The 60,948-nt window shown below is 47.2% G+C and overlaps 1 protein-coding gene across 4 annotated transcripts; it reads right to left on the bottom strand.

Annotated features, from left to right (window-relative positions):
• Window positions 1-9,656: 9,656 nt before the first annotated feature.
• BCL2L1 (BCL2 like 1) lies at window positions 9,657-56,805 on the bottom strand. Of its 4 annotated transcripts, none has more exons than XM_079784153.1 (3): window positions 56,667-56,805; window positions 54,606-55,299; window positions 9,657-11,475 (listed from the first exon to the last, which is right to left on the bottom strand). In XM_079784153.1, exons 2-3 carry the CDS (start codon window positions 55,167-55,169, stop codon window positions 11,338-11,340), a joined length of 702 nt encoding a protein of 233 aa, XP_079640279.1. In that variant the 5' UTR covers window positions 55,170-55,299; window positions 56,667-56,805; the 3' UTR covers window positions 9,657-11,337. The 4 variants fall into 4 exon arrangements, with proteins under 4 accessions (XP_079640279.1, XP_079640280.1, XP_079640278.1 ...); XM_079784154.1 differs by lacking the exon at window positions 56,667-56,805 and adding an exon at window positions 55,561-56,536 and having other exon boundaries at window positions 54,606-55,281; XM_079784151.1 differs by lacking the exon at window positions 56,667-56,805 and adding an exon at window positions 55,561-56,535 and having other exon boundaries at window positions 9,658-11,475.
• Between the last annotated feature and the right edge of the window lie 4,143 nt (window positions 56,806-60,948).

Raw genomic sequence — 60,948 nt, forward strand, 5'->3', positions numbered from 1 at the left:
CCTCGCCCGGACCCAGGGCCAGGCTCACCCGGATCCAGGGGCCCAGGGCCTCCCCCGGACCCGGGACCCAGGCTCACCCGGATCCAGGGGCCCAGGGCCTCCCCCGGACCCGGGACCCAGGCTCACCCGGATCCAGGGGCCCAGGGCCTCCCCCGGACCCGGGGCCCAGGCTCACCCGGATCCAGGGGCCCAGGGCCTCCCCCGGACCCGGGACCCAGGCTCACCCGGATCCAGGGGCCCAGGGCCTCGCCCGGACCCGGGGCCAGGCTCACCCGGATCCAGGGGCCCAGGGCCTCGCCCGGACCGGGGACCCAGGCTCACCCGGATCCAGGGGCCCAGGGCCTCCCCCGGACCCGGGACCCAGGCTCACCCGGATCCAGGGGCCCAGGGCCTCCCCCGGACCCGGGACCCAGGCTCACCCGGATCCAGGGGCCCAGGGCCTCCCCCGGACCCGGGACCCAGGCTCACCCGGATCCAGGGGCCCAGGGCCTCGCCCGGACCCGGGGCCAGGCTCACCCGGATCCAGGGGCCCAGGGCCTCGCCCGGACCCGGGACCCAGGCTCACCCGGATCCAGGGGCCCAGGGCCTCGCCCGGACCCGGGACCCAGGCTCACCCGGATCCAGGGGCCCAGGGCCTCGCCCGGACCCGGGACCCAGGCTCACCCGGATCCAGGGGCCCAGGCAAAATATCTTGAATACTAGAATTTTCTGTAAAAACAAGAGGAAGAAATTCCAAAGACAAATGAGGAACTCAAAGGTATTTATATGTATGAGAGATAAAGGGTTGATTTCTCTAATATGTTTATAAAAAACAACAAACCCCATCTGACAAATCAGTAAGAAAAAACAACAACACAGGAATGCAGCCCGGTGGACATGGCTCAATGGTTGAGCGTTGACCTTTGAACCAGGAGGTCATGGTTTGATTCCTGGTCAGGACTCATGCCCTGGTTTCGGGCTCAATCCCCATTGTGGGGGGTGCAGGAGGCAGCCAATCAATGATTCTCTCTTCCCCTCTCCCTTCCTCTCTGAAATATGTGTGTGTGTGTGTATATATACATGTGTGTGTATGTGTGTGTATATATACATGTGTGTGTGTGTGTATATATATATATATATATATATATATATATACTAGAGGCCCAGTGCATGATTGAATCATGCACGTCAGGGTCCCGATGGACTCACCATCATGTATCCCAGCAGGCCAGGCGGCACCTTCACCTCCTCGCCCCTCAGACTGCGGCCCTTCGAGTCCATCGGGACCCTGACGGATGGCCGGGGTGAAAAAGCGCCCCACAGGGGCGGGCCGGTTAACCCGGACTTCACAGGGCAGGAGGTGCAGCGTGTACGCAGAGCGACGGGGCATAGGTGGATGCGGTGCTTCTCCATGTCTTCCTCGTCGCTGCTCTCCATCCTCTGCCGGGTTTCCGTGGCTAGCTGACTGAGGCCAGAGCTCGCTCCCCCACTTTTGATGATCCGCGGCCGCTGAGGGGGTCTCCCCTGCTGTTCAGAGGCGCAGGGGGTGGGACCCCCTCAGCGGCCTGGATCTGGCCGTTGAGAGGCACAGGGGGCGGGAGTCCCGCCCCCTGTGCCTCTCAACAGCAGCGTAGCCCCGCTCAGTGGCAGCGGATCCGTGCCTCTCAATGGCCGGATAGGCCACCCTGAGTCCCGCCCCCCAGCCTCTGCCGCCCAATCGTGGGCGTAGCGGAGTGATGGTAATTTACATGGTACGCTATTATTAGATAGGATATATACACACACACACACACACACACACACACACATATATATATATACACATACCAGGAATGCAGTAGAAAATGAGCAAAAGTCATGATCAGGGAAATTACAGAAAAAACACTAACAAACAAACAAACAAAAACCAAATGACCTAAATTTTTTAAATAAACAGTTCAAATATACAGAAAAGAATTGTTTAACAAACCTCTATGTTTCTCCCCAGTGTCCACAATTATCTGCTCATGGCCCACTCATTTTTCTACCCCCACCCCTGAATTATTTAAATAAATCCCAGGTGTCAATAATTTCATCTATAAATATTGTCTCTAAATAATAAGGACTATTTAAATACATATAAACAAAATATTATTAATATACATAAAAAGTCTTAATCTTTCCTTAATATCAAATATCCAGTCAGTTTACAAGTTTCCCTAATTGCCTCATAAAAGTTTCATTTATTTGAATTTGCTTGGAATGAGGATCTAAAGATTGCAGTTGGCTTGTCTGAAGCTTTGTCTAGTTTTGATATTAGGGTAATTCCCTTTCTTCCTCTTCTATTTTCTGGAAGAGATTGGGTAGAAATAGTGTTAATTCTTCTTTAACTATTTGGTAGAATTCCCCAGTGAAATAATCTGGGGCTGGAGAGTGTTTTGGGTGAGAGTTTTTTTTGTTTTTTGTTTTTAATTGATTTTTTACAGAGAGGAAGGGAGAGGGATAGAGAGTTAGAAATATCGATGAGAGAGAAACATCGACCAACTGCCTCCTGCACATTCCCCACTGGGGATGTGCCCACAACCAAGGTACATGCCCTTGACCGGAACCGAACCTGGGACCCCCGAGTCCGCAGGCCGACGCTCTATCCACTGAGCCAAACTGGCCAGGGCTGGGTGAGAGTTTTTAAATTACAAATTCAATTTCCTTAATTGTTGTAAGGCTATTTAAATTATCTATTTATTTCACATTGGGTGAATATGGTAGCTTGTGTCTTTCAAGTAATTGATCCATCTACGTTGTATTTACTGCTAAAAATTTCCCTCTGAGCACTGCTTTTACTGAATCCCATAAGTTTTTGTATGCTGTGTTTTCATTTGTCTCTAAGAATTTTCTAATTTCCTTTGTGATTTCTTCATTGACTAATTGGTTATTTAACAGTGTGTTGTTCAATTTCTACATATTTGTGAATTTCCCAGTTTTCCTTTGTCATTGATTTCTAGCTTTATTCCATGGTGATAAAGAAGATACATTTCATGATTTCAATCTTTTAAATTTATCGAGACTTGTTTTGTAGTCTACCATACAGTCTATGCTGGAGAAAATTTCATATGCATTCAACAATGTGTGTTCTGCTGGTGGTGGTGGACAGTCTATATCTGTCTGTCAGGTCTAATTGGTTTCTAGTATTGCTTAAGTCTGCTATTTCTTCTCATTTCTTTTGTGCATACTTTAAAGATATTTTCTTAATAGTCACCATGGGGATTACAGTTAACACCTGAAATTTATAACAATCTAGTTTGAATTTATGCCAATTTAGCTTCAGTACAGCTTCATACCTCCCTCTTTGTATTATCTTTGTCACAAATTATATCTTCATACATTGTGTGCCCATTAACATAGATTTAAAAAAATTTTTTTAAATATCTTTTATTGATTTTAGAGATGAAAAAGAGGGACAGAGAGATAGAAACATCAATGATGAGAGAGAAACATTGATCAGCTGCCTCCTGCACACCCCACACTAGGGATTGAGGCCACAACCTGGTGATATGCCCTGACTGGGAATTGAACTGTGACCTCCTGGTTCATAGGTCAATGCTCGACCATTGAACCATGCCAGCCTGGCAGATTTGTAACATTTTTTAAGCATTTGTATTTTAAATCATGTAGGGAATAAAGAGTTACAAGCTGAAAATACAGTAATACTCCTTTTATAGTTACCTATGCAGTTACCTTAATCAGAGTTCTTTATTACTTCATAGGTCTCCAAATTTCACTGATTTCTGTTCTTATCTTTACAACTGTCTTCCTTCTGCTTGCTTTGAGCTTACTTTGCTTTGCTTCCCCACCCCCCCCCCGCCCCGCCCCTCCATAGGTCTTGAGGTGGAAGCTTATGCTATTGTTTTAAGGCTTTTATTATTTTGTGATGTACACATTTCTTGCATAAATTTCCCTCTCAGCACTGCTTTAACCATGTCCCACAATATTTGATATGTTGTATTCTAATTTTATTCAATTCAATGCATTTTTTAAAATTTCCCTTAGGACTTCCTTTTGACCCATGAATTATTTAGAAATGTGTTGTTTAGTTTCCTAGTGTTTGGAGATTTTTCCGTTACCTTTCTGTTATTAATTTCTAGTTTGATTCCATTGTGGTCAGAGAACATACTTTGTATGATTTAAATCCTTTTTAAATTTATTGAGTTTTCTTTTACAGCCCAGAATATGATCCATCTTGGTATACACTTAGTGGGCATTTGGAAAGAATGTGTTGAGTGTTTGATAAATGTTAATTGGATCCTGTTTGTTGATGGTGTTTTGAGTTCTATATTGTTGGTGATTTTTCTGTCTAACTTTCCTATTAAGTGTTGAGAGAGGAGTGTTAATTGTAGATTTGCCTGTTTCTCTTTTTAGTTTCATCAGTTTTTGCTGCTTTCCTTTGATTGGTGATTGCATGATATATCTTTTCTTATCCTTTTTCTTTCAATCTGCCTATATATTTAAATTAAGTTTCTTATAGATGGCATATAGTTAGTTTTAAAAAATCACTCTACCAATATTTGTCTTTTAATACACATATTTATACCACTATATTTAATATAATTATTGATAAGTTAAGACATATCTCTCAATTTTTAAAAATATATATATTTTTATTGATTTCAGAGAGGAAGGAAGAGGGAGAGAGAAATATAAACATCAATGATGAGAGAGAATCATTGATCAGCTGCCTCCTGCACACCCCACACTGGAGACTGAGCCTGCAACCCGGGCATGTGTCCTGACTGGGAATTGAACCTTGACCTCCTGGTTCAACCACTGAGCCACACTGGCTGGGCTCCCAATTTTTTTGGTTTGTTTTCTGTGTGTTCTCTCTGTTATTCATTTCACTGTCTTTCTTTTTTTCCGCCTTCCTGAGGATTATTTGATATTTATTTTTTAGAATTCAAATGATCTATAGTGTGATTTTTTTTAAATAAAGATTTAAAAATGGATTTTTAGAGAGAGAAGAAGAGAGGGAGAGAGAGAAACATCAATGTGAGAATGAAACATCGATCGGCTGCTTCCTGCATGCACCCCACCAGGGATCGAGCCGGCAACCCAGTCAAATGCCCTGACTAGGAATAGAACCAACAACCCTTTGGTACATGGGACTATGTCCAACCAACTGAGCCACACGGACCTGGGCAATAGTGATTTTTTTCTAGTGTCGCTGTATAGCTTTTGTAGTGGTTGCTGTAGCTGTTATATTACATATATATATATATATACACACATATATATATGTATATATAACTTATCACAGTCTACTGGTGTCATCAGTAGCTGTTATATTACATATATATATACATATATATATATATGTGTATATATATATATATATATATATATATATATATATATATATAACTTATCACAGTCTACTGGTGTCATCAGTTTCCTAATTTGAGTGAAACGTAGAAATCTTGTCTTCCTTTATGTTTCTTTATCCACTTTTGTATTGCCAGGTAGGGGTGGAATTCCAGGCTCCCAATGTGGTTTCTACTAACATTGTGGGGAGGGGGTGTGGCAGGGTAGGACTCATTAATGGCCAGCAGAGATGAAAGCTTTGGCCTTCTCTCACAACACCCTACATTGATGGGACAGTTGAATACTTTGACCCATGAGGCTGGAAATCTAGGCTCCCCACTTGGCCTTTGCTGATGTGGATGGGGCCATAGTTTTTTCCGTGGTATTTGGCTGAAGTAGAGCTGTTATTGTCTAAAAAATTTCTGTCTTGCTAGGTTGTTCCTTTCCTAATCCTTTGCCCTCAGAGAATGGGCTTTTGTTGGGGCTGTTTTTTCTTTTCTGTGCCCATTTGGTTTTTGGACAGCCAGCTCCAGTTTCTTCAGCTCCAAGTCTGGGATCTCTGAGGCAGGAAAAACCCACTTGTCCAAGGGCACCCAGCTACCCCAGGCAGTCTAGTTGCAGAGTCTTGTTCTAACCCCTACACTTGCCTGTTGCTCCTCTATCCCCAGCTGCTCTACCAAGAGGAGCTGAGCACCACCAAGGTTGGGCTCTTCTCTCCTGGACATCTACTGCAGTGGTCAGCCGCAGAGCACATGGCCACTCCCCTGGGAAGGCCACACACCCTCCACAAAGTCCATGGAGCCACTGGAGGAGTTTGTTTTCCAGGGGCCTAGGGGGCTTAGCACAAAGCCTAGGCGAGATTGATGTGCCTAAAAGGGTTGGCCAAGCAGCTGTAGTGGGATGTTCCACCACATACATTGCCGGGGTTCTTGTCCCAGCATTACAAAGGGTTCCAGCAATCTGGAGAAAGGAGCTGCAGGTAGATTCAATAAGGAGTCCAAAGACGAAAGATAGTTTTGAAAGGCATTGGGGGTCAGAGGAGCTTCAGCTAAAGGAGCTAAAGACTCCCCCTTGACTCAGGACCCAGTGCTTTTTATTAACACAAATTGTTCTAAGGCAAGGTGGAGATAATACACTTCAAAGGGTAGGGTTTACAGAAGCATTGTCAGATTGGGGAATAGCCTACAGCTGTTCAGGTGTTTTGCCAACAGGAGGCAATAACATGTAGATTAAGATGCCCTGAGCTGTCTGGCAGCAAGCAATCCTATTCAGGTTTGGGGGAAGTGCCTTTCCAGCCTTTCCAACAGGTAATTACATATGTGGCTCAGCCCTTGTTGAGCCCCCCCAAGTCTCATCAACCTTTTGATGAAACTCTTGTAATTATGACATGCTGGAATTGGTTCCCAGTAATACATGCTTTGCCAATAAGGGCCTTGACATTATTTTTATTTATTGTTATTATTTTTACAATATAATAGGTCAGGGCACAGTTTTTTCCTAGGCTACTACATTATATTTATATTCTTTATTTTATTTTCAGAAGACTTTTTTCTTACTTTATGTCCATTTTCTCAATACCTTAGTGGTTTGTTTTTTGTTTTTTAATTAAATCTTTATTATTGAAAGTATTACAAATGTCCCTCTTTTTCCCCCATTGACCCCTTCTAGCCCGCCCCTGTCCCCGCCCCAGTTCTTCACTACCCTATTGTCTGTGTCCATGGGTTATGCATATATGCATACAAGTTCTTTGGTTGATTTCTTCCCTCCCACCCCTGCCTTCAGTACTTTAGTGTTTTAATAATGGCTTCCCCAAAATTTAAGATTGACTTTATAGTAAGACCACTTAAATTTCATAAGAATTCATAAGGCTTTTTCTCATGGAATTATTCAAGCTACGTATTCATGTGTGAACCTACTGAAATGGAATGGTTTAAATAATTAAGGAGGGAATTGATACTCCATATGCCCAAAATTCTAACATTAGTGCATGGATAGTTATTAAAAATCAAAGAAGACAAATTTATAGAGATCATATGAGTTAATTTCTATCTTCTTTATATTAAGATAAAGTTCTTTTTATTTGTGCCTCGTGACAAAGGCTGTGGTGGTAGAGAGAGAAAATGCAGAGCAGGACATTATGTAATGAATTTGATCATGATATAAGACCTGATTTTTCTGCATGACTCGTTAATTTTTAAAAATTGCACAGAAATGCATACAATCATTATTTTAAACTTTTATAGAATTCAGAAGCATGCAGAGAAATTAAAGTTAACTTTCAACCCTTGCCTTGCTAAAAGATATTTTAAAAAACCATTTATAGCCCTGACCGGTCTGGCTCAGTGGATAGTGTTGGCCTGCGGACTGAAGGGTCCCAGGTTCGATTCAGGTCAAGGGCATGTACCTTGGTTGCGGGCACATCCCCAGTGGGGGGTGTGCAGGAGGCAGCTGATGGATGTTTCTAAGTCTCTATCCCTCTCCCTTCCTCTCTGTAAAAAATCAATAAAATGTAAATTAAAAAAAAACATTTATAGCCCTAGCTGGTTTGGCTCAGTTGATAGAGCATCGGCCTGTGGACTGAAGAGTCCCTGGTTCAATTCCGGTCAAGGGCATGTACCTCGGTCAGGACTCGTGCAGGAGGCGGCCAATCGATTTGTTTCTCTCACATCAATATTTCTCTGTCTTTCCCTCTCCCACTCTCTCTAAAAATCAATGGAAAAATATCCTCGGGTGAGGATTAAAAAAAAAAAGCAAGGCACAGTCTGTTACCTTTTGTGTTAAAAAAAAAATCAAACTGTATTGATATCTATTGTATGTATTTGCCTGTGTGAGAAAAGATTTTCTGGAAGGATATCAAGAATCTGGGGAGGGGACTTGAGTGGCTAGGTTAAGGGCCCGGGACACTTCCTGTACGTAGAGGTGGGTGGGAAGCTGGAGGCTTGAACTAAGAATGGTGATCCTGAGCTCCAGGAGAACTTCTGAATTCAGAATCCAAGGGTTGGAAGTGCAGACGTCCTTCTGGTGAGCAGGAAGGACTAACACCAGAGAAAGCTGGCCAGGCAGGAGACAGGCCTGCAGGGAGGCCTCGTCTTGGGGTAGGAGTGGCTTTCAGGTCGCATTCCCCCGCCACCAGGGGGCAATCAAGCCCGCTCCTGAAAGCGGGTGGGTCGGAGCGCCTGAGGCAGGTCCCGCCTCCAGGCCCGCCCGGCAGCTGGAGCGCCGGCCCGCTTTCCCAGACCTCTCCCAGACCCGATCTCGGGTCTCAGCCACGTGGAATTTCATAAGGTGCACCTCCTCCCTCCTCCTGGGGAGTCCGCCTATTAGCGGGGTCATCACTGCAGCCCCCTTCAACATCCAGTCCCCTGTTGGGGTTATCCCATTCAATCTTGACCACCATCGCCTAAGAGGAGTCCTGCCATCAATCATACCATTTCATAGAGGGGAAAGTTGGGGTACAGCGGTTGGTAACTTGCCCAAAGACCAGGAATGGTGACCCAAGATACACACCTGGCCTATCCTCAGAACTGGAGCGTTAACCAAACCACGTCTTCTTTCCGACTCTGCTCCTCCTCCAGAACTTTCTTCCCACAGCAGCCAGAGAGCGCTTTGGGGGCCCTAAGGGGCATGTCATTCCCTAACAACTGTCTCTGGCTGCACTCAGGATCAAGTTCAGTCCCCTCTCCCCACTTCTCAACTCGACACACCAACTATCCTTCAGCTCGAAGAAACTGTTCAGTCTGGGCATTTGCTGCTTCATCAGGGCCACCCGCCCCTGCTCCCCTCCCCCTCTTAGTTAACCTGTATAGTCTTCAGGCCGGGCCTCTAGGTCACCCCTAGGGAGCCTGACTTCCTGATCCCAGATATGCTCAGGCCCCGTCTGAAATGCTATTTAACCGGTCATTATGAGCCTCTTGGGTAGTACTGGCCTCAAACATGTAACTGTCATGGCACCATTATTTCAAAAACTCAAAAAATCACCCTTGATTCCTCACGCTCTAGAGCTAGCTCTAAAACAGCTGATCTTGTGATATCTACCTTTAATATGTTACCTCAGGTCTGACCCCTTCTTATCTCCTTCCCCACTAGGTCCGCCTGGCCGTGCTTCCTCATGGTCATTTCCACCTCTGCAACAGCTTCTTTATATTTGTGTCTGTCTCCCTGACTAGAAGGAAAGCCCCATAAAGGCAAGGACTTTGTTCACTACAGAGTCCCCAGTGTCTAAGACTGTGCCCGTGGCGATCTGACTGTTGCTCCCACTATAATGTCAGCTCCTGGGGGCAGGAACTGCCCGTCCTGTTCACATACAACCCCAGTGCCCAGCACACAGCAAGCATCAATTTACAGGTGGAGAAACTCAGGCCCAGGGGGAGAAAGCGGCTTGTCCAAGGTCCTCCCCTGAGGGCAGCACACCAGCACCAGTACCCAGCTCTCCTCCGGCCTGTCAGGCAAGCAGCCCCTTCTTTCCCATCCCAGAACACACAAGAGCCCAGGCCCTTTTGTTCAATGATCAACACGGTTTATTACTCCACTTTCACCTTCACACACTATTTCAAAGAGCTGGAACAAGTGTGGGGTGGGGGTTGGGGGAGGGATAGGTGCCCCTCAGGAGCCAGGACCCCCGGATGGCTTCCTCGGACCAGGGCAGGGAGGGAGCATCAGGCTGTTCAATCTCTGGGCACCAGCTCTCCACGTGCACACGCACAGCAAGCCAGCAGCTCCTCACACATAAATACAGACACGCTTAACAAAAATAGTATATCATCTGCACAAGGAATAAAAACTAGTCTCGAATATGTACAGCAGAGAGCCTGGGGGGTGGGGGCAGGGCTGCTAGGCCAGGACCCCCAGGGATGAGACAGACTATGGGTAGAGCAGGGGAGAGAGGGAGGCCTGAAGGGCTCCTGGCCAGGCCATTCTGACCTGGCAGCCCGGCTGCCTAGGCTGAATGGGGGTGGAGCACAAATCTGTTTGGCCAGGCAGGACTGGCCCCTCCAGGCAGCCCTACTTCCACCCTGCACACCAGGCTCTCCTTCCTGCCCTTCCTGCCTGAGGTAGGGAAGACCCTAGGGCTCCCATAGCTACTGCCTGTAGCTCCCCTTCAGCTCTGGGCTGAGGCCCCTGAACCCCATGGGCAGCAATCCAAAGCAAAGATGCCACAAGGCTGATCTCCTTGCGGAAGTGAGGCAGCTGAGGCCATAAACAGCTCTGGGGCACCTGTCTTGGGCGCAGTTGGTCCCGCAGTCATGGTCATGGGAGCCAGGGGAGGGCAAGGGAAGGGGAGCTGGGGTAGTGCTAAACTGCGAGGGACACCCAGGCTTTGGTATGGGGTGCTTCCTGCAGCTACAGCCCCCTCCTCCTGGGTTAGGCTGGCCTCTAGCCAGACACCTCTAGAGGACATTGGGGCTGGGGTGGGAGGGGGAGACTTTGGTCAGGCCAGAGTTGGGGAGGGGGTCCTGGTCCTTGTTTCTTTATCCCAAGCAGCCTGAATCCCTAATTAGTCAGAACTGGCCCCTAAGTGGCCACTGGAGGGTAGGAATGAACGAAAGGGGAGCCCAGGTCCTAGAGGGTGGGGTGGGGATAAGAAATGATCAATTCTGAGGCCACAAACATGAAAACGAAGGCAATCTAGTCTTTCTAGGAAAAAGGGTCAGAAAACTTTCTAGCTCCCTGGCAGGAAAGCATTCTAGGGGAGGCTAAGGGATAAGGAGGTTCCACCGATCAGGTAGGGCCCTTCCAGCCGCCAGCCATGAACTCCCACGTGCCTGCCAGCTTCCGTGGGGCAGATGCTGGGGAAACTTTGTGGGTTTTGAGGCCAGGAGAACTGAGGTGTGGGGGAAGGCAGCTCTCACAGAAGCATAGTAAATTCTAGAAAACTAATTGTGGGGGACCAGATCTAGGCCCAACCCTGTGATGTGTAGGGTGGCCATGGGCTGTATGTAGTGGTTCTCCTGGTGGCAATGGTGGCTGAAAGGAGGGATGTGGTGGGGGAAGGACGGGTGTGGGGATGAGTGGGTGGTCAGTGTCTGGTCATTTCCGACTGAAGAGTGAGCCCAGCAGAACCACGCCAGCCACAGTCATGCCCGTCAGGAACCAGCGATTGAAGCGTTCCTGGCCCTTCCGGCTCTCAGCTGCTGCATTGTTCCCGTAGAGTTCCACAAAAGTGTCCTGCAGGGAGAGAGAAGAGAAGGAAAGGTGCTATTTGACTCCTTAAACAGTAATGTGGGTGGGTAGAAGGAGGCCATTTTCATGCGATGGCCTTAATATGAAAAACTGCTGTCATCTTGCCCACTCTGGGCCTGATAAAGGGTTATGAACTGCCCTCCTTCTTGACCCCCAGTTGGAAATGACCAACCCATTTTATTGCTGAGAAAGTGGGTGTGAAGTAGGAAAAGAGCTTTGTTCCAGGTCAGACAGCTAGGAAATGGTACTCTAGAACCTGAGGTGGGAAAGAGATGGGCAGGAAATGACTGGAGGCCAATTGCTGGAGCAGAGTGCAGAAGGAAGGGATAGGAGAGATGAGGGTGCAGGGTGAGCGAGAGCTGGACCACGTGTGATCTGCAAGCCCCAGAGAAGCTGGAGTAGAGTCTGAGTGAGGGCAGGGTGGAGCCATATGCTTCCCACTGCTGTGATGGAGAGAGGGAGGGAGAGAAAAGGGAAGGTGAATTCCCAGAGGGATTCCTGGCAGAGGATGTCTGGGCTTTACCAGAGGCTCCCTCTTCCTCTGCCCAGGAAGGCTGAGCAGGGCAACGCAGAGACAACCACACAGGCCCGGGGTGGTCTATGAGCTCCAGCCCTGTTCCCCGCCCCAGGGGGGCATGACTCTGCCTCCAGGAGGAGGTGAGCAACAACTCTGGGCCCTGAAGCCAGTCAGGAGGGAAGCACATGATATGGGAGGGAGGGGCTTCGGGTTAAATTACCCAGCCTCGGTGGAGCCGGCCTGTGGGGCAGGGAAAGGGGATCTTAAGAGTACCCTTTAATGAGAAGCTTCCCACCCCCTTTGTCCTTTAATCCTCCCAACAATGCATCCAGCACAGAGTTGGTGGCTGATAAATACACGAGTAGAACAAAAAGGCAGGCTGTCCCTCCCCATTTACAGACCAGGAAATTGGCCTCTGCGGGCGGAGAGACTTGATCAGGTCACCCAGCTTTGTCAGCGGTGGAACCAAAACCCAAACCCTGGCACCTAGAAATCCACGCACTGTGTGGGTCCAGGGAGGGAATGAAATGAATTACCGGCTGGTTCCAGAGCCAGTGTTCCTGCCTCCACCAAGAGCTCACCCCTTGGGCCACATTCCCACCTGGTCCAACGAACTGAGTGGTGTCTGCTCCTCAGACAGGGCTGCCATCTCCAATTGGCCCAGGGCCCACCCAGCCGGTCTCTCTCTCTGATGCTGACTGGCCCCACCGCTGGTCTTGGTAACTCCCCTCAGTCCATGTTCCACGCAAAGATTTTTAACAACATAGATCATAGTACGCCTGTGCTTAAAGTCCTCTAACAGCTTCTCTCTGCACTCAGAAAGCCATTGTCATGTCTGTTCCTATCCCTGGTATCCTAGCAAGTGCCACGTGCACTGAGCTGCCAACTGGACTCAAAGAATCCTCAACATTTATTCAGTCATTAGGAAGGTAGCAATGACACATAAGCCACAGCCCTTACCAGAAAGCTTACCCTTCTGCTGGGAAAAGCCCCATTCAGACCACATCACTACAAGCTCTTAACCTTTCCAAGACTTCAAATCGTACCTGGAATTAAGTCCTTATCACAACCAGCAGGGTTTAGCAGGGCCCCTCCCCACCGCACACTCCACACTCCACACGTAGCACAACCTCCTTGCGGTTCCGGAGTAGCAGCTGAGCTCAGGAGCTCGCGGCTCTTGCTGCCTGGAGCACTTGACCCGAGAGCATCACCTGCCTCACTTCCTCACGGCACTCCTGACTCTGCTCAAATGTCACCTCCTCAGAGGCCTTCCCTGGCCACCGTGTCGAACATGGTATCCACCCCATCTCTCCTATCTAGCGCCTTACCTTGCTTTATTTTTCTTCTCAGCACTTTTCATAACCAGATTCTACACTTCGTTTTTGTTTATCTCCTGCACTAGATGTGGCTTGATGAGGCAGAGATTTGTCTTGTTTCTATACACCCAGAATACTATCTAGCACATAGTTGGTAGTCTATAAATACATGAGTAGAACAAAAATACTGCATGTCTACTAAGTGCCAGGCACTATTATCTCATTGCACCTTCATCGTAATTCCCAGACTAGCGATTTGAAACTTACTTCACAGATGAGACAACTGAGGTTTACAATAGGGAAGGCCTTGCTAAAAGGTGGCAAAGCCAGGATCAGAACCCAGGACTGCCAGCTCTAAAGGGAGCGTTGCTACCTTCCCGTGCGGGGCATTGGGGAGGCCTGTCCTGTCACTAGTGCTGAATGGGTTCTGTTTAAAAGGATGTGGGTGGGATGGGGGGGAGGTGTCTTGGGCCTGGGGAGAAGGTATAGCAGCGGCAGCAGCCAGCCTCTTAACTCTTGGCCTTGTTGCTGCCAGGCATGGCTGGTGTGGATATGCTTCCCTGTCTCTGCATCTTCATCCTGGCTAGCCTCCATTTTTGCTGGCAAGAAAATTTCTTATAGGAGTTCTATTTTTCTGATCTGAAGCAAAGTAGGCTCAGGTGAATTCACAAAAAAGATAGACCTGTGATGGGGGGAATCCTGGGCTGTGGGGAGGCATGGGAGAAGTGAGGCCATGGCCAGAAGGCCATGGTTATCCCAAGGGGCCAAATGTCCCATAAGAAGCCAGGGATTGGGGTTGTAGCCAAAGTGGGAGAGGCCTGGCTCCCTCAGTGGGAACTTTCCTGAAGTAGAGGGCTGGCAGCCACAGGACGTTTTCGGCTCTGGGGCTGGGCTGGAGTAAACAGGCTCTGTCCCTGCAAAGGCACAAAGCACTCACTGTCCAGGAACAGTCATTCCAGGGTGGAGGGAACATTCTCATTTGGTGCCGTCAAGAACAAGGCTCTGACCTGCCCAGCCCCCACGAGCGCATTCCTGGCCAGAACAACACTTCATCTCCACTTCAAGGAGCGCCTTCTCTTGGGGAGGGGGGAGCAGGATTTCCAAGGCTGTGGATTCTGCGAATTGCTTTTGTAGACAGAGCACCAGCAGAATGGGGCGTGCTGTTCCAGGGCGGGTGCCGGGAGGCAGTGGTGTGGGTATATTTAGCCCATGGTTCACACGACACACTTGGAAACAAACACAGCCATTTTCTCAGCGGGCGGCTGCTCTGGATAAATAAACAGGATTGCAAAGCAGCCCAGTCTGGAAAAGCAGAGATAAGCCCCCACTGCTCCTCAATGGCTCCCACTGGTTTTAGCCAGAGCTGGCATGGTGGGCAGAGAAGTGAGAGGTAAGGGTGAGTTGCAGGGACGTCTCTGATGTCACAGAGGCTTTAGGAGACCCAGGCCTGAGAGACTGTCTGCATCCTCAGCGTGGGTTACAGCAAATGGAGGAAGTGTCTCTTTGCAGCTGTGACTGCTACCACAGGAATCCACGTGGGAGTTTTCAGGGCCATGGGGGAGAGGCAGTGACTAATGACCCCCATGGGAGAATCATGGGCGACTAGCCAGGCAGACCCCACAAGTCAGTAAGACCAACACACCTGCCCATTCTAGTGTCACACAGCCAGTTTGTGGTAGAACTTGGATAGAAATTGGGGTCTCCCAACTTGGCATTGGGGCCCTTCAGAATGGTGAGACAAGAACCAGGGTCCACAGAAGTCAAGGCTGGGCTCACTTTCAAGGCCCTGACTCCCACAGTCCTGGCCACACACGAGGACTGGGCCTACCCCACACGCTCCAGAGTGCTTCCTGCCCCTGTGCCTCTGCCCACACGGTGTCCCTCTAACTGGCCACCCTTCTTGCACCTCTCTTCCTCAGTTGGCCAACCCCACGTTGGAGTCCTGTCTTCCTAGAATCCTTCCCTACTAGTCCCTTCTCCAACTCTGGGACAAATGTCTTTTTTGTGCTTCCAGGGTTTATGGACTTTCATTCACACCATAAATATTTACCAAACACCTGCCATGCACCAAGCTCGGCTCTGGAGACACAGAGTGAGCAATACAAACAAGGGGCCTGCTTTCCTGGAGCTTGGGTTGTAGTCTATGCATGCTCAACTGGGGTGATATCAACTCCAATGGAGCAAAATGAAAAATTCCTGGGTATTACAGTGGTTTGTGGCTCTCTGCAGGACAACAGCACATACCTATAGAGATACACAGGACAGCTGTGGTATTCAAATGTAATGGGAGGGCAATTAGGACAAAAATGTCTAAAAAGGCTCCTTGGGGGTGGTAATAACAAACAAACAAACAAAAAGTTGAGAAACACCGTCATAGTAGGAAGCGGAGAAGATAAGAAACAAGACAATTTTAGAGGTGATTGGGTTTTGAACACAGTAAGTTATGGGGAGGTGACAATGCCTGGGGGACTGATATAGGTGGTGGAATGCTCAGAGATCTTTCTGGAGAAGTGAGGTTTGAGCTGAGATCTGAATGATGAGGTGGAGGTGGCCAATGGTCAATAATCTCAGGTAAAAAGAGCATGTTCCAGCAGAAGCAAGTGCAAAGGCCCTGAGGCAGGAAGGAAAAGCAGGGCATCCCTAGGCCCTCTATCTGTGTGTCAGTCTCTCCCATCAGTCACGGTGCCTCAGTGTAGCAGGAATCAAGTCTGATCCATGTCTGAAGCCAGGGGCCTATCCAAACCATCATGACTAACGTCAGCTAGATCTCTGCCCAGAAGCAGCCAACTGAATAATGCAATCCACCTGCAACCCTGGAGAAGCCAGGAAAAAGGCTGGCACAAGGATGTACCTACCCTATCAGGGCAACAATACAGTCCCTGCTTGAACCTGATCAGCTCTCCAATCCCATTCTCCTCTCTCACCTCCCACGTTTCCACGCTTCTTCCTAGCGGTATGACTGAGCAGGTTACTTCACCTTCCTGGCTCCTAGTGTCCTCACTTGTCAAATAACAATAAAATAATAACTGCTGTTATGGTGGCTACCCTTTACTACACATTTAAATGCTTTACCTGTGCCAGTCACTGAGCTAAAGCAATTTACCCTGACTGGGCCATATCCCTGATTACATGTACAATCATGGCCACTTGATTATTTTTTTGTCCTGTTTCCCCCACCAGACAGTGTGTGGTTTTGTCACTGGAGTCTCTAGAACCTGGTACTGTGCCTAGAACACAGCAGGTGCCATTCTAAATGAATCTGGTGACCTGGCTGGGTTGCCTACACCAATAGTCTGGCTCCAGTGTCTTTGCTTCTAACCTTGTACATCTCTCTGTCCACTTTCAAAAGGACAATACTTCTTGAGGCCCCATTGTGGGCCAGGTGCATATACTTCTGTGACTGAAGGAGGTCCTCATTCTAAACCCAGGTAAACTGAGGCTCAGACACACTGAGACCTGCGCAAAGTGAGTAAATGGGAAAGCCAGTTTCAAGCCCAGCACGTGCAGCAGCAAACCCCACGTTCTGGGCCAGGGCTATAGTCCTGAGGCCCTCTAGGAAGGGGAAGGTGGCCTGAGGCCACTAGCTGAATGAATGAGCTCTGGCCCCTGCCAGATGAGGGGGAACTGGGTACCACAGGAAAAGGATGTGACGAAGACCAGGAGGGAAAGTGAAACCCTTCCGTCCTGGCTTCAGTGGGGAACAAGTGCCTGTGCCAGACGAGCCCTTCCTTCCTCTGGGGTGGCCCAGGCCCCCTGCTTCCTTCCTGTGTGGTTATTTCAGGAAAGAAGTAGGTGGAGAAGAGGAAGGGGCTCCTCGGAGCTCAGAGAAAGTGCCAGGGACACCAGGACTGTATCTTGCCCTGGCCTCGCAAAGCCCTGCATGGGCAGGCTGAGTCACTCGCAGTCACTCTCTGCTCCCAGCCTCAGTGTCCCTGGGAGAGAGGTTGATAAATGCCTGCTGAGTAGACCAAAGAGGCCTTGTTAGGAGGTCCCTAGGAGATGGCAGGAAGGGGGGGTGGGGCAAATGGAGAGGCTTTATCACTCTCTTGGCAGGGTGTTGCAGGCGGAGAGTGGAAAGAAGTGAGGTTTGTGGTTGAAATCCACTTCCCCTGACTTTCCCAGGGGACATGGGCCTGGATGTGGGCAACTCAGAGGGGCGGCTTAGTGGGGCAGGGGCAAAGAGATGGGTGGCCAAACTCTGCTGGGCCTGACACTTCGCTCTAGCCAGCCCAGCTGTGGGTGACATAGCAAGTCTCTCTACTTCTGAGCCTCAGTTTCTCCTGCTTTGACCCCACCCACAGGCAGCAGTGGTAAGATCAGGGGATGAAGGCACTTGGTAAAACAAGGTGACCTTGGTATTACTGGCTGAAGAGGGTGTCATACGGGGCCCAAGCCATCTGGGCTTTAGGGGATATTTGAAGGCATCCGCACGGCAAACTTTGTTTTAATCTTTCTCCAACTCTGCCCTGTCAGCTGCCAGCCTCTTCTCTCCCTCCTCCTCCTCCCCATTAGTTCTAAGAAGCTAAGCCTGACAGATGTGCTCATTTCTCAGAAAAGGAAGTGGTTGTGCCGGGAGGAGATAACACCTCAGCTGGGGAATTGAGAAAGCTATCTGGCCCAGCAGTGCGAGCGTGGGCTCTCCACCTCCTTCCTCAGCTCAGAAACAGGGTGCTAGCCTTGGAGGCAGAGATAATTCAGAAAAGCGTTTACTGGGGCACAGATGCTCATTTAGGGGCTCACAACATCCTTTCCTGGGAGTGATGGCTGATATTTACTGAGCACTTACCATGGTACTGAGAGCTTCATTGTGTATACAAATGTACTTAATCCTCACAATAATCCCCTGAAGGAAGTGCTACTAATACTCTCCGTCTTGCCCGAGCCGGTTTGGTTCAGTGGATAGAGCGTCGGCCTGCAGACTGAAGGGTCCCAGGTTCGATTCCAGTCAAGGGCACGTGCCTGGGTTGTGAGCTTGATCCCCAGTAGGGGGCGTACAGGAGGCAGCCGATCCATGGTTTTGTCTCATCATTGATGTTTCTATCTACCTCTCCCTTCCTCTCTCTGAAATCAATAAAAATTTATTTTAAAAAATACTCTCCATGTTACAGATGAGGAATCAGGCTCAGAGTTCAAGTGATCCTCCCATGGTCATATAGTTCACGAATGGCAGAGTTGGGATTTGAATCCAGGGAGTCTGGATCCAGAGCCTAAGCACTTAGTGGCTCCTGACTGGCTGCTGCATGCTCATATGCATCAATTCCCTGGAATTCCAAGGCCTGTCCATTGAAACTCTCTTTCCTCTCACCCTGGTGACTCCCTATTCCTCCATGAGCAGCTGGATGACCACAGCCTTTCACTCTTCTCCCAGTATCTAGGGTGAGAAGGACCAAGGCACACCCTTGACACACAGAGACTCCAAAGTGACCTAACAACATACCCATCCACTTTCCATGGGATGCGCAAGCTCACCCCTAACATCGTCACTGCCCAGATGGGGCTCAGAAAGGTGGAGCACCCAGGTCACATGGCCCGTATCTGTGGGAGTTCACAATCCTCTCTAGGGCATTCTCTGCTTACACACTTGTCATAAGGGGCTCCTTCCCTCCCTATAGAACATTTAATTTTTGGACAGATCTATTGGAAAACTTTTCCCTTTGTCAGCTCTACTGGAAATCCTTGCCTCTTTCCCTCTATTCCTCCCCACTCCCCGCCCCCATTGTCTGGGCCTTAGTTCGGCTCCTTTCTCCTCTGTTGCTCTTGTCCAACTCTGTCTCAGGGGCTGCCCAAGAAGGCAACACAAGCTGACAGAGGAAACTTTGGTGGCCTTGCTCTGGGCCCTAGACCAGGTTCTGCTCCTCTCTGAGTATCAGTTTCCTCATTTGTAAAATGGCAGCACTATTGGGTGAAACCAAGGCGGGTGACAAATTAAGTTCTATTTCTCTACCAAGCTGGATTGCCAGAGCAAAGAGTGGGCAGGTACCCAAAATAGACAAAGGTGTTTAGTTGTGGTTCTCATCTGTAAAATGGGGATTAAAAATCCCCATTGTACTTATTTCACAAAAACACTGTGAGGATTCAAAACATGTAAAGCTCTTAGAACCGCACAGCACATGGTAGATTTTGAGTAAATGGTAGCTATGTCATTGAGGCTCAATTTGAGTCTTAGAGCCTTCTCCATGGTCTGCAAGACCCTGCCAGGTTTCCTCAGCTTTGTCTAGGCCAGGCTGCTTCATTGCTCATGTGCCATGTTCTGTTCAGCCTCAGGACCTTTGTCCATGCTGGTCCCTCTGCCTAGCTCTCTCGTACTCATCTCTTAGGTCTTAACCTACAGGTCACTTCTTCAAGGAGGCCTCCTGCTCTCTGTCTCCCAGTCTTCTTGAGCTCTCTCACCCGTTTGTTGAGTTGCTCATTTTTTACCATGAGCTCTGTTCCCCCTGCCTAGCCCAGTCGGTGCTGGGCCCAGAGAAGGTACTAATGAGTGCGGCTGACTGGCAGACAGTGAGGAGGGAAGGAAAGAAAGGCCAATTTTCTCTTTCTCTCCATCCCCATCATTGTCTGGCAAAAGTAGAAGGAGGTCCTGAGACACCAGGTGATTGATTGGGTAGGGTGCCCAGGACTCCCCAGACACCAAGTTCTCCCAGGCTCAGGAAGAGGGACAGAGCACTATTGGAAGGTTGTGGAAAGGCATCTTTTGCATTGTGTTGAGGCAAAAGGCAGGAGGGACTGTGGTAGCAACCTACAAAGAACAGAGACTTGGTTTCTGGGGCCAACCCCTTCCCTAAAACTGCTTCATTCTGGGATTTATGCTTCCAAGTACTATATTCCATAGTCTAAAGCAGCCACTCCCTCCTTCCTGCCCAATGTTGCATGCTATAAAGAAAACAGCACCGGGCTGAGAGTCAGCAGATGCAGGTTTCAGGTCCCAGTTCTATCACTGACTTGCTTGGGATGCTCGGAAAGCCCAAGACTTTTGCTATCTGTAAAGTGAAGGGGATCATCTCAAAGGGCTCCTACTAGTGCTCCAATGTGAGGTGGATAAAAGTAACACACACACACACACACACACACACACACACACACAGATGAATGAGCGACACCTGGGTTCTCTCTTAGGGGTATCTAAAAGATGAAGTAATTAGTGTGGAAGGTGAGAGGTGACATTTTAGAGTAGAAGGACTTGTTGCCACAAAAGAGTCTGATCCTCCTCCACCTCTGCTGAGCCTTGCCCTGAAACCTGCAGGATTCTAAGGGAAAAGAGCAATGGGTACATGTGACCCTGGACAAGTTTCTCCGATGGGCCAGACCTTGCCGGTCTCTGTCCCTGTGGCCTCAACCTCCTCACCCCAGCACCGCCTCCAACTAGTCCAGACAAGTCCATGGTATTTTCAGCCACCTTTATCTGATTGGAAATGTTTGGAATTCCAAACAGAAGGGAGTGGGAGCAAATCCGTGCACCACCCTTCCCTCCCCCTGTATAAGTGAGAGCTCACACACATCCAGGGAACCAAAAGCTTGGCTGAAGGTTCCTATGGGGCTTCATTTCCTACATTTCTGTCCCTTCTATCCTTTTCCTCAATTCATCTCCACCCCGGTCCACCAGCCCCCTTAAGGTTTAGAACAGCAAGAAGCCTGAGATGGTGCCAGGAGAGCTGAAGTACTCTTCTGCAGCGGGTGATGTGGAGCCTGGGGCCACCTGGAGGTTTGTTATTCACAGTCAACACCCAGAGCACCAAGAAACTTCAGATGACCACCACCATCATGACCACCAGGAGACCCAGAAATCATGTGTCATAATCTGTGGTTCACAGAGAGGTGAACTGAGATCCAGAAAAGCTGATGAGACTCCCCCAAAAGGCCTCCTGACCCCTGGAGTCTGACAGTGTTGGTTCGGACCTCAGCACTGTGACTGCCTACTTGTGGGACTTAAGGCAAAACTCTACCTCTTTAAGCCCGGTGTCCTGTCTATAAGCAAGAACACTGTACTCCACAGGCTTGGCAGCAAGAATTAAATGGTTCATGGAAAGTACTCAATAAATGTTAGCTGGTGTGTTTTTTAATAGCTAAAAATGAGTCGGCACCATTGGTGTATCTCATTATTTGTATCTACAAATAAAAAGTAACAGCTAATATTTACTAAGCCCCTGCTTGATTCTCAAAATCTCGTAAGAAAAGTTGTCCCCATTTTACCAATGAGAAAACTAAGATTAGAGAGGTGATAAAACTTTGCCCGAGATCACTGGTTACTGAGTAAGGGTGTGTGATTCCAAAGCACATTAAATTTAGCCAGTGCAATAGGATAGACGCAGGAGGATGTTACTAAACTCCTCTTAGCTTCCCCATTTCACCCACCCACCGCCCACTAATTACTGAGGTTCGGCTACTCTTGAGCCCTGGAAGTCAGAAATTACTTTAAGGACAGGGAAGAGATATGCCCCCTGGATCCCTGAGGGTTGGGAACGGGAGAGATGTGCTGATGGCTGCTCTATGCTTCTCCCAACCCTCAATCCAGCCCTTGCAAGGCCACCAGTCCTTGCAGAGAGGGTCCCTCTCACTACCTGGTCATTATCTTGGAAATAAAAGTGATGCCAAGTAGTTTTGGTAGAGCTGTTAGCTTTGTTTTCTAAGGCAGACCATAACCCCTTTGTGGGTTGACTTGTGGGGTTGCAGGAAGGACCACACAAGCTGCCCTGCTTAAGCTCTGAACTCTCATTCATTCCATAAATCTTTATTATTAAGTGCCCACTAAATGCCAGGCACTATGCTAAGTGCTACGGATAAAGCAGTGACTAAGTCAGATGAAAATTCTTACCTGCATGAGTTTACAATTTAATGGAAAAGACAGGCAATAAATATGTCAGATGGCAATAAAGGAAAAATAAACGAGAAAAGAGGTTAGAGAGAAATATGTAATAGGGCAGGATTAGAACCCATGGTCAGGGAAAGCTTCTTGAGGAGGTAACATTTAATCAGAGCCCTGAATGAAGTAAGGAAAAAGGCACTGTAAGGATCGGAGGAAAGGCAGAGGGAATAGCAAGTGCAAAGGTCCTGAGGTAGGTATATACTTGAGGTGTTCTAGGAACGGAAAAGACACCAGTGTACGGTAGCTGAGGCCGAGTGAATCAGGGGTAATGGGGTCTGGCAATAGTTGAAGGCCAGATTGTGCAGGGCCTGAAGGCCATTTAAGGCCTTGGGCTTGTCCTTTGAGTGACAAGGGAACACTGCAGGGTTTTGAGCAGTGGAGGGTCATAATCTGACTTTTTTTTAAAAAAATACATCTTTATTGATTTCAAAAAGGCAGGGAGGAGAGAGAGAGACAGAATCATCAATGTTGAGAGAGAAGAATCATTGATTGGCTGTCTCCTACATGCCCCCTACCGGTGATCGGCAACTTGGTCATGTGCCCTGACTGGGAATTGAATCATGATCTCCTGGTTCATAGGCCGATGCTCGCTCAACCACTGAGACACAACAGCTGGTCCTGACTTTGATTTTAACAGGATCTTTCTGGCTGCTGGGTGGAGACCTCCAGGGGCAAGGGTGGAAGTAAAAGGTCTGGTGAAGAGCTGATCAGTCATACAGGAGAAATATGATGGTGGCTTAGCCAGGATAGTGACAGGGAAGCTGATGAGAAGCAGGCAGACTCAGAATTTACTTTTAAAAGTAAAACTGTGCTGCCCTAACCGGTTTGGCTCAGTGGATAGAGCATTAGCCTGCGGACTGAAAGGTCCCAGGTTCGATTCTGGTCAAGGGCATGTACCTTGGTTGCGGGCACATCCCCGGTAGGGAGTGTGCAGGAGGCAGCTGATGGATGTTTCTCTCTCATCGATGTTTCTAACTCTCTATCCCTCTCCCTTCCTCTCTGTAAAAAATCAATAAAATATATATTAAAAAAAAAAAAGTAGAACTGTGCTGATGGGATGTGGACTGTGGGAGCTGCTTGTCTCTCTGGCCTCTGTTTCTCATTTACAAAAAGCTGAGGAAGAGCCTTTGAGCATTTTCCCCAGCTTGATAACTATGAGAACCCTATGGAATGAAGTAAGACAAAACCATTTCCACTCTCATTGAGGCAAAGCCAATTGCTCCCAGGCCCCAAAGGGTACATGACAATAGAAAAAGAAGGGAGGGGCTGGATAGAGACAAAGGGAGGGCAGGTCTGCCTGGGCTATGACTGCCCACTTTTAGCAAACATCACTGGAGCTCCAGGTACGTGCAGGACCATGAAGAAGCCAGGCCTGGGATGAGGGTGGAGGCAGAGATAGCTTGCTCTGTATTAGGAATGAGGGGACATCAGAACGTATTGTCTCCAGGGCCTACTAGGCAGAAGGTGCTCAGTGCCGCAGTGAGTGAGTGAATGAGGCAATGCCAGGAGGCCAGGATGTGAGCAAGAACTTCCTAAGTCCTTCCAAATTAACAAGAGGTAAGCCTGGAGCAAGGGATTCCTTTCCTGTCATTCCTTTTCCATCTACTACATTCTAGGCCGAGTCTCAAGTTCCCATTCTTCATGAATAGAAGACTACAAGGTCTGAAATAACCAAAGCCGAATTTAAAGCTGGATAGGAGAACAGACTCATCTAGTCCATCCTATCCACAATTTCAGCCATCACTGTGATGGCCTTATTCATGTATCACTATTATTATTAACATTTTTTCTACCAATTAACCCACTTTAAAAAAAATTTTTTTTTTTAAATTGACTCGAGAGAGAGAGGGGGGGAGGGGAGATAGAGAGAAACATTGATCCAAGAGAGAAATATCGATTGGTTCCCTGCTATACACACCCCGACTGGGGACCAACCCACAATCTGGGCAGCTATCTTGCGGTGCGTGGGACGATGCTCAACCAAATGAGCCACACTGACCAGGGCTCAATTGACCCACCTTTAAAAAATGTAAATAAATGTACTGAAAATTCTTAACTCCCCCGCCCCCAAACTTTCTTTCTGTATCTTTACCCTTTTTAGTAAATGGTAGCAGTTTCATCATTCTAGGTGCTAAAGCCTGGAACACCTTGAAGTCATCCTTAAAACCTCTCTAGCTTTGAAATGTCAGCAAATTCCATTGGATCTCTATTAAAAACTGATCCAGAATCTACCACTTCTAATCATCTTTATCACCATCATTTGGTCCAAGTCAACATCATTTTCTGCCTAAATTGTAATAGCTTCCTTATTGGTCTCCCAGCTTTTTACCTCCTGCTATGGTTCTTCACCAAATAGCAGCCAAAAAGGGTCCTTCTAAAAGCAATTAGATCCTGTCTGGTCAAAACACTCCACTGCCTTCCCTTCTCACTCAAGAGTATCTCCCCTTGGCTCACACAAATCTTCACCTTCTACCGCTTTCTCCTCTGCTCACTCTGTTCTAGCCACACATCTCTGCTCTTCCTCAAACATGCCAAGCACACCTTTCTCACCTTGGAGGTCTCTGTACCTGTTCCGAAGGGTCTGGAATGTTCTTACCACAGACTGTTACATAGTTTACTCCCTCAGGTTATGCAGATCTCTCCACCCATGACTCCTCCTCAGAGAAGACTCTCTCTTTCACTCTTTATTTAAAAAAAAATACTTGCCCTGGCCCGGTAGCTCAGTGGATTAGAGTATCGTCCCGATACACCAAGGTTTCGGGTTTGATCCCAGGACAGGGCACATACAAGAATCAACCAATGGCCCTGGCTGGATGGCTCAGTTAGTCGGAGCATTGTCCTGTACACAAAAAAGGTTGTGGGTTCCATTCCCGATCAGGGCACATACCTAGGTTATGGGGCATGTACAAGAAGCAACCAATCAATGTTTATCTCTCACAATGATGTTTCTCTTTCTCTCCCTTCCTCTCTCTCTTAAAAAAAAAAAATCAATAAAAAACATATCTATCCTCAAGTGAGGATTAAATTTTTTTTAAAAGAATCAACCAATGAATGCATAAATAAGTGGAACAATAAATCAATGTGTGTTTTTTCTCTCTCTCTTTCTTCCTCCCTTTCTCTAAAATCAATAAGTAACAAAAAATTTTTAAAAGGAAAAGAAAAAACGAATACCAAGAGCTGCCTAGTCACCCTCCACCCCCACCATCATTCTCAGTCTTTTTAGAATGTAATCTCCATGAAGACAGATATCTCTAGTGGCTAGAATAGTGCTTGGCATAGAGTAGACACTGAGTATTTGTTAAATAAATACATAAAATGAAAAGGAAACTTATATTACTACCATAAGTAGAAAACCAGTATCATTTGCCACAGATGAAAATCAACATAAATAAAAACATTGACTATTAAAATAAAAATATGTCCATTTGCATATCAACTATACATTATCTTGAAGACCAGTGGTTCATAAACCAATCTTGGTCCCATATATTTATTGGTCCTTTACAAAGGAGGTAAGTGAGCCCTGGGGCAGGAGAAAGCTCAGAACAGAATAGCCAGCCAATTGGAGGTCAGTCTAGAGCAGCCACACAGGCACCCCTTTTGTGCCTTAGAACCATAGCCCTGCCCACTGGGGGGTGCAGACAAAGGGACGAATGCAGCTAGGCTGAACCAACAGAGCTTGTCTGAAGAGCCAGGAAAGCTCTCGCCTGGGCCAGGCACAGAACTGGCAGCTCTGCTGAAAAGAACAAAGGCCAAAGAGGAGTGTGCTAGGCTGGAAGAGCCTCATGGGGCTGCATCGTAGGGGACAGGCACACAGAAACCTGTAGGTGAGGCCCATGGAGACCAGACAGCTGAGAACAGAAATGAAAACAGATTAGGTCCCAAAGGGTCCAAAAGGGTGGTAGCATCAATCCCGTAAACACCAGACAGGCGTTGGGGTTCAGGTGCAGGTCTGGGGGCACAGCTGAGCCAAGGGGGACGATGGGACCTTTCCAATCAGCTCCAACGGTGATGATGACTCTAAGCTGAGCTGAATCAGACATTAAGAGGGAAAGAGACAGAGCCACCCTCTTAGTCCCCACATTGTAGATGACCTCTTCTAGCACACTCCTTAGTCCCAGCTAGCTCTGCCTACATGGACTCTTGAAAATTCTATCTGTTTGGAGGGGAACATCCTTTTCCCATCCCCATGAGGCTCAGCAAACATGGCTGCAGGTGCAGGAGGTAAAGCTAGAACTGTTGTAACTGCCAGGCCAATAATGTCTAACCTAAATCTCCATGGTTGGTTGCATGCAAAGAAAAATACCAGGGATTTCCGTTGTTGTTCACCAGATACAGCTGCCAAGGGAAAGCTGGGCCTTCTGAAGGCCTATTGTGAGAGGGGAGGACAAGTGCTGAGCTAGCTGGAATAGGCGAGGGGCTGGCCTATACTTTCCTGTCTTTGAGGACCTCCCTAGATTTTAGAGACTATCAAACTTTTATCTTTTTTCTACCAAAACCTTCCACTGAAGCCCCACCCACTTCTAGTATATCATCCTTACTAAGAAATGAGAGAGAGAGAGAGAGAGAGAGAGAGAGAGAGAGAGAGAGAGAGAGAGAGGAAAGAGAGAATGAATGAGATTGTATTTGGGGGGAAAATTCCCCCAAACTAGTTGTTCTATTCTATTACTGGCATTTGGAATGAGGATTTAGATTTGCATAGAAAAAAGGTAATTTGGAAGTTTTGCCTGGTAGTGTAAAAAGATCAGTGGGCTTACTCGTACTCTGTGGTAGCTCCATCTGGTAGTGGACATGTAAATTAAGCATCCTGGGCCTCACTTTTCTCATATGTCAAGTATGGAGGATGGACTAAATGATGGATCTCTAAGGCCCTCTCTCTAGCTAGAAAGTGCACTGATCGATCCCTAGGCTTTTACCCCATGCCCTCTCAGGGAGCAATGCGGTGTAAGAAAAACTAGTAAGCTCTCTTAGGAGACCAGAGACCCAAGTTCTAATCCCAGTGTTGCCGGTTATTAACTCACTGTGTGATCTTGGGCAAGTCACTTCATCCCTGGGGGCACCTCACTTTCTTCAAACCTAGAATTTTGACATTATGCCTCCCTTATGCTGTCCACTCCTTAGCATATACTTGCCTCCCAAAAGTCCTGTTCTTTACCTGGAATCACCCACCTTGCACACCTTAAGATCTTACAGAGATGGAGGAGGTGGGGTTCAAACCCAGGTGTGTCCATTGCAAAGCCAGTGCTCTCCCACTATAGAAATGTGAAGAGAGCATGGATGAGACTGAAAATCAAAAGACCTCAGTTCCGTCCATGGTAAGGGGATGACCTTCTCTACCTCCTAGCATAGTCAGAGGCTAAATGAAATAATGTATGGACACAAAGAAGCACGGGACAAACCTTAGTTAATAATCATGTGCTATGACTTAGTGGCCTAAGCCTGTTTTTCCCCTCATCTGAAAGGAGAACAGAAAGCACAAGCTGTAATACCTTAGGGATATTATGGCTCCACTTCTTAGACTTTTGTCTTACAACTGTGGTCGGCAAACTGAGGCTCGCGAGCCACATGCAGCTCTTTGGCCCCTTGAGTGTGGCTCTTCCACAAAATACCATGGCCTGGGTGAGTCTATTTTGAAGAAGTGGCGTTAGAAGAAGTTTAAGTTTAAAAAATTTGGCTCTCAAAAGAAATTTCAATCGTTGTACTGTTGATATTTGGCTCTGTTGACTAATGAGTTTGCCGACCACTGTCCTACAACATCTCAGCCTCTCCCTTCTTGACCATATCTGATCTATCCTTCTAGACTCTTTACCTAGAGCTTCCAGGCCACCCAACACAGAGCCCAGAGTGCTCTCCCTTGAGAAGTTGTGGAGGGGGGTTCAGAGTCCTAACTCTGACACTTATCTGCTGTGCAACCCTGGGCTGATCATGTAAACTCTGAATCTCAGGGTCCACATTTATAAAAAGGGCATAAGACTGACCGACCCTATAGTTCTCAAAAAATGTTTGCTACTATTATAATTGTCACGCTTCCTCTCTTCTCTGAACGCTTCCAACCCCTGTATTCTTTTCATTTACTTTAATACTTGCAGTCTCATGATCTAAGTTGTTGTGCTAAGCCTGTACTTTATACTTCTCTCCCACTGGAGTGTAAACACATGACAAGTGTTCAAAGAGAACCTGTTATATGATTGGGAGATGGGGCCTTTCTGAGGCAGTATCAGTGAGGGTCACCACCAATGATCACCCACCAAGCCTCAGGCGTCATGTAGCAGCCCACTCTGGCTCCTCTGTGCAAATTACTGTGGTGGAGGATATGGGGCAAATGGAAGCTACAGGTCCTCTCCTTTAAAGTAGTCAATGTGAGGTAGAGAAGCCAGATTCACACTCTGGAGAAGCTAGACTCACAAAAGAAAAAAATAGAAGCCTGGCCAGTGTGGCTCAGTGGTTGAGCATTGACCCATGAACAGCAGGTCATAGTTCAATTCTGGATCAGGGCAATGCTGGGGTTGCAGGCTCAATCCCCAATAGGGGGTGTGCAAGAGGCAGCTTATGGATGATTCTCCCTCATTACTGATGTTTCTATCTCTCTCTCCCTCTCCCTTCCTCTCAGTGAAATCAATAAAAACATATTTTTTAAAAAAATAGGAGAGAGAGAGAAAGCCCAGGAAAACCCATGGAACCAGAGTGAGTGAATAAGGGCTTCTGAGTCTAACAGATTTGGATTCTATCCTTATTAGAATTTGACCTTGGAACTATTATTTAACTTGTTATACTCTCAGTTTTCTAATCAGGACAATAATGTTTCCCAAGCAGGATTATTGTGAGGGTTAAAAAATATAGCACAGTGCACCTTACAGCATCTTCCACATGGTAGGACTCAAACAATGGCAGCAACTATATTGTCATTAGTATATTAATCATAGATGGGTTATGTCTATGGGCCCTCTGATGCCAATAGATGCATACCAAGAACCAGTCACTTATGGCTCTCTATAGCAACTGGAGTTCTGGATGGAGAAAGTTCTCTTGATGGAATCCTAATTAGATTTGGAAACTCCATGGAAGGAAAAGAGGTAACTTCGTATAGATCATAGGCCTCAGATCAGACACATGTAGGTTTCCCCCGCTGAAGACTACACTCCATAGCTTTCTGGATGTGTGTTCTTTTGGCCAGTTATTCTCAGAGAGCCTGATTTCTCATCTGTGTTAGACTCTAAGTCCATATGTTATTTCTCTTGAGAAGCAGTCTCAAGACTGCTCTTTAAGAGCATAGGTGCTAGAGGCTTCAAACCTGGGTTTAAATCCCATCTATGCCACCTAGCCAATTTGGCTCAGTGGATAGGATGTCGGCCTGCAGATCTAAGGGACCCCGGTTCGATTCCAGTCAAGGGCACATGTCTGGGTTGTGGGCTTGATCCCTAGTGGGGCGCATGCAGGAGGCAGCCAATAAATGTTCTCTCTCATCATTGATGTGTTTCTCTCTTCCTCTTTCTTCCTCTCTGAAGTCAATAATTTATATATGGAATCTTAAAGAGGAAAAAAATACACATAACTATTCTACCATTATCCTAAAATTTAAAAAATCCAACAGAAATCTTGGAAGGGTTTTAAATGTGATCATAACACTTTCCCAAAGAGGGCACCTTTGTTCAATATGAAATATTAATGTGGTGTATATAATAAGCTCTAGGTACAACTCAACTTATAAATAATTCAGATGTGTAGACATTTAAAACCTACTGAAATAACTTTTATCCCACCAAGAAAAATACAAAGGTAACATGAGAGTCAATTCCAGATCTATTAAAAACTTAAATGTTAAAGACAAAACTCTAAAACTTTTAGAAGAAAATATAAACAAATGTATTTAGGATCACAGGTTAAGAAAGGATTTCTTCAACAAAATATAAAAGGTGTGAATCATAGAAGATAAGACTCAACTACATTAAAATTAAGAAATTCTAGTCATCAAAAGACACTACTATATAAAAAAGGAAAAGACAAACTACAAACTGAGAGCCTATATTTGTAACATGTGTAGACAAAAGATTAGTATTCAGAATACATAAAGAATTCCTACAAATCCTTAAGAAAATAAAAATCAAAAGAAAACAAAGCAATGACTTGAACAGGTATTTTACAAAAGAGGAAACATGAATGGTCAATAGGTGTAAGAAAAGATTCTCAATCCCACTTGTACTCTTGAGAAATGCAAAACCAAAACAACAAGATACCATCTCACATCCACCAGCTCTATAAAAAATTTAAAGTGTGACCATATCAAGTATTAAAGATATAAAGCAATGAAAACTCATGTGCTGCTGGTGGCAGCATATATTCTTAAAAACACATAGAAAAACAATAAAATAAAATAAAAAAAGAAAAACAATCAAGCATTACCTTCCATCAAGCAATGTGTGACTCCTGGGTATATACCTTACAGCAATGACTCTCAAAGTGTGGTCACAGGACCTGCAACAGCATCACCTGGGAACTCTCTATAAATGCAAACTCTCAGGGCCTCATTCCAGACATACAGAATCTAACACCATGGGGGGTGGAGCCCAGCAAAGTGTGGTTTAACATGCCCTCTGGGTAATTCTAATGGGTAGCTAAAGTCTTTGAAACCACTGCCCTGGAGAAACTCTTAACATGTGCATGTGCAGGAGACACCAGCAAAATGTTCAAAACCACATTGTTTGAAGTAGCGAAAACAGGGGAAGGACCCAAATAACCACTGACAGTAGAATGGATACACAACTTGAGACACATCATACAAAGGGATATGAAAATGAACGAACTACAGGTGTACACAAAGCATCAATGGATCTCACAATGTTGAATGAAAAAAAGCAAACTGAAATGTATACATGAAGTATAATACTTAATCAAGTTTAAAAGCATGCAGAATGAATATATGTATGTAGCAAAACTATTTTTTAAAATTTATTTTTAAAATTTATTTCAGAGAGGAAGGGAGAGGGAGAGATAGAAACATCAATGATGAGAGAGAATCACTGATCGGCTGCCTCCTGAAAGCCCCTACTGGGGATTGAGCCCACAACCCGGGCATGTGTCCTTAACTGGAATCGAATGGAGGACCCTTCAGTCCGCAGGCCTAGCTCTATCCACTGAGCCAAACCAGCTAAAGCGCAAAACTATTTTTTGAAAAAGGCAAAGAAATGATAAACACGAATCTCAGGAGAATAGGTAGGGGTGGCTGTGTTTGGAGAGGGACACACAGGGGGCTCTAAGGTATTCATAAATGTTTGATTTTTTTTAAAACTGGGTATTGAGTTTACAGGTGATCCTTTTCCTATTTTTGAAACTTTACATATGCATTAGATATTCCCTATTGTATATATGATACATTTCTTTTCTTTTTTTTTAAGTGTGCTGGAACAGTGCAATACTCAGGAGCTAGAAATGCAACCACAAACTCTGGCTACCTGTATGGTGTCCAAAGGGTTAAGCTTGTTCCTCTGCCTGTGGGTGGGAGGGCAGGCGGCAGCTGGGGCACAGTGGGAGTCCCTGGCTCCAGCTGGCTTCAGCCAGGATCCGCCAGGATCAAGCACCACGCCCAGGAACTGGCACCTGGGGGAGAGGGGGGAGGGGAGGAGGCTATAGACAGGTGGCACCTGAAGCCCTCGGTGACCTGATACATATGAGGGACTGGGCCCAGTCAGATGGATGATGGCCTCCTCCTGTCGGAACCCCTCCATCTGGTAAGGAAGTGTCCTAGTGGCAGCTTGGAGCTGGTGAGAAGGGGAAGAGGGTCTGGGACTCCGGGTGGGGGTGGGGAAGGAACTGGGTGGGCTGGGCTCAGATACCAAGGGAGGCTGCTGGGATTAGCACCTGCTGAGAATGAGATTAGGTTTCCTGGGAAGAGCTCATCTATTTAATGTCCCCCAAAAGCTGTCTCCCTGTGGCTTTTCTCTGCTGGACAGATGGTGTCTGAGCTGCATCTTGGAGGGTGGGATCCTTGAGGGAGTGGTTGAGGTGGGGGTGGGACTTGCTGCCTGTTTGGTCATGGGATTCCCTGCTTTCCACAATAATGATCAGAGCTATCTCTTTTTTACTATATGCTTGGCACTACATCCTAAATCCTTCACACAAATTATCCCCATTTAGTTTTCAGCACCCAACTCCTATAGTCTAGACAGTAGATTTACATTTGAGTAAACTGAGGCTTGATAAAGTTAAAATCTTACCCAAAGTCAAACAGACCTGAATGCAGACAGTCGACTTCACAGCCCTCTTAGGAAACCATGACAGGCCATAACATCTTCCCCTTCTCATTAAATGGCAGCAAGCTCCTTCTAGCCAAAAATCTGGACTCCTCTCTTTTTTTCTATCTCACACCCCTTATGCAATCATCAGCAAATCCAGTTGGCCTGACCTTCAAGTTATATCGAAGTTCTGATCACTGCTCACTACTTCTGCCACACCTCCACCCTCATACAAACCACCATCACCGGCCCAGCTTCTTGTCTCTTGGCTCCGCCCTTGCTTGCATAGTGAAAACAGGGACTTTGGTTTGTTCACACTGTATGCCCAACCTATAGCTCAGTGCCTAACACATGGCAGGCATTCAATAAATATTTGTTAATGAACAAATGAATGAATGACCAACATCTCTCTCAGGAAATGACTCAGATTCAAAGGGGAAGAAGATCTGTCTTGGCTTTCACAGCCCTCATGACCTTCGGTAGCTGCAAGGCAGTGTAGTCAATGTCCTTTACTATTATGAACTGTCCTGGGTGTATACATATGCCATCATCACTGAGTCATCCACTTGTGCTTGCATACATGTGCACACGCACACACACACACACACACACACACACGCGCGCGCGCGCACACACACACACACACACACACACACACACACACACACACACGGGGACATGGAGCTGGAACAGGGCTGCTTCTGAGAAGAAATGAGCCCAGGGCACTAATTTTTAGGGAACTGTCCTCCGCCTGTCCCTGCACTGTATTCACTTTGGTTTTATTCTCATGAATAAAGAGTCACTGGAGGGTTCTGAACTGAAGAATGACAGGCTCTGACTTCTATTTTAGAAGGATCACTGGTTGCTATGTGCATTTGAAGGGGGCAAGGACTGGGCTAGTTCCCCTGACAAATAAGAAACAGCAATGGTACATACTGAGGACTTTACTCAGCAGTTTCCATTGTCAATATAGCACCTCAATAACTCCCTCAACATTCCTGTGAGGTGGGTTCTAGCAATAGCCACACTTTACAGAGAAGAAAACCTGTGAGGCTCTGAGCAGTAAAGTCATTTATCAAAGATTACACAGCAGAATGTCAGCATCCAAAGTCTGTCCTCTTCACACTTGAATAGGCTGCTCCAGCCAGCATCCATCCATAGCCTATCTGGCTCCAAAACCCAGGTCCAAGTTCACCCTTTCCAAGAAGCCTTCCCCAACCTTCCCCAATGGGCTGTCCCCTCTTTTGAGAACCTATCTACAGGGCCACCATTCACTGAGTGTTCCCTGGGTGCTGGGCACACTGCTGAATGCTTTATATAATGTGTAATATTCCAATAACCTAAGGAGCCACATACCCTGATAATATCCATTCTTCACATGAACAGTGGAGCTGAGAGAAGCAAAATCACAGAGCAAATAAGCTGTCTGCTGTCCTACTCACCTGGCACTGAGCCATCTTTTTATTACTTTCTTTTGATTTTCTTTCTTTTTTAATGTATTTCACTTTTTTTAAAAAAACATATTTTTATTGATTTCAGAGAGGAAGGGAGAGGGAGAGAGAGAGATAGAAACATCAATGATAAGAATCATTGACCAGCTGCCTCCTGCACGCCCCCAACTGGGGATTGAGCCCACAACCTGAGAATGTGCCCTTGACCAGAATCGAACCTGGGACCCTTCAGTCCATAGTCCGACGCTCTATCCACTGAGCCAAACCAACTAGGGCGAATTTCACTTTTTTTTTTCTTTTCTTTTTAGTCATTGGGTCAATGGGGATATTCACTAGATCATAGTGTGGTGGCTGCTCTGCTCTGAAATCTGTCTTTTTGTCCTCCTGACCAGATTTTAAATGCCTTAACAGCAAAGTCCACAAATAACATTTTGTTTGCCCATTCTACAGTGTTGGGCCTGAGCCTTGAACTTAAGGCAAATGAGATCAGAAGGATCAGGAGTTCTCGCTGAGGTGGAGGAGAGGGATGGGGGCCCTCCTGTGAACCCACCTATTCCTCAAGTCTTGAGGACAGCTTTCTCCAGGAAAATGCACCTTCTAGCTCTTTAAGAGCAGAAGCAGCACTGTTCCAACTAAGACCCTGTGGAGAGGTGAAATACCCGCACCCCAGCCTTGTTCCAAAGCGATGTGCAGAGTGGGAAGGAAGGGGCAATGACTTTCAGTTCCCGTTAATGTGTCTAGAAGCAGCAGCTGATTCAGCTAGATGATGTCACCTTCCCAAACCTCCTGACCAGCAGCTGAGATGGTAAAAGCAGGAAACGGGGATACTCAGCTGGCTAAGTCCAAACATGCCTCTGGCAAAGGCCAACAGTAATCCCAGGCTCTGGAGTACCCTCCTGCAGACAAGCAAAAAGCCCTCAGTTGGGAGGACTGTAGGTGTCCTTTAAGACTCACATTCCAAAATGTGTTCCCAACTCTCCTTTTGCTAAGTAGCTTTCTGCACATCCTGAGCTAACAATGCTTCATTTATTCCGAGGGCGGAGCTGTGGAAAAAGCCTAGGTTTGGAGCCAGACCAATCGGGGTCTGAATCCAGATTCTACCATGGACCCTGGGCATGGAACTTCATCTCTCTGAACCTGTTTCCTCATTGGAAAAGAAACTGGGGCCAACAAACATCTTACCCTATAGACCGTGTGGGAGAATTAGATGAGAAAATTCATATAGAGTGCCTGACATGGGTATGTCAGGCACTCTATATGAAATGATAGTCACCATTATTCCCTTTGGATCTCTGTGAGGGAGGTGTGAAAGATCATCTTCATCCATAACACAAAGGGACACAAAGGCCCAGACCGGGCCCACGAGCATCAGTTGAGTATCTGTGTGGGTCCAAAGCTCAGATGAGCCAAGTTCAGTCTTGCCTTGCTTTTCTGTTTGTAAAATCTTTGCTTCAAATCTTCCCAGGCTGGCTCTTTCTCATTAATCTATTCTCAGGTCAAATGTCATCTCCTCAGAGAGGCGTTCCTTGACCTCCCTGTATAAAGTTGCTTCCCTAGACACTCCATCACTGTTTCATTTTCTTTACATGATTTAACCTTCTATCTGAAACCATCTTATTTGTTTGTTTCTCAGGCTAGCTGTCTCCCCCAGTAATATAAGATTTCTATGAAAGTAGTGTCCTTAACTGTCTTATTCTTTACAACAACCCTGACACTTAGCACAGGACCTGGCATGTAGTATATTCAATCAGCAGTTGGGAATCCATGTACATGGAGGGCCAACTTAAGCTATACATGGATTTTCTGCTGCAAGGAGGTCAGAGCCCCTAATCCCCTGCATTGTTCAAGGGTCAACTGTAGCTGGTGCTCAATAAACATCTGCTAAATCACCAAATGAATGCACATGGGATGGCCAAAGGCTAAACTGACAATGGCCCCCATACTTACTCCTCTGCTCACTGTCAGTTCAAGGTCCTGGCTGCCATTTCAGGTGCTGGCACTGCTATCTGGGAACCAATGGACCGACAGGTGGCCAGGATGGGCATCCATACCTGGCAATGACTCATCTATTGGGATACCAGGACTCCCAAGGAAGGCCTTGGAATCTTTCCCTGGCATTCGAGGCTCCCACAAATCTGCTCCAGCTGACTTTTCTGGTTTTATTATCTAATAAGAGAGACCCTTCCACCCACGCCTCATATTGACCTGCCACTGCTTATGGGTTTCTTTTTGAGAGTCCATCCCAGCCTGCACATCTTAGCTCTTGCAGACCTCCCCTCCCCCAGCTTGCGGGGAGCACCGGCCCCTCTTAACCCTGACTCTGTGATTAAGTCCCAGCACAAATCTCACCTCTTCTATTAAATACTTCTCTTATTTGGCATTTAGCATTTATTGTTACCTTTCACAAAATCTCTTTTTATGTGTATTATCTTTTCTAATTCAATTGGAAGTGTCTTAAGCGCAGAACTGGATCTTCAATGGTGATCTCTCCGTTAATAAATCTTCAGGGGAAAAGGCCCTCTTGAAAAAAGTTGGCTGGGTTCAGAGAGGTTTGGAAAGAGGGCCAGGCTCCTCCCTGCGGGACTGGCCCCTCCCTTTGGTAGACAAGGAGGAAGAGGAGATCATACTGTCTCAGTCCAGGAGCCCAGCTGATGAGGCAGTAAGGGAGCCAACAAATCTGGCACTATCACATGCAGCCTGGGACAATCCCCAGGTCATGTGTGTGACTGGGTTTTTGAGAAACCATCATTTTCAAGAATCTGGGCATAATTTAGTTATCAATCATAAAGAATAGTAGAAAGATTTTGCTCAGTTCAAAGGGATTTGTGTGGTATCCATTTTTGTAAACTAATCTTAGTTCTGGTTCCTGTCCCCTTACCATACTCTCCTTTCACTTGACTCTCCCTAGATATTTTATCCTTTTGGTTCTATACTTTGGTTTATTCTATCATTCTGGAACTTTTCTAAGTTGCCTCCAACTCTTTGTAAACAGAGTGAGGTTCCAATAAAAAATAACAGTTGGTCCAGTTTTCTTTAAAATGTTACAATGGTGTACAAAAAATTATTTTCCAAGTGACTCTATAACAATTAAAGACAAATGACAAAAATAATACATGTAAAGCATTCAGTATAGTGCTTGGCATTCAAAGATAAGGCAAAAAAACACTGTCAATTCTTATTAGCATCTCTTCTCTGGGCCTCAGTTTTCTCATGTGTAAATGAAAACAATGTCTTAGGTTTGTTCATTTGTTCATTCATTCATTTCAAAATCATTCACTGAATGTTTACTATCTGCAAGGAACAGTACTAGGCATTAAAGATGAAATGATGAACAAACTAAAGTCCTTAATATCATGGAGTGTATATCCTATTAGAAGAGACAAACAAAAACCAATTAAACAAAAAGAAAATTTTAGACAGAGTTAGTGCTATGACAAAAATACAAGAAGGTTAAAGACTAGAGAGTGATTTAGAAGTGCAGCTACTTCAGACCAAAGGCAAAGAGAACCTCTTAGAGGAAGTGACCTGTGAGCTAAGTCAACTAAAAGAACCAACAAGGCAAACACCAAGGGCAGAGCATTCCTGGCAGAGGAACAGCAACTACAAAGTCCCTCAGGCAGGGACAAGTATGCCAGGAACCAGAAACTGCAGGAGACCCCCGAGGCTTGAGTGCAGAAATGGAGGGGTAGAGGGATAGAGGATGAAGAGGCTGCCAGTATCAGATGAGGCAGGCCTGAGAGGCTTGGGTAAGAACTCTGGGTTTTATTCCAAGTGGGTGGAGGATAGTAAGCAAGTTGTGATAAGTTCTGAACTTGGTTTTTAAAAGATCACTTTGGCTGCAGTATTGGAGTAGAAGTGATTTTTAAAGCTTCTTTCCCCACTCCAAACTTCTTTTTCTCTGTCAATCTACACTCCCTGGAACTGGGTGCCAGAGCAAGAAAGATGATGCAGCCTCTTCACGAGAGGGAGCCAAGGAGTAGTTTCTGCTCTGGGCAGGATTAGGGAATGTGAATCACCTGGTTCTGCCAGTGATGGAGGGAGTGGCCCAATCAGGGAGGGGTGGGAATCCCAGTTTGGAAAACATCCCTAAGCCACCTGTATTGTCTCTGCCTCCAGTGTGGAAGTTTCTGCCATGACACAGTGCTCTGGAATGCCCTCCCTTCCCCTCCACAAACACACCCAATCTTCCGGTTACAGAGACAGAGTTGTACTTTGCATTCCTCCCAGGATTTAGCTCAAATCTAGCCTATAGGAAATGGTCGATAAAGAGCTACTGATTGATTAATGAAGAGAGGGAACATTCTCAGCCATTAAGCAAATATTAATGAGTACTATGCGTACTATGTTAGTCTCTGGGGATGCAAGCTGATTAAGATGGGTTTATTGACTTCACTGAGCTCAGAATTCAGCAGACAGACCAAAAACCACAGGCAGTGACAATGCTGGATACCAGAGAAACAGCAACAACATCTACAAGGCCCTCCTTATCCTGAGGTAGAACACGTGGGCGTTGGAGCCCAGACTGCCTGGGTTCAAATCACAACTTTTTTTTAAAATTATAAATTTGTTGTTTATTTACCTCCCTCTTTTCTATTTTAGGTTGGTTATCTTTTTCTCCCAAATCACAACTTCACCATTTACTAGCTGTGCATCTTTGGATAACTTCCTTACCCCTCACTATTCTCCTCTGTAAAATGATAATAATAGGAGTACCTACCTCAATGGTACTATTTTGAGAATTCAATGAATTAACACATATGAAACACTTAAGTGTAAGTGCTCAATAAACACTAGCTATTATTAAAATTACTGTAACGTCTGCGCTAAGCTTGACATATATGATCTTACTTCATCCTTACAAAAACCCTATGAGACAGGTATTATTACCTCCATTTTTCAGATAGGGGAACTGAGGCTCAGAAAGGGACAGGGATGTGCCATAATCAAACAGCTGCTACATGATGGAGCCTAGATTCAAACTCAGCTCTGAATTCAGAGCCCATAATTCCAATAATGAAATGATCCCATTCTCTTAAAAAGTCTCCAGCATGGTACAGGGGCCCCCATAAAGGGAGATGTGGTTATTACTCCCTTACTCCTGAAGATCTTCCAATAGTAGGTGCTGTGAAGCCCAGAGGAAAGGCCTCTTTTACCCTGACAGAGTCTGAGAAGAGTTCAAACGTAGTAAACATACTGACCTGGGTGCCAACCACAGGCTTTGCTCTGGAGTTCCATGGCTTCCCGTCACTGAGATTTGGAGTACTAATTTGGAACCACAACCAAGTAAATCAGACTCAGAAACTGCCCCCAGGTGCCAGACAGCTGCATGGATAGGCAGGTTGTTTCCTCAGGGTTGACTTCTTGTCTGGCCCTACATATCTCTCAGTTTCATTACTTAGCCACCAGCCTCATACCTGCACCTGCTGCATGACCTAGTCCCCGGAGACCCCAAGTCTTAGACTTGGGCCCCCTCCCTGGACCCTACCCCAAAGGGCCATTTCTGAGTGATTCCCTGGGGACTTCCTTGATATAGTAACCCCTAGGGTTCCATATGAATGTGGGTACTTTGAGCAAAGAGAAAATCTCCCTGAGTAGCAAACTGAGAGCAGGTAGAACAAGGGGTGGGTGTTCCTGTTCTGAATCAGAGGTAAGCGCAGGGTGAGGCCCGCTCTGCCTCCGGTTTATGTTTAAGCAGCACTGATCCTGGCCAGGTTAGCCTCTCACTCAGCGGTATACCCTAGATGGATAAGAACATCCAGGGGTTAGAAATTAATGCTCATTTCTACTTACCATTTGAGTCACACTCAGAAGCCTGGCCTTGCCTGGTAATCTGCCCACAGAAGGCTGAATCAATGAATGACCAAACTTCATAGTGGGAGGAAAGGAAAATTTGGTAAGCTTTTACTCTACATCAGACACTGTGCACACACCATTCATCGTTATGAATGTTGGTTCACTCAGTCACTAAACACTTAGCCACCAAGTGCTTAGCTGATAACAGTGAGAGTTTCCATCCTCAATAAGCTCAGAGCACCTTGCTTAGTCTTTCTTCCAACAATCCTGTGGAATAAATATTATTTCCTATTCATAGGTGTCCAGGCTTAGAGAAGTAAAGTTACTTGTCCAAACTCATGAAGCCAGATAAGTGAGAGAGCTAGGATATTACTTCCACTCAAGAAATGCTTGTTGGCCCTCGCCGGCTTGGCTCCGTGGATAGAGCATTGGCCTGCAGACCAAAGGGTCCTGGGTTTGATTCCAGTCAAGGGCATGTACCTCAGTTGCATGCTCCTCCCCAGCCAGGGCCCTGGTCAGGGTACGTACAGGAAGCAACCAATTGATTGTTTCTCTCATATCAATATTTCTCTCTGTCTTTCCCTCTCTCTTCCACTCTCTCAAAAAATCAATGGAAAAATATCCTTGAGCCAAAACCGGTTTGGCTCAGTGGATAGAGCGTCGGTCTGCGGACTGAAAGGTCCCGGGTTCGATTCCGGTCAAGGGCATGTACATTGATTGCGGGCACATCCCCGGTAGGGGGTGTGCAGGAGGCAGCTGGTCGATGTTTCTCTCTCATTGATGTTTCTAGCTCTCTGACCCTCTCCTTTCCTCTCTGTAAAAAAATCAATAAAATATATTTAAAAAAAAAAATCCTTGGGTGAGGATTAAAAAAAAAAAAAAGCTTGTTGGTTGAATGAATGAATAACAGAGCTATAGCTATGATCTCAGTCAAGGAGCAGCAATAAGACCAAACATTTATAGTTCTCAAAGTGCTTTTTCATCTATCATCTCCTTGGGCTTCACAGCTCACTCATAAGGGAGGCAAGTCGGGGGTTATCTTTCTTCAACAGATGAGGCAACAGGCAGAGCTTGGGCAAGAGCCTTAGAGCCACACAGTAAACAAGGACTGGGGCCATCCTGGAAAAACTCCAGAGTCCCCAAAACACCTTGTTTAATCAAACACATGCCAAGCACCTACTGTGTGCTAAGCATGCTTCTACACACTTTAAATACTCAATCCACTCAGTCAACAAATATGATTGAGCACTTTCTATATTCCAGGTTCTGTGGCAGGATCTAGAGATATAGCAGTGGATAAAGCAGAGGAAGAGTTCCCTGTTTATTGAAGGTACTTGGCAAAGATAAAAGGAAATATGCTGCCCCATTGCCAAATGCCTACTCTGCAACATTGGCCAAACCCTATAGTGTACAAAACATGACTTGGGGGTCCGGGTGAGGCCGTGTGCCCCTGGATCCAGGTGAGGCTGGGTCCCGGGTCCGGGTGAGGCCGTGGGCCCCTGGATCCGGGTGAGGCCACGCGACCCTGGGTCTGGGAGAGGCCACGGGCCCCTGGGTCCGGGGGAGACTAGATCCCGGGTCCGGGTGAGGCCGTGTGCCCCTGGATCCAGGTGAGGCTGGGTCCCGGGTCCGGGTGAGGCCGTGGGCCCCTGGATCCGGGTGAGGCCACGCGCCCCTGGGTCCGGGTAAGGCCACGTGCCCCTGGGTCAGGGTGAAGCTGGATCCCGGGTCCGGGTGAGGCCACGTGCCCCTGGGTCTGGGAGAGGCCACACGCCCCTGGGTCCGGCCGAGACCAAACCAGAGGGAGTCGGACCTGCATTACCACCATTTGTCCACCATCCAGAGCTGAGGGGTCAGTGCCGACATGTACTCATAAGGAACTGGTGGACATTGATATTGGGTCTCAAAAGAACTGTTGGTCCAGAAAGAAACTCACTACAGACTGATTCATTTGCCTGTCAGCATAACTATTATTGCTCGTCTCACATTCAGTTCTTATAAGTATATCTCTAGTGACACATGATTTCGCTCATCTAGGGGAAATGATGAACAACATAGACTGATGAACAAGAACAGAACCAGAAACAAGGAGGCATCGATCGGACTATCGGGCCTCAGAGGGAGGATAGGGGAGGGTGGGGGGAGGGGGGAGAGATCAAACAAAGGTCTTGTGTGCATGCATATGAGCCTAACCAATGGTTAAGTTCAACAGGGGGTTGGGGCATCCGTGGGGAGGGGTGTGGGATGGGAATGGGGGGATGAGGACAAATATGTGACACCTTAATCAATAAAGAAATTAAAACAAAACAAAACAAACAAAAAAAACATGACTTGGGGACCTTGTGGAGAAGGTTGAGTCCGTCCTGAGCTTCAGGAATCTTAAGATCTCCAAGCTCTTAGTTCAAAAGATAATCCACATACTTTATCAGCCTAAAAGTTTGCTTTTTAAAAAAATTTACTTACTTATTTGAATCAGAGAAAGAGAGAAAGAGAAAGAGAGAGAGAGGGAAATTGGTTTGTTGTTCCACATATTTATGCACTCATTGGTTGATTTTTGCATATGCCCTGACTGGGGATTTAACCCACAACCTTATGGTATCTGGTTGATACTCTAATCAGCTGAGCCTACCTGGCCAGTTTGCTCTTAAAAAGTAGCTCTAATAGCAATGACAGCAACTGGATCAACTGTGAAGGCAATATGATAAAAAACAGTAATAGTAGGGCCATACTGAGTAGTAATTATTATATGCCAGCCTACATCTTAACAGTGATGGCTTTCTCCCAGGGAGACAATGGAGAGGTAGGCATCAGGAATACCAGGAGCAGCTGCTGCCTGGAGGGCTGGTGCCTCCAGATCCCCCAACTCCACTGAGATTCTTCCTCACTCCACTGAGACGAGAAGGTAAGGTGGAAATGGTTAGGTATGCTCAAGCTATCCCTAGGGCAATAGGTGTCACCCATTCTGCTGAACGCCCAGGGAAGAAGTTTGTGACCTCTAGTTGCCATCTACCAAGCTCTGAGGGAGACACAGAAGGGAGGCTGTTGCAGAATAGTCTTTCCTCCCTGGGATGGGGTGGGGGAGCATACTAGGGAAGAAGCCTGATTGGTTCTTTACTCTCTTGGGCAAGAAGCCTATACATGTGATATGGTGCATGTCCTTCACATGGAACCCCTTTGGGGGAATGTCAGGGCACCTTTTGGACTCAAGTAGCCTCAGAAAGGAGAGACTGGCACAACCCTGAACTGCAAGCTAAGCTAACAATTTCTAAGCATTGTAACTAGGTCATCAGGTTCCTGAAGAAGCCAGCTGTGGCTGGGGGTTGGGGAGGGAAATTTTTCGGCCTACCAAGATCCCTACTTCCCTTCAGGCCCCACCCTCCCCGAAATCTGCACCTGCTCCCAAGTGGACCCCTCCCCCCAGCTGGGCCCAGCTGTCAACGGCTCCCAATGCCCCGCCCCAGACTTCCACAGGCCAAAACCCCAGAAGGGGGGAGGTTGCTGTTGGGCAGGAGGCATCTTATTGCCACCTGAACTCTTCAGAAGGGAGCCATGGGAAGGAGTGGCCTCTCTTGGGGGCTATTTCTTGCTCTATTAGGACAACAAGAAAGCTGGCCCCCTTTGGGCCGCCCTGGGTACCTTCCTGGCATTGTTGCCACAGGTGGCAAAAGACAGGTGATGTTTACCCGGCTGAGACCAGAATTGCCAAAAGGCTTCAATCAAGCTTTTGAATCTGCACCTGGCCCAGAGCCCCAAAATAACAACCAGGGCAGCCTACCTGATCTGCAGGTCGCAGGTGCTTCTGTCTGCTGAGCCCCGGCTGACAAGGGATTCTCTTTCCCAGGGGTTACTGGAGACCTAGTTGCATCCCTCTGGTGATGGGCCTCTCCCCACTGGACCCACCTCTACCATCCACCACCCCCATCCCTCTTCCCAGAGGCCTCCATCAGTCACTGCTCCCTTTTTCATGACCAGGTGTACTGACAATCTACACCCTTTTCAGCCAGTCTGTCTCCTCACGGTCTCCCAAATGCTTCATACACAATCCACATTCCAGATCTGTCTGGGTGGTTCTTACCTATTGAGCCCACCCTTGCCACATTCTTTTCTTTTTTTTTTTAAAATGTATTTTATTGATTTTTTACAGAGAGGAAGGGAGAGGGATAGAGAGTTAGAAACATCGATGAGAGAGAAACATCGATCAGCTGCCTCCTGCACACCTCCTACTGGGGATGTGCCCGCAACCAAGGTACATGCCCTTGACCAGAATCGAACCTGGGGCCTTTCAGTCCGCAGGCCGATGCTCTATCTACTAAGCCAAACCGGTTTCAGCGCCACATTCTTTTCACCTACTGAAAGTCTTCATAGCCCATCTTCTTAACAGATAATAATGATGCCTTACATTGCTGAGCTTACTATACTATATGTCAGGCACTGTGCTAGGTGGGCTACAGAGTCACTCACTCACTCATTCAACAAATATGTGTTGAGTGTCTCCTATATGTCAAGCACTCTGCTAGTTGCTGGGGATGAGGGTAAAAATGAGACAAAGCCCCTACACTCTGGGAGTTCAGGTTTTACTGGAGGCAATAGACAGTAGACATGTAAACATGGGTAGCCTCTGAAGAGGTGATATGTGAGTTGAGACCTAAATGATAAGAACACAGCCTTAATTAGAGCTAGGGGAGGAGCAATCTAGGCAGAAGAACATAGCAGCCTATGAGAAAGAGATTATTGCTATTATCTTCATTTTATAGATGAGGAAACTGAGGACTCAGTGTGAATTACACAAAGCCACACTGCTGAGAAAACTAGTATTCAAGTCCCTAGTGACCTTTCCCCTTTCTGACATTCCACAACTGGCACAGAAGAGGGTCTGGGTTGGTGATGCAGTTGGCGAGGGAGAGGGTGCACACTGATGATGCAGACTGAGGGTGGAGGCCTCTAGGCCAAGTCATCAGCTGAGTAGCTTATGGTGGAAACGGGTTGGTTTGGCAGGGGTCCAGGGCACCTGTAGGACGCAGCCAGTGGGTCTGTCCTCTTCTGCTTTGGAGTCCACACCACAGATTTGGCACAGTTTGCCTGGAACCATTCATCGAGTGTTTTGGGTCTACTCCTACTGCTCCAAATGAGTTTGCTTCCTTAGAGACAGAGACATTTTTTGTAGCCTAACCTGCATCTAATAACAACAACCCTTCATGTTCACTGAGACCTGGCTGAGTCCTTGCCCAACCCCAGGCTCTGTGCCAAATACTCAAAATGAAATAAGCCAGTCTGGGCCTGCATAAAAGCACCAGATATATCTCAGTACAAGATGTACAAGGTGTGTTACTGTGGACACATTATAGAGCCTCTTGAAGCTCTGGATTCTCCATCTTCACATTAGAACAGTTGTGAGGATCAAACAAGATGATTATGTCAAGGGCATAAACATAGCACCTGGCAGTCAACATAGACTCTGTTATTATTACTAAAAAACACTTTTGTGTTTCACTTTCTGGCTTAAGCCTCGCTTACTCTGGTAGGTTGATATTACTAAGATTTATGAATGAAAATTTGAAGCTGATTTGCCTGGTGTTACGCCACCAGCAAGAAATCAAGCTAAGTTTCAAATCGGAGTTGAGTTTTATCTATGGGTGTGTTGAAGGTGATCAATACACACTAACTAGAATAAACCTTGCCTGACATGTCCGGGAACTAAAATCGGTAATGTATACAGTCTGATGACAGAAGGACACCAGCCAGGCCCAAGGTGTGGGGCATAAAAACATACCATTGAGGCATGCTGCTCACTGCAGTATCCACAGTGTCCCTAGCATTCAGCACATATAAAGCATTCATCAGTATTGGCTGATTTAACAAATGAAAAACTCTGAAGACATATCTGAGCAATTAACTAGCCTTAGGGGAAGCAGGCAACATCGATAATACCTACCTGCCTTACAAATGAGAACTCGGATTCTAAATCTGGCTCTGCCGTTTACTGTGGAACAAACCCGTGCCTTAGTTTCCTCCCTGAACTGGGACTGACCACCTAACCTACCTCACTGTAAAATGGTGTATACAAAGAAGTCTGGTAACTTATAAGGTATTATCATGCACATAAAAAGCAATTATCACCAGACAATAAGGCAGTAAAGTATGAAGTCAAACACCTGGAGTTTGAATCCCAGGTCCTCCTGGTACTAGCCTATGAGGCCCTGAACATGTCACTGTTCACTAAGCCTCAGTTTTCACAACCATAAAATGAAGATAACGCCACCTACCTTGTTGGTTTTTTAAGAATTAGAGATAATATAGGCTTCGGAGTAAGACAGAATTGGTTTCAAAGACAGACTCTGCCTCCTGCTAACTGAGTCCTTCCAAATCTGTCCTATGATAAGATTTTGAGATAATAACACAGAGATGTTGTTGGTAAAGGCCTGCCACACAGTGAGCACCGGATAAATGTCAATGATCATCTTGACACTGGTACAGTGCGGGTAGGGGGCACAGTACAGTGTTTAAAAGTGGGAGCTTGGAGGCTATCCTCCCAGGCTTTGCCACTTACTAACTGTGCTACCTTGCATAAGCTGCTTAACCTGTCTGTACCTCAGTTTCCTCATTTGTAAATGGGGATAATAATAGTACCAACTGCAGGGTGTTGTCTTTCGAATGGAATAAATTAATACATGTAAAGCACTTGAACAATGCTTGGCATAGAGTAAGCACTTGATAAATGTTAGGTGCTATTAATAGTGATGCTAACAATAATATTAATCACCAAGTAGAATAAGAAGGAGAGACTTGGACATAGGCATCCCATGGAATACTTTGAGAAGTTCCCAGGGAGCCGTTTCTGGGCAAGTTCTTAACCTCTGAGAGAAAAGCTTCTATGGAAAGGACCTGAGGCTGGAGGCTCCTGAGCAAAAAATCCCTGTCCCACTGACCAGGAGGCCAGCCTCTGGGGAGGCAAGTCAGGCTCCTTGGAAGGGACACTGTGTTCCCAGCCGCCTGACTCAGGGGAACAAAGGCACGTGTGTGTGGCCAGGGAGGAGGGAGGGCAATGTTTCCCTTTCAAGAGCAGAACAAAGGATCTGAGGCATAGTTGAGTGTGTTCCAATCCCCTCCCAAGCTATATCCCCCAGCCTCAGATGATTGTCCAACAAGGTTTTCAACCTAGCTTCCTGAAAGGTGCTGGGGAGCGGGGTGGAGTGGGGCAGGGGAGGGGGGCAGGCTCCACTTCACTCTTCCCTCTGTCATCAATCTCCAAGAGGCAAGATTTATATGTGACAAACCTCTAAGATCTCTCTTAGGAGTCTCCATCATGTGCGGGGGGAGCGGGGGAGGGGGGCACCTGGGGGAACTCAGGGTTAATGGATGACATGAGCCACTGCAAGTGACAGGCTAAATGTCCCTCTAGGGGAAGTCCAAGATTGGAACTGCTACTGAGTGAAGGAGCCATGGAGAGAACCCAGGAGTTCTGACCAATCCCCCAGTGTGGGGCTGGGAGAAAGGTCTGATAGTACTAAGTAGAAATGCATTTTCTAAATCTTTAAAGAATGATCAGAGGCTGGAGAGAGAAGCTGGGTGAAGGGTGAAGGGGAGGAAGCAAAGAAAGTAACTGACAAGAGGAAAGGGAGGGACACATCCAAAAAAAGTAGTTTGTGGAGGGGGGGAGCCTTTAGGGACATTACTTTCCAGTTTCCATACTCTCGCCAGCAGGAATCTGGCTGCTGGGTTGGGACAGGAAGCAGTCCATGGAAGTCATGGCAATGGCATTTCCTGAAGAGCAAGAGAAAAACCTCTAGTTCCGAGGGGAGCTCTGGAGTCTGCCCAAAAAGCCGTGTAGCTTAGAGCTAGCTGTAAGGCTCCAGCTTGCCCTGAGAGTCTCATCAGGGATGAAACCAAGTAGCAACGGTTCCAAAGGTAGTTTCTTTCCACACAAAAAAATTATTTGCAAAAATCAATATGTAGTAAATGGGAAGCCAGATGATGTGACTGAGGAAGCCCTAGGATGCAGCTGCTGTTTGCCGCTGGCTGATCCTAATAGTCACTACTCTGAGAGCCTTAAGACTTGAACTAACTCACTGCATCTTCAGAAAAAGGCACTATTATAGCCATTTACAAGTTAAAAGACTTGCTCAAGGTCACGTAGCAAGTAAGTGGTCAAGTCCTGATTTGAAAGGCCCAACCCTGCATCTTCCTCCTGATGTAACTTCCGGCAAGCTGCTTCATCTTTCTCAGCCAGATTTCCCTCTGGCTCACCACCCTGGGTGGCCATGAACATCAAAAAGACAAGGTGGATATGAAAGTGCTAAGCAGTAAAGTGCTACATAAATCTGGAGTATTATTAGTGTGGGGTCAGTGATAAATTTCCCTACATTGATACTGAGATTAGTTAACTTTTGCAGTTAAAGCACTGCAGCTTCTAACAGAAAAGAGCCATCCTAAAACATAACTAACGTGAAATATAATACCGGAGGAATCTGCCACAGGCCTAAGGCCAGTGAGAACCAGGATTCCTAGACTATCTACTTCAACCCTCCATCTTACAGATGAGGATAAAAATGAGACAAAGCCCCTACACTTGGGGCTGAAGTGACTTGGCCAAGGTGAGATAGGGAGTTGGAGCAGATTGAGAGCACAATTGGGATCCTGACTCTAGACGAGGGCTTGTACTACATGGCACAGGAACCCTATGGTGCTCCTGTTCTGACAGGAACACTGGTAAGGCATGTCTGCCCTGAGGGTCACTATTGCATCCAAAAAAAAGGAGGCTGGATACTGAAGATTCTGACATGAGTTCTGTGGCAAAGAACCAAGTATTGACTAGGACACTCAACATGTGCTAGGATCTATGCATCTTAGGCACACCTCATTAGGTCTTTTGAGGCAGGTATTATTTGTCCCAAGGATCAGGAAATTCAAGAAGCTAGCCCAAGGTCACACAGCTAGGTGTGGGTGCATCCAGACATGTGACAGTTATTCAGACAGAAATATTGTAGCAATGGAGGAGGATGATTCAGGATACCACAATTGGAGAGAATGATCCCTGAAGAACATCTAACTCCTTTAGTCCTCATTCTGTGATCTCTAAGTGGTTGAAAAATGTGGACCCATCAATACACTATGTGTAAGCCTGGTCTTATTTTTTAGTCCCTTTTCACCACTTCCACCTCTACCTCCTGATCCAAGCCACTATTTTTTTTCACCTGACAGTTGCACCAGCCTCTTCACTGGGCTCCCAGTGGCCACCCTTGAAGAATTCAGATCATTTCACCGCTGCTCCAAACCTCCTGGCCTCTCTCATTTAACCAAAACTAAGTCCTCATCAAAGCCTGTAATGTCCCATGTGATCTGACCTCCGACTACCTCTCCCCCCTCAATCTCAACCACTCTCCACTGTCACCTCTTACCACCCGTCCCTCTGTTTCTTCTCTAGCTGCATTGACCTTCTTGCTTAACCTTGAAAGTGCCAAGCATACACACTCCTGAGCCCATTTTCTCTCCTTAGAACACTCTTTATGCAGGTACCCACATCGTCCACTACTTCATCTTCTTCAGGTCTTGGCTCAAATACTAACTTTTGGTGATGCCTTTCCTGACCACTCTTAAAATTGCAGCCCCACCTCCCTTGCTAGGTATGCCCTATGCCTCAACCTGTTTTATTTTCTTCCTAGCACTTACTAACACCTAATATATGATATATATATATATATATATATATATATATATATATATATACATATATATGTATGTAATTACATGTTTAGTGTCTGTCTCTCCCCACTTGAATGTGAGCTCCACAAGGACAGAAAATTTGTTTTATTTAATGCTGTACCTCTGGTACCTAAGACAGCCCGGCATACAGTAGGAGTTTGATAAATACTGTTTGAATCGATGAATAAATGATCAGGTAAAGGGCAGTTTCCATTACTATTATTCTGGTTTAATACATATCTGTTTCTTCAGAAATTTATTGGGCATCTCTTTCAGCCTAAGACCTCTGTGCAGTGCTGAGGAAATAAGTATGGAAAACCAAGTATTGACTAGGACACTCAAGAAGCTTCTAAACCTAATAGAGATATGGTAAGTTTTAGAAATGTCTTCTTTACACTAATTTAAATTCTACCACTGTTATTTTCCTCTCATTAATGCAAGTTCTGCTGGGTACTATACTGATTTAAAAAAAAGGCTTAGCCCCTCTTCCTTCAGATATTTGAAACTGGTGATCATATTCTCCTGGGTCTTCTCTTCCCCAGGCTAAACAAAAAGACCCAGTGGGATTGTGTGACTCGAGTCTGCCAACTGAGAATGGGGAAGGCAGACTGCGGCTGGAGGAACAGAAAAGAAGCAGATCCAGGAGCAGAGTGACTTCTTCAAAGAGATGGAGTCCTTAGGGAAGACCCCATGGAATTAGGTTGGAGGTTGGGGCTAGGGACAAGACCCTGCTAATTAATGTAGTAGGAGATTATGTTGCTGTAGAAGAGCAGCTCACCGGGAATTACTCCTAAACTAACCATGCTAAACCCCCCAAAAAAACCCCAAACCACAGAGTTACTGAAAGAAAGCCCATAAAGAAAGGCTGAGGGTGCTGGAAAAGCCAAGGCTGCTGGGCATAGAAGAGGACACTCAAGCCCACTGGCCTCAGGACAGGTACCTGTTTGGGAAGAGACAGCTAACAACTGCTTCTTCCTGTAGCCCAAACAAATCAGGTGACGGGGTGACGGCCCCCACAAAAGTCGAGAAAACCCTCTGGGTTCCGTTGGGGCTCCCTGAAAAAATACCTGGGTATTTTTATACCAGAGGTTGAAGGGCTCCATAGGGCTAGTGGGGAAATTTGTGCTAGGAAGTCTAGAAAACCCTGCGATGGTGACAGAGTTTTAACAGCAACCTCAAATGTACATCCAGAAGAACTGGGTGCTTTGAGGGGGAGCCCCTGAAACACTTCTATCTCACTTTGGGACCTGAATGAGATTACTAAAAATTTCCACGTTTGGGGTTTCTAATGGGGTTTCCCCAAAACCACAGAGCTGCAACAGCTGCTGAGATCTGCAAAGGTCGCTGAGGTGTCTGAGCAGACATCTATCTACACAGAAGAAGCCAGACCAGGCAAGAAGAAACATACAGAAAGTAGACGACCACAGAGCCATGCAGACTGGAAAAGACCAAATTATGTATTCTCCCACACACACTTCACTGCTCTCAACAATGGTGTTTCCGTCTAGCTGTGGGGTTTCCCAGGGACAACAATCCCAAAATGTCTTAGCCCACCAGGGTCCTCACACCATAACTGTCCACATTCCCACTGGAAAGCCCCAGAAACACTCTGTCCCTCTAGGGAAGGTCACATTACATATACCATTTTGGGTGAACATCTCAGGGGCTGACTTTGTTTCCTCAGAAACTCTGGGGGCAAAGTTCAGTCTTCTGAGGCAGGTAGACTATTCAGTCTTCTGAGGCAGGTAGTCTATTCAAAAGGGGTGCTCCCACCCTACAATTAAGGCCCAGGAGGGGCCTTTGTTCTAGATCCTTTACTAGAGTCAAGCTATGGTCGGTGGCTATCATTATTCCATTTTACAGGGAGAGATGGGTGAACAAGAGACAAACAGGTTCCGCATCTTGCGAGGTGACCCTAAGCAAGCAAGCAGTGGTGTGGCTATGAGTCTGGAATTCCAGTCCTTGGAGCATCCCCTACAATTAAGTAGACATTCCCGGAGCAGGCCCTTCTTCCCACATGCACAATTCTTATCTATTGGTAGGGCCTGAGAGGGTCTTAACAATGAACAAATTAACAAGAAGCCCACTCTGACTGGGCAAACTCCTGACACCCACTTGAGTTTACCAGTGCAAGAATCTGAGTCTACATACTTGCCTTTGGGAACCTGCTACTGCCAATAAAGGCACTGTTCTTCCCGCAGCTCCCTAAACAATGCCAAGATCACAGAGCAGAGCGAGCACCTCCACAGGCATGTTTTACTCAGCCCAACAGCATCTGGCTTTCTGTGCTAGTCACTTTATTATTCCTTGGAGAACCTGATATGGATGGAAAGAGTTTTAGACTTTGGAATCAGGCCAACCTATGTGTAACTTCTCATTCAGTCACTTAACTGGCTGTGGGACACCTGGGGCCAGTCACTTAGCTTCACAGGTAAACTGGGAATAAACCTACCTACCTTAAAGGTTATTGTGTGGAATATATAAAATAGCATGTCATTTCCATGAGGAAAGGTACCATGTCTGGCTTATGGCCAGCATCTAAAACAGTGTATGTTTCATAGTAGATGCTCAATAAATTATAGCTGCATAAGTAAAAGACCTAAGACAATGCCTTGAACATAAGATATACTCCATAAAGGCTCATTTCCTTTCCTTTTTCTGTAGGGATGTTAAATTTAGAGAATACCCAAGGATGAAACAACCCATAACTCCTATTCTCATGGATCCCCTCCAGCCACATCCTCCTGGAAGGTTACGAGATGCCACTGTAGCAGCCAGTCGGTGCAGCTCAAACCAAATGGTACCTGAGAGGAAAGTGGGCAGGTACCTTCTACCCAAAAGATCCTGACTCACTCTAGCCAGTTTGGCTCAGTGGATAGAGCATCAACCTACGAACTGAAGGGTCCTGGGTTCGATTCCGGTCAAGGGCACATGCCTGAGTTGTGGGCTCGATCCCCAGGAGGCAGCTGATCAATGATTCTTTATCATCATTGATGTTTCTATCTCTCTTTCCCTCTCCCTTCCTCTCTAAAATCAATAAAATTAAAAAAAGAAAAAGAAAAAAGATCCTGAGTCAATACCTTATGGCCTCAGGGAAAATGCATGCCCAGAAATAGTTCTGACATAACTGGCTCGTCTGCACACATCCCCTCTGTTCACCAAGAGGAAGAAGTATATGGTATGTTGTCCAACGGGCTCTGATAATTCTTGAGCAGTGAGAGAAAATGGAATTTCAATCCAGTGGCTGTCTAATGAACTTGCCCAGTGCTGCTGTGTCTAAAACCTCTTTTCACATGCAACACTGAGGACTGGCATCTCTGGCCCAGGTAGCCCTCTGCAGAGGCTGGCTGGTAGACCAGGCAACTCTCCCAGATTGCCTTTTGTTAACAGCTGGCAACAACCTACCTGTGATTAGGACCACTGGCCAAAGACAACAGTCATGCAAAGTAGGCAAATGGCCCAAGTCTACCTAGAGATGCCTCAGAGGGTGTGTCTGAATGAAGCTTTGGAATCCTGTCCCTCCTGTAATCAGCTGAACAAATATTTGCCCCCAAAGAGAATCAAAGCAGGAGGGAATGAGAGGTCATTGAACAAACCAACAGGAACTATTTAATCATTTATCCCCCCCAGGCAGTTCATTTACAGAATGGCTTTCAAGTCTGGTCAGCCTTAGCTCAAGAGAGCCCTCTCCTTTACCTCCCCCAAGCCCACCCCAATCATCTGACCTCACTGACTTATCTCTTTGCCTTGTACAAGTGTCCAGTGGGAAGAGTTAATGAAGTTGCAAAGAAATGGGAAATAAGAGGGGGTGGGGTTCCAGAGCAAACTCAGAGGTCTCTGCTCATTCGTAAACTTTAGTGCCTGCCACGCCCTAGGCCCAGCCTATGGATAATTGCATTCTTGACATTCCTGAGTCCATGGTGCATGGCCCCTTCCATCTTAGTTTCTTCAATAGATGACTTATTTTGCACAGCCTGCTCAATTTTAGGGGTATTCTGAAGGGACAGAATACCTCTCATAAGCCCTCACCATAAGCCCTCACCTCCCCTAGGCAGGGAGATAGCAAGAAAATATGACCGAGGTCACTGTAGAATAGCAAAAATTGCCTACAATGACCACTGATACAGAATCTCTCACCACTATCTCATCCTGACTTGGTGACAAGCAAAAGAATTCTCTCTCCTGGGAAAGCAATGAGGCATGCCTCCTGGTCCCAACTACTACAGCAAACATGTTGGCGTCAGTCACTGTGCTCATATTAGCTCCAAGATTACAATACCCTGCAAGGCAAGGAGGGCGTGCCACATTTTTTTAGTGGAAGAAACTGAAGCTCAAGGTAAACTGATCTGTCCATTGTCACACAGCTAGTTAAGTACAGTGCTGGGACTCACACCCATGTCAGTTTGATTCTGAAGTCAGTCACTGAATCTTGATGTCCCATAAGCCCCACAGACTCAGTTCTTGCTTTGCCAGCAAACAGTGCTCAGTGAAGAGGCCCCAGGGCCCTGGCCGGAAAGCAATAGGCAGAACAGCTGGAGCTCCCCAACCGACCCTAGGTAGTGAAGTACAAAGTTCAGGCTTAATGTGTGACACAGCAAGAGCTCAGGAAACAGGCCAACCATGTAGAAAGTTGCACACTTTAGAGCAAAGGAACACAGGGGTGCAGCACAAACACAACTGGCCACTGCCCTAAAATCAGGCAATCCTCAGCCATCCAAGCCAGTGGGAACTCTGCCTGGCCTTGCCTTTTTCTGAGAGAATATCAGGTATGCAAACTTTAAAATAAAAGGAATTTGATGTGGGGGAGGGAAGCCCAGAACAGACTGACATCCCTGAGGGAGGTAAGAATGGAGGGGCTTACGGGTCACTGATACTCACTATCTTCTCTAGGCCTTATACTCATCACCCCTTTGGGTGGTGAGCCATTATGTCAGGGTGAGGGGAACACTGGACTGACTTCCCACTCTCAAATGAATAGGCTATGATTTCCTCCACTGAGAAACTGGAACACAGGTATGAAAGAGTGGGGTCATGAGGGTGACCAGGATGAAAAATGCCTGGTCCTTCAAGAACTAGGTCATCTGTTTTTTAGAACTGATAACCTTTTGCAGTACAGAGGCCAGTTCATGTCTCCTTAACAACATGTCCAGTAACCATCCAGCACAACAGGAAGAGATATGGGGAAAGGCTGATGAGATGTCTCTGAGCAGAGGCCAAGGAAAAGGGACACACAAGGGGCGTGGTCCTTACCCAGCCTCCGTTCTCCTGGATCCAAGGCTCTAGGTGGTCATTCAGGTAAGTGGCCATCCAAGTTGCAATCCGACTCACCAATACCTGCATCTCCTTGTCCACACTTTCCACGCACAGTGCCCCACCGAACGAGAAAAAGGCCACAATGCGACCCCAGTTCACCCCATCCCGGAAGAGTTCATTCACTACTTGCTCAAAGCTCTGATATGCTGTCCCTGGGGTGATGTGGAGCTGGGATGTCAGGTCACTGAACGCCCGCCGGTACCTCAGTTCAAACTCATCGCCCGCCTCCCTCAGCGCTTGCTTCACCGCTGCCATGGGAATCACCTCCCGGGCATCCAAGCTACTGCTGTGGCCAGTGGCTCCATTCACCGCAGGGCTGTCCACCAGGTGCCAGGATGGGTTGCCATTGATGGCACTGGGGGTCTCCACCTCTGCTTCAGTCCCTTCTGGGGCCTCAGTTCTGTTCTCTTCCACATCACTGAACTGACTCCAGCTGTATCCTTTCTGGGACAGCTTGTAGGAGAGAAAGTCAACCACCAGTTCCCGGTTGCTCTGAGACATTTTTATAACAGGGATGGGCTCCACCAGTCCATTGTCCAAAACACCTGCTCACTCACTGAGTCTGGTCTCTAGTTAGTGGTTGCCTTCTGAGATCCAAAGCCAAGATAAGGTTCTGAAGGGAGAGAAAGAGCTTCAGGGGGGGAAAAAAATAAAAAATTAATATGCAAGCCATTTAACCTACCACATCGCATTCCACCTCCAGATACCAGAACTGGTTTCTTTGTGGTTCTTGGGAAGGTCTGAGACTAGCTTCTCAAAGACTTGAAGTCAAATTGAAAGCACCCGTAGTCTCTGAACCATCACACCGGCCTTTTTTTTCCCCCCCCCACCCCGGCCACCTCCTTTTCCCCGAAGCTGTCGGCCCCCCATCCCCACCCCCCGCTCCACCTACATTCAAATACGTCTCAGGCAAAGGCAGGCAGGTGCAGTCCCCGGACGATCTTTTGTACCATTAGGTCCGGAGAGGAGGTGGCTGCCGGGATGCCGGTAACGCAACCGGCCTCACGGGCGGCTGGCAAAGAACCCAGCTGCGGCCGGAGGGATCCTGCGACCCTGCCGGCTGCGCGTCCAGAGGGCGACACAGGAATTACGAAGCTCAGGAACCGGCCGCCTCGCTTGCTTCCTCCTCCATCGCCCAGAATGAGGGCGGCCTCCTGCCACCGGCAGTCCAGCCCCCTCGCTCGAGCACGCTCCTTCGCTCTCTGCCTCCTACCGGGAGCCAGGAGAATTCTCCCAAAGGTGGCCGGTGCAGGCTGCAGGGTTTTTTGTTGTTGTTGTTTCTATTTAAGTACCGACCCCGGGTGAGGCTTCCGAAACCCCGAGAGGACTTCTCAATGGGGCTCAAGGTTTCGATGAGGGGCAGAGGAAAGGGAAAACTGCCTCGCATCTGAGGTCTGACTTCGGAAACGCCATCCCCGGGCCTTTCCGGGAGGCTGAAGGCCGGGGACCCCCCAGAAACGCCGCTGGTATTCTCTGAATTCCCCAAAGGCCCTGGACGCGGCGGCGGCGGTGGCGGTAGGGGATTGCCGGGTCCTCCATTTCCCGCACGGACACAATGGCCGCCGGCGCCCCGCACAAAGACCGGGTGAGGGTGAGGGTGAGGCGCCGGGCCTCTCCGGTCAGGGAGAAGGGTCGAGGCCTGCTCGAGGACCCTACAGCGGAGACCACGTTTTCCCGGAGCCCGGCTCCCGGCGGCTTCCTGGCGCCCCCGGGAGGGCTTGGGGCTGGGGGCTGCACCTCTCCGGAGCCGAGGTGGGTGGGCTGCGGCCTCGCGGCTCCTCCCGCGCCCGGGGCCGGGTACCCGCGGGGCCACCGCCCAGTTGCTAGGCAACCGCTCTCCCTCAGGGGCGCCCCCTAGACCTTTCTGGGAGAAGGGGTCTCGTCCCCGGCGGCCCGCCCCTATAACCAATCAGAGAGCCCAGTCGGCACGGAAGCGGGACGGCGAGGGCTCCCATTGGGCGCAGCGCCTGCCACACACAGGGGAGGCGGTGCTCTCACCTGTGAGCCCCGCGAGCCGTGGGGGGCCACATTCCCCCTTCGTCGGCCAGGTCGTTTCCAGATGCGAGGGCTCCTGGCGGCCGAGCTCCGCGCCGCTGACCCGGGCCGGCCTACCTGGCTGATGGCTCCCTCTGTCTCTTCCGAACGAGCCGGCCTCAGTTTCCCCTGAAGAGACCGGGAGAACTTGCAAGCTCAGTCACTTCCGGTGCCGCGGCAGCGCGCGCGAGCCCGAGACGCAAAGGGAGTGCACGCCTTGAGGACTGGCGTCAAGACCTGGAAGAGAGCGCCCCCTTGCCGTAGATCTCGGGAACCAAGGACGGGGGGGAAAAAAAAAACCAACGTTTACATTCATATTTCCATTCGTTCATTCATTTAGTCAGTCATTTTCATCTGTCAGCTCATATACCGAAAAAGCATTTCGTGTGGCTAAGAACATTGTGTTTAGGATTCCAACTCCAGTTAGTCAAGTTACTCAACAACCCTGTGCCTCAATTTTCTTAACTGTAAAATGGGTGAAAATCAACCTCCATCACTGAGTTACTGTGAAGATTAAAATAATTGATATTAGCCCTGTCTCCGCCCCCCCCCACACACACACACCGGTAGTTTAGTTGGTTAGATCATCGTCCTGATGCACCAGGGTTGGGAGTTGGCTGAAAGGTCAGAGCACATTCAAGGATCAATCAATGAATGCATAAGTTAGTGGAACGATAAATCGATGTGTTCTCTCTCTCTCTCTCTCTCTCTAATTAATAAATAAAAATAACAAATAAGAGTTATTATTTGTAAAGTCCGTAGAACGGTGTATGGTCCAGAGTATATGCTGCATGAATTCATCAAATGTAGTATTGTTTGGGTTGCTAAAGACAAAATTGGGAACAAGACAAGACACGTCCCTGACCTTTTAAACCCTTTAGATAGAGAGAGACAGTAAACAACTAAGAAAATGTACAAACAAGGTAATTTCAAATAGTGACTAGGGCTAGGAAGAAAGTAAATCAGGGTATTGTAATAAAGAGGGTGAAGGGAGAGTTGCTACCTTAGACTGGGTGTTCAAGAATGTAAGCACTGCCCAGTGAGGGAGAGAAGCATTTATTCAACAACTGTTTATGTAGGGTGACTAGGGATGTCCTCTAGTGTAAATTTAATTGATTAAAAATTAGGTATACAGGAAAATGGAATGTTAAAAATATACCAAAAAGCATAGATTAAAAAGTAAGTCCTCTTCTCACCCTACTTTCCAATCCCCAGTTCCCCTTATAGAGGTTCACTCTTATCTCTGTAGTCTTTCAGAGATGGTCACTGTATTCACAAGCAAATCCTATATAATAAAGAGGTAATATGCAAATTGACCCTAAGGCCCTCACAAGATGGCTTCCCATGACCAGGCCAGCAGGGGGGTTAGTGAGGGATGACCAAACAACTGAACAAGCAGGGTGCATGGGGCGACCAGGCCAGCGGGGGCGGGGGGCAGTTGGGAGCAACCAGGCTGGCAGAGGGGGGCAGTTGCAGGCGACTAGGCCAGCAGGGGGGGCAGTTGGGGGTGACCAGGCCGGCAGGGGGGGGGGGAACTTAGGGGCGACCAGGTCAGCAGAGGGGAGCAGTTGGGGGCAACCAGGCCAACAGGGGGGGGCAGTAAAAGGCGACTAGGCCGGCGGGGGGGGGTGCAGTGAGAGGTGACTAGGCCAGCAGGGGGGGCAGTTGGGGGTGACCAGGTTGGCGGGGGGGGGGGTAGTTAGGGGCAACCAGGCTGGCAGAGGGGGGCAGTTGGGGGCGACCAGGCCAGCGGGGGAGGGGCAGTTAGGGGTGATCAGGTTGGCATGCAGAGGCAGTGAAGGGCGATCAGGCCGGCAGGGGGCGGGCAGTTAGGGGCGACCAGGCAGGCAGGCAGGTGAGCAATTAGGAGCCAGCGGTCCAGGATTGTGAGAGGGTGCAGGCTGGGCTGAGGGGACCCCCACCCTGCACAAATTTCATGCACTGGGCCTCTAGTTTATATGTATAAATGTTTTACACAAATACTTCCACATCTTGCTTTTTTCACTGAGTTCTACATTTTGGATCTGCCTCAATTTTTTAAAGTCAACAACTTTATAAAGACATCATAATTTACTTACTCAATCCCCTATTTGGGAACACTTAGGTAGTTTCCAATCTCTTTCTTCCCAAATAATGTTATAACTTGTCTATTTTTTATTTTGCATACGTGGGAGTTTATCTGTTAGGTAAATTCCTGGAAATGGAATTATCAGCAAATGAGTATATGGATTTGTTTTTGCTTTGTTTTAATCGATATTGGCAAGGCGGTCTCCACAGCAGTGGTACCAGTTTGTCCTACCATCAATGAATGTGCCAATTTCCTCACAATGTGTTATGAAACCTTTTTATCCTTGCCAATAAGATAGATTAAAAACTGCCCTAGCCGGTTTGGTTCAGTGGATAGAGCGTCGGCCTGCAGACTGAAAGGTCCCTGGTTCAATTCCAGTCAAGGGCACATGCCCAGGTTGCAGGCTTGATCTCCAGTAGGGGGTGTGCAGGAGGCAGCCCATCAATGATTCTCTCTCATCATTGATGTTTCTATCTCTTTCTCCCTCTTCCTTCCTCTCTGAAATCAATAAAAATATATTTTAAAAAAGATAAAAACCAAGACGTGCTTTTATTATTTATTTCTTTTTAGTAAGAGTGAAATTGACTCATATTTATGAGTCTTTTTTTAGGGGGTCTTGTTCTGGTGAATTCTTTGTTCGTTCCATTTGCCCTTTCTTCAGTTGGTCTTTCTGTTGAACTTTTTTTCTCGTTGATTTATAGAAATTTTTATCCTTTCTACATATAAGTTGTAAATATTTTCCTAATTTATTATTTACTAGGGGCCCAGTGCATGAATTCGTGCACCTTGAAAGGAACTGTGGGCTGTGAGGCTGCAGTGGGCACAGGGGTGTGTCTTGGCCCATCCTCCACGCCCCCGCCCGGCCCCTCCTACCATGGCCCCGGCCCCAGTCCCCTATCTGCTGGCAGCCCTGCTCCCGCCATCGCCTCTCCCACGCACTGATGGCGCCTGCCCTGCTCACACCTGCTGACAGCGTGGAGCAATTGGGGCTGGCGCCAGCAGCGGGGTCAAGTGGTGGCTGCTGCCTCAATAACCCCTCAGGAGCAGGGGGAGGTGGAGAAGCCCTCAGGGGCGATCAAGGCTGGCAGCTGCCACTCGCCCCCGCTGATGGCACCAGCAGTGGGTGCGAGCGGGGCTGGCACCTGTAGCAGGTGTGAGTGCCCAGCAGGACCACAGCCCACGGGAGCAAAGAATTTTCAGTAACTACCAGAGGCTCATCCCAATGACAGCTGGTGCCCCACCTTGGTCTGGCGCCCCCACTCACCTGCTTCACCATTCAGCCATGTTCCACGCTCTGCCGCCTGCTGCCGATGCCTGCCATGTTATGCGTGTGCCCCCTGGTGGTCAGCGCAGGTCATAGTGACCGGTTGTTCGGTTGTTCCACCGTTCAGTCTATTTGCATATTAGGGTTTTATACATATAGATTACCAAGGAGAAATTTTTTATTTTATGTGTATTTTAATTTATTGGTTTTTTCCTTTGTGGCTTTCAGGCTCTGTATCATTCTTAGAAAGACCTTCTCTAGTTCGATATTATAAAAATAATTCTGTTTTCTTCTAGTTTTTATATTTTACATTTAAATCCTTGTTCCACCATAAATTCACTTTGGTGTATGGTGTGAGGCCAGCATCCAAAATTTTTTTTGCAAATAGCTACCCTGTTATACTAATATTACCATATTTTCCCAATCATTTGAAATGTCTGCCTTATAATACATTCCCAAGTTTATTTGGATCAATTTCCGAACTTTCTATTATGTTCCATGGGAAGGCTTTAAACTGGGGTAGGACATGATCTGCTTTTTTTTTTAAAGGGGTGGGGGTTGGGGAGAGAGAGAGAGGAAAACATTGATGTGAGAGAGACACGTTGATTGGTTGCTTCCTGCACAAGCCCCAACCAGGGCTGAGGATCAAACTTGCAATCTTGCAATCCAGGTATGAGACCTTGACTGCAAATCGAAACCATTTAGCCATACTGGCCAGAGCTCTGCTTTTTTTATTTTTAATATATTTTTATTTATTTCAGAGAGGAAGGGAGAGGGAGAGATAGAAACATCAGTGATGAAGAGAGAATAATTGATCTGCTGCCTCCTGCACACCCTCTACTGGGGATCAAGCCTGCAACCCGGGCATGTGACCTTGACCAGAATTGAACCCAGGACCCTTCAGTACACAGGCT

The sequence above is a fragment of the Cnephaeus nilssonii genome, assembly GCF_951640355.1.
Source record: "Cnephaeus nilssonii genome assembly, chromosome: 11".
Taxonomy (NCBI): Eukaryota; Metazoa; Chordata; class Mammalia; order Chiroptera; family Vespertilionidae; genus Cnephaeus; species Cnephaeus nilssonii.

What these genes read in the sequence shown, in the direction of transcription:
- BCL2L1 (XM_079784153.1), bottom strand. Translation starts at nt 55,169, where the DNA reads ATGTCTCAGAGCAACCGGGAACTGGTGGTTGACTTTCTCTCCTACAAG. An exon ending in TCCAGGAGAACGGAGGCTGG is followed by an intron (nt 11,476 to 54,605) that starts GTAAGGACCACG and finishes CTCTCCCTGCAG; the next exon opens with GACACTTTTGTGGAACTCTA.